The sequence below is a fragment of the Aulostomus chinensis genome, chromosome 1, assembly GCF_037954235.1.
Source record: "Aulostomus chinensis isolate RoL2024-O1b breed Wild chromosome 1, RoL_Achi_v1.0, whole genome shotgun sequence".
In the NCBI taxonomy this organism is placed as follows: Eukaryota; Metazoa; Chordata; class Actinopteri; order Syngnathiformes; family Aulostomidae; genus Aulostomus; species Aulostomus chinensis.
The window spans coordinates 12884039-12955563 of NC_141320.1; the positions used below are offsets into that span (position 1 = coordinate 12884039).

General features: G+C 44.6%; 16 non-coding genes across 16 annotated transcripts; 13 read left to right on the top strand and 3 right to left on the bottom strand.

The window, feature by feature from the left end:
• The first annotated feature begins 24597 nt into the window (after positions 1-24597).
• On the top strand, positions 24598-24788 carry LOC147270398 (U2 spliceosomal RNA). Its single transcript, XR_015117244.1, has one exon. It is a non-coding gene; the product is annotated as a U2 spliceosomal RNA (small nuclear RNA).
• Positions 24789-25329: 541 nt separating this feature from the next.
• On the top strand, positions 25330-25493 carry LOC147270399 (U1 spliceosomal RNA). Its single transcript, XR_015116801.1, has one exon. It is a non-coding gene; the product is annotated as a U1 spliceosomal RNA (small nuclear RNA).
• A 586-nt stretch (positions 25494-26079) lies between these two features.
• LOC147270400 (U2 spliceosomal RNA) lies at positions 26080-26270 on the top strand. Its single transcript, XR_015116393.1, has one exon. It is a non-coding gene; the product is annotated as a U2 spliceosomal RNA (small nuclear RNA).
• A 542-nt stretch (positions 26271-26812) lies between these two features.
• On the top strand, positions 26813-26976 carry LOC147270401 (U1 spliceosomal RNA). Its single transcript, XR_015116808.1, has one exon. It is a non-coding gene; the product is annotated as a U1 spliceosomal RNA (small nuclear RNA).
• Positions 26977-27562: 586 nt separating this feature from the next.
• LOC147270402 (U2 spliceosomal RNA) lies at positions 27563-27753 on the top strand. The gene has a single exon (XR_015117276.1). It is a non-coding gene; the product is annotated as a U2 spliceosomal RNA (small nuclear RNA).
• A 542-nt stretch (positions 27754-28295) lies between these two features.
• Positions 28296-28459, top strand: LOC147270403 (U1 spliceosomal RNA). The gene has a single exon (XR_015116810.1). It is a non-coding gene; the product is annotated as a U1 spliceosomal RNA (small nuclear RNA).
• A 586-nt stretch (positions 28460-29045) lies between these two features.
• Positions 29046-29236, top strand: LOC147270404 (U2 spliceosomal RNA). Its single transcript, XR_015116461.1, has one exon. It is a non-coding gene; the product is annotated as a U2 spliceosomal RNA (small nuclear RNA).
• Positions 29237-29778: 542 nt separating this feature from the next.
• LOC147270405 (U1 spliceosomal RNA) lies at positions 29779-29942 on the top strand. The gene has a single exon (XR_015116929.1). It is a non-coding gene; the product is annotated as a U1 spliceosomal RNA (small nuclear RNA).
• Positions 29943-30528: 586 nt separating this feature from the next.
• LOC147270406 (U2 spliceosomal RNA) lies at positions 30529-30719 on the top strand. Its single transcript, XR_015116421.1, has one exon. It is a non-coding gene; the product is annotated as a U2 spliceosomal RNA (small nuclear RNA).
• A 542-nt stretch (positions 30720-31261) lies between these two features.
• LOC147270407 (U1 spliceosomal RNA) lies at positions 31262-31425 on the top strand. The gene has a single exon (XR_015117109.1). It is a non-coding gene; the product is annotated as a U1 spliceosomal RNA (small nuclear RNA).
• A 586-nt stretch (positions 31426-32011) lies between these two features.
• Positions 32012-32202, top strand: LOC147270408 (U2 spliceosomal RNA). Its single transcript, XR_015117297.1, has one exon. It is a non-coding gene; the product is annotated as a U2 spliceosomal RNA (small nuclear RNA).
• A 542-nt stretch (positions 32203-32744) lies between these two features.
• On the top strand, positions 32745-32908 carry LOC147270409 (U1 spliceosomal RNA). The gene has a single exon (XR_015116875.1). It is a non-coding gene; the product is annotated as a U1 spliceosomal RNA (small nuclear RNA).
• Positions 32909-39318: 6410 nt separating this feature from the next.
• Positions 39319-39391, bottom strand: trnak-cuu (transfer RNA lysine (anticodon CUU)). Its single transcript has one exon. It is a non-coding gene; the product is annotated as a tRNA-Lys (tRNA).
• Positions 39392-56015: 16624 nt separating this feature from the next.
• trnal-uag (transfer RNA leucine (anticodon UAG)) lies at positions 56016-56097 on the top strand. The gene has a single exon. It is a non-coding gene; the product is annotated as a tRNA-Leu (tRNA).
• A 2470-nt stretch (positions 56098-58567) lies between these two features.
• On the bottom strand, positions 58568-58640 carry trnak-uuu (transfer RNA lysine (anticodon UUU)). The gene has a single exon. It is a non-coding gene; the product is annotated as a tRNA-Lys (tRNA).
• A 12010-nt stretch (positions 58641-70650) lies between these two features.
• Positions 70651-70722, bottom strand: trnaa-ugc (transfer RNA alanine (anticodon UGC)). Its single transcript has one exon. It is a non-coding gene; the product is annotated as a tRNA-Ala (tRNA).
• Positions 70723-71525: the final 803 nt, after the last annotated feature.

The window sequence follows — 71525 nt, forward strand, 5'->3', positions numbered from 1 at the left end:
GAGCTGCTGCATGTCTCAGTGTGTGTGTGGGGGGGGGGGGCTGTGTGTGACTGGTCGGCTGCCAAGGATTATTGATGAGATCAATCATGATCAGCTCAGAGATCACGGCACAGAAGAAGGAGACTTTTTGATTTTTGGGGGTTCAGTTTCTAAGTCAGACACATCATCACAATTTGAAGTTTTCCTCCAGTAAAAAACAAAACCAAACAAAAACATGATTTGACTTTTGATGTCTCCATTTTTTGAAAATTGTGAGTCCAACAAGCAGGAGGCCGTTTGAGCTTGGAAACTGTGAAGCATCACCAGTAACTGCTGGTTAATTTACAGTTGTTTCCTCCAAAAAGTTTAAAATGAACTCAATGCTGAATCCCTCGTCGTCATCACTGAGCTGCAGAACTGGTCCATGCAGGAGGCTGAGCAGGTCTTCCTCTCTGGTCCAGTGTCTCAGCACAGGTCAGAGTAGAGAATTAAAACATGAACACAAATCTTTATCAGCTATTTACTGACATCAGTGACTACCTTCAAGTAAGAGTGTTAGTGAATGGACCCTTTTTAAAGTTTATGTTATAATGTTTGAAAAATGATGCTCACAAAAACACAATAAAAGTGTTTGTGGTAAAACGATTCCAGTAGATTTTATTGCCATTTTAAGAGTTCAAGCGTATTTTGGTGACATTGTTTGATATCATGACTCTCAGTTACTTTAGCAGGACCATCGGGACATGAAATCTTCCTCATCATCCCATATCGACCCTCAACCCCTCACACAGAACCAGGAGCCCTCAACTGAAGGAACCTTTAAAACTGAGAAGTTGGACAGAAAGCAGTATTTTGGTGGAATGAACCTTTAAAACTATAAATTAGAAAGTATTTTGGTGGAATGAACCTTTAAAACTATAAATTAGAAAGTATTTTGGTGGAACAAACCTTTAAAGCTCTCTGGTGCTGCAGGATCTCCTCTTGAAAAGCCTCACACTTCAGAGTCGTTCCAGAATCTAGGAGCAGAAACCAAAGTCTCCTACGACGAGGATGGGATTGGAACCCATGCCTGCAGAGCTCAATGGATCAGCAGTCCATCACCTTAACCACTCGGCCACCTCGTCTCCTGACCACCATGATGTGCTGCTTTCTCTGAGCCTTTGAAACAGTGAACTCTTTGGAGCCCATTTGTCAGAAATGGACCCAGCAGGAGCCACTGAACACAACTCTGACATCATCAGGCTTCTTCCCAGCTTCTTCCATGCTAACTTCCTGTTGGACTATCAGGGTGTCTCATCCCTGACATGCTAACTTCCTGTTGGACGATAAGCGTGTCTCATCCCTGACATGCTAACTTCCTGTTGGACGATAAGCGTGTCTCATCCCTGACATGCTAACTTCCTGTTGGACGATAAGCGTGTCTCATCCCTGACATGCTAGCTTCCTGTTGGACGATAAGCGTGTCTCATCCCTGACATGCTAACTTCCTGTTGGACGATAAGCGTGTCTCATCCCTGACATGCTAACTTCCTGTTGGACTATAAAGCCTGATTTAAGCCTGATTTATGCTTCTGTGTCGAGTAGTATTCATACCTCCGCCGTAGCCTGAAACGCGCCTCCAAAAAATCCTGCTTACGCATCGCGTCGACGCGTGGTGACGTCAACGTCGAGGACTGTGATTGGTCCGCCCAAAACGTCATTTCCGGTTCAGTCGCAGCACAACACCGCCATTTTCAAAGTTTCTGTGGTGAAGGCTCCAAGAAAAAATGGACCAAGCTGAAGAAAGGATTATCGAGGAGGTGCTCAAGTACGACCACCTCTACAACGCCTCTTCGCGGCACTACAAAGACTGACAAATGGCCAACAATTGTTGTCTGTGACCGGAAGAAAACCGAGGAATCCGACAAGAGCCCCGTAAACAATACAAAGACAAAGCCACACCCCCTAGCGGCTTGGCGGTGTATTGCAGAGCAACGCGTTCCCTCGACGCAGAATAAACCAGGCCTTTCTATCTCACCTGTTTTACGCCCCCGTGCCAGATAAGGACCCCCATCGGGCTGTGCCACTCTGGAGGGAGCGCGTCTCACAGTCAGTCAGCGGAACCATGCGGATCCGGGCCGGAGCTGTGGGAAGGAGCGCCAATTGTATCGGGTTGTTGTTTTCTGGACTGCAGCAGAACAGGAGCAGCCGGGACTGGAATGTAGAAGTAGGTTATCTTGAAGTTGACTCAGTTATGTTGAACGATATTGTGGTTCAACACTTTAATGAGCTTTAAGGCAAACATATTTCATGAGGAAACAACGCCGGAATTGGACGGATTTCAGCGGCACACAACAACGTATCCGATACACCTCATTGGAAACCTGGTGGTCTAAGACTAAGAAACACCAGTGACCATGAAGAAAGGAACTTTTAGCTGAGTACTCATGTTCTTTTCTGCAGGTTGAATGTCTCATTTGTTGGACAGAAGCGTCTCATCTCAACAAAAGCACCTCTTCAGTGCTGAGGCATGATGGGGCCAGGCATGAGAATGAAGTCCCAGATCCACCAGGATGAACTCAGGTATACAGCCACTCTCCAACTGACTCACAGTTGCTTCATTGATCATTAATTCCTATTCATTTCTTCTCTCCTTCATCTTTAACCATCCAGCTTCCAGGAAGCAGATGCTGGATGAGGCTCTGCTGAATTTGATCCTGAAGGACTGCCAGCCCCTCAGCACTGTTGAGAGGGAAGGGTTCAGGGAACTGGTTCAGGTCCTTGAGCCTCATATGTTTGCCAACCAGGAAGGTTTGTGTGGAAATGATCTAAAGCAGTCGTTGATATCTCCAGTTTATTTCATCTTGAATTTCAATGTATTGATTTACTCTGGGTGTCATTTTCAGACCATCAAACAAACGGTGGCCAAAAAGTACCAGGAGGAACGGGAAGGAGTGAAAAAGGAAGTCCAGCTGCCATGTGGACATCTGTGGACATGGAGGCTCCCTTGGCTCTGACCTGTCACTGCATTCGTGAGAATGAATGTGTTGGGAGTGCAAGACTTTCCACAAAGTCACCCTGCTGACAGTTTGGCCCCAGTCCAAAGAGGCATGATGGAGGACTGGGCCATCACCAACAAAGTCAAGTGTCTTGTGAGCGACGCAGCACCAAACATGACAGCATCCACTAGACAGCTCCAAATTCACCACTCAGTCTGCACTGCACATCGTCTGAATCTAGGAGTCAGAAAATCCTGTGATCAGATCCCCACTTCCATCATCAGACACAAAGCCAGGAACACTGTCACATCCTTCAGATCAGCACTACAGCCAAGGAGAAGCTGGCTCAGGTGCAGCAACAGATGGGGGGGCCAACCCTGAAACTCATCAGTGAGGTGCCAACACGCTGGAACAGCACACACAGCTGTCAGGGCTGCATGATGAGAGGGAACCAGTGTGGGAACCTCTGGCCTCTCTCAGACAGATTTGACTCCACTGACAGCTGAGGAGTTCACCACCATAGGAGAAGCACTTCTAGTAAACAGAGGTCATTCTAGTAGCCTGGTCCCTCTGTGGTTGAGCTATAATTTTAGGAAATATGGTCATTATTCAATGGTGACATCTCTCTGCTGAATAATGTAGAACTGAACGGATCCACTGGACCTTCTTTTTACAAACAGCAGCATGCAGCAGCTGTCCTGAGTGGAAAACTGCACATTTCTGTTGGTGAGAGTTAATCAAGCGATGGACTTTGTCTCTCAACAGAAGCTGTGTGGAAAAACCCTGCAGCTACGAGCGCTTCAGATTCTGAGAGTGATTCTTACGCCATTGGCTGGTTTAACCTGGCGTCTGACCGTGGAGGTGGCCGAGAGGAGCGTGACATGGCTGCACAGGTAAATCAACTATAGCAGAGTTAGTCTTTGGCAGCAGGCCAGGCCGACAAATGCTAATGTCTCTGACTGACTGACTGATGAAGTTGGACCATTGGTCAGCCACAATGATGCATGACCACAAATAGTGGCCTGGGTCTTGATGAAGCTCACATGACTGTCAGCATCATTTGGAGGATAGTAGCAACTCTCACCACATCACTGTAGCATCATTTCTTAGGTTCATAGCAACTCTCATTACATCACTGTAGCATCAATTTCAGGTTTTTAGCAAGGATACTACATTACTGTCAGTATCCTTTTGAGGTTTTTAGCAACTCTCACTACATGACGGTCACCATCATTTTTTAGGTTTGGAGCAACTCTCACGACATCACTGTAGCATCATTTCTTAGGTTAGTAGCAACTCTCATTACATCACTGTAGCATCATTTTTAGGTTCGTAGCAACTCTCACCACATCAGTGTAGCATCATTTTGAGGATAGTAGAAACTCTCACGACATCACTGTCAGCATAATTTTAAGGTTAGTAGCAAGTCTCACTACATGACTGTCACCATCATTTTTAATTTAGTAGTAACTCTCACTACATTACTGTAGCATCATTTCTTAGGTTAGTAGCAACTCTCATTACATCAGTGGAGCCTCATTTTGAGGTTCGTAGAAACTCTCACGACATCACTGTAGCATCATTTTGAGATTAGTAGCAACTCTCACCATGTTACTTTAGCATCATTTTGAGGATAGTAGCAACTCTCACGACATTACTGGAGCCTCATTTTTAGGTTTTTAGCAACTATCACTACATCACTGTGGCATCATTTCTTAGGTTTGTCGCAACTCTCATTACATCACTGTAGCATCATTTTGAGGTTCAAAGAAACTCACGACATCACTGTCAGCATCATTTTAAGGTTAGCAGCAAGTCTCACTACATGACTGTCACCATCATTTTGAGGTTAGTAGCAACTCTCACCACATCACTGTAGCATCATTTCTTAGGTTAGTAGCAACTCTCATTACATCACTTTAGCATCATTTTGAGGTTTTTAGCAACTCTCACCCCATCACTGTGGCATCATTTCTTAGGTTAGTAGCAACTCTCATTACATCACTGTCAGCATCATTCTGAGGTTTTTAGCAACTCTCACCACATCACTGTGGCATCATTTTAAGGTTTTAAGCAACTCTTACTGCATCACTGGAGCATCATTTTGAGATTTGAAGCAACTCTCACCACATCACTGTAGCATCATTTCTTAGATTAGTAGCAACTCTCACTACATCACTGCAGCATCATTTTGAGGTTTTTAGCAACTCTTCCTACATCACTGTAGCATCATTTTGAGGATAGTAGCAAATCTCACTTCATGACTGTCAGCATCATTTTGAGGTTCGTAGCAACTCTTACTACATCACTGGAGCATCATTTTGAGATTTTTAGCAACTCTCACGACATCACTGTAGCATCATTTGGAGGATAGTAGCAACTCTCACTACATGACTGTCAGCATCATTTTTAAAGGTTTTAAGCAACTCTTACTGCATCACTGGAGCATCATTTTGAGGTTTTTAGTCAACCTAATACATTACTGTAGCATCATTTTGAGGATCGTAGCAACTCTCACTACATCACTGTAGCATCATTTTGAGGTTTTTAGCAACCTAATACATTACTGTAGCATCATTTTGAGGATCGTAGCAACTCTCACTACATCACTTTGGCATGATTTTGAAATTACTATCAACTCTCACCACATCACTGTAGCATCATTTTGAGGTTCTTAACAACTCTCACTACATTACTGTCAGCATCATTTTGAGGTTTTAAGCAACTCTCACTACATCACTTTAGCATCATTTCTTAGATGAGTAGCAACTCTCATTGTATCACTGTAGCATCATTTTGAGGTTTTTAGCAACTCTTACTGCATCACTGGAGCATCATTTTGAGGTCCGTAGCAACTCTCACTACATCACTGAAGCATCATTTGAGATTTTAAGCAACTCTCACTACATCACTGTCGCATCATTTTGAGATTTGAAGCAACTCTCACTACATCACTGTAGCATCATTTTGAGGGTCGTAGCAACTCTCACTACATTACTGACAGCATCATTTTGATTTTTTTTTTCAACTCTCACCACATCACTTTAGCATCATTTTGAGATTTTTAGCAACTCTTACCACATTACTGTCGCATCATTTGGAGGATAGTAGCAACTCTCACCACATCACTGGAGCATCATTTTGAGGTTCGTAGCAACTCTCACTATATCACTTTAGCATCATTTTGAGATTTTTAGCAACTCTCACCACATTACTGTCGCATCATTTTGAGATTTTAAGAAACTCTCACCACATCACTGTAGCATCATTTTGAGGTTTTAAGCAACTCTTACTGCATCACTGGAGTATCATTTTCAGGTCCGTAGCAACTCTCACTGCATCACTGTAGCATCATTTTGAGGTTTTAAGCAACTCTCACTTCATCACTTTCAGCATCATTTTGAGGATAGTAGCAACTCTCACGACATCACTGTAAGCATCATTTTTAGGTTAGTAGCAACTCTCACGACATCACTCTAGCATCATTTTGAGGTCGGTAACAACTCTCACCACATCACTGTAGCATCATTTCTTAGATACATAGCAACTTTCACAACATCACTTTCGCATCATTTTGAGATTAGTAGCAACTCTCACCACATCACTCTCGCATCATTTTGAGGTCGGTCACAACTCTCACCACATCACTGTCGCATCATTTCTTAGGTACATAGCAACTCTCACAACATCACTTTAGCATCATTTTGAGATTAGTAGCAACTATCACTACATCACAGTGGCATCATTTCTTAGGTTTGTAGCAACTCCCATTACATCACTGTAGCATCATTTTGAGGTTCGTAGAAACTCTCACGACATCACATTCAGCATCATTTTGAGATTAGTAGAAACTCTAACCATATTACTTTAGCATCATTTTGAGGATAGTAGCAACTCTCACGACATTACTGGAGCCTCATTTTTAGGTTTTTAGCAACTATCACTACATCACTGTGGCATCAATTCTTAGGTTTGTAGCAACTCTCATTACATCACTGAAGCATAATTTTGAGGTTCAAAGAAACTCTCACTACATGACTGTCAGCATCATTTTAAGGTTAGCAGCAACTCTCACTACATGACTGTCACCATCATTTTGAGGTTAGTAGCAACTCTCACCACATCACTGTAGCATCATTTCTTAGGTCAGTAGCAACTCTCATTACATCACTGTGGCATCATTTCTTAGGTTAGTAGCAACTCTCATTACATCACTGTCAGCATCATTTTGAGGTTTTTAGCAACTCTCACTACATGACTGTAGCATAATTTTTTAGGTTAATAGCAACTCTCACCACATCACTGTGGCATCATTTTAAGGTTTTAAGCAACTCTTACTGCATCACTGGAGCATCATTTTGAGATTTGAAGCAACTCTCACCACATCACTTTCGCATCATTTCTTTGATTAGTAGCAACTCTCACTACATCACTGCAGCATCATTTTGAGGTTTTTAGCAACTCTTCCTACATCACTGTAGCATCATTTTGAGGAAAGTAGCAAATCTCACTTCATGACTGTCAGCATCATTTTGAGGTTCGTAGCAACTCTTACTACATCACTGGAGCATCATTTTGAGATTTTTAGCAACTCTCACGACATCACTGTAGCATCATTTGGAGGATAGTAGCAACTCTCACTACATGACTGTCAGCATCATTTTTAAAGGTTTTAAGCAACTCTTACTGCATCACTGGAGCATCATTTTGAGGTTTTTAGTCAACCTAATACATTACTGTAGCATCATTTTGAGGATCGTAGCAACTGTCACTACATCACTGTAGCATCATTTTGAGGTTTTTAGCAACCTAATACATTACTGTAGCATCATTTTGAGGATCGTAGCAACTCTCACTACATCACTGTAGAATCATTTTGAGGTTCGTAGCAACTCTCACCACATTACTGTAGCATCATTTTGAGGTTCGTAGCAACTCTCACCACATCACTGTACCATCATTTCTTAGGTTAGTAGCAACTCTCACTATATCACTTTAGCATCATTTTGAGATTTTTAGCAACTCTCACCACATTACTGTCAGCATCAATTTGAGGTCTTTCGCAACTCTTACCACATCACTGTCGCATCATTTTGAGATTTTAAGAAACTCTCACCACATCACTGTAGCATCATTTTGAGGTTTTAAGCAACTCTTACTGCATCACTGGAGCATCATTTTCAGGTCCGTAGCAACTCTCACTACATCACTGGAGCATCATTTTGAGGTTTTAAGCAACTCTCACCACATTACTGTTGCATCATTTTGAGGTTCGTAGCAACTCTCACTACATGACTGTCACCATCATTTTGAGGTTTGTAGCAACTCTCACTTCATCACTTTCAGCATCATTTTGAGGATAGTAGCAACTCTCACGACATCACTGTAAGCATCATTTTTAGGTTAGTAGCAACTCTCACCACATCACTCTAGCATCATTTTGAGGTCGGTAACAACTCTCACCACATCACTGTAGCATCATTTCTTAGGTACATAGCAACTGTCACAACATCACTTTAGCATCATTTTGAGATTAGTAGCAACTATCACTACATCACAGTGGCATCATTTCTTAGGTTTTTAGCAACTCTCATTACATCACTGTAGCATCATTTTGAGGTTCGAAGAAACTCTCACGACATCACTGTCAGCATCATTTTAAGGTTAGCAGCAAGTCTCACTACATGACTGTCACCATCATTTTGAGGTTAGTAGCAACTCTCACCACATCACTGTAGCATCATTTCTTAGATTAGTAGCAACTCTCACTACATCACTGCAGCATCATTTTGAGGTTTTTAGCATCTCTTCCTACATCACTGTAGCATCATTTTGAGGATAGTAGCAAATCTCACTTCATGACTGTCAGCATCATTTTGAGGTTCGTAGCAACTCTTACTACATCACTGGAGCATCATTTTGAGTTTTTTGAAACTATTACCACATCCTTGTCACATCATTTTGAGATTTTTAGCAACTCTCACGACATCACTGTAGCATCATTTGGAGGATAGTAGCAACTCTCACTACATGACTGTCAGCATCATTTTTAAAGGTTTTAAGCAACTCTTACTGCATCACTGGAGCATCATTTTGAGGTTTTTAGTCAACCGAATACATTACTGTAGCATCATTTTGAGGATCGTAGCAACTCTCACTACATCACTGTAGCATCATTTTGAGGTTTTTAGCAACCTAATACATTACTGTAGCATCATTTTGAGGATCGTAGCAACTCTCACTACATCACTGTAGAATCATTTTGAGGTTCGTAGCAACTCTCACCACATTACTTTAGCATCATTTTGAGGTTCGTAGCAACTCTCACCACATCACTGTAGCATCATTTCTTAAGTAAGTAGCAACTCTCATTACATCACTTTGGCATGATTTTGAAATTACTATCAACTCTCACCACATCACTGTAGCATCATTTTGAGGTTCTTAACAACTCTCACTACATGACTGTCAGCATCATTTTGAGGTTTTAAGCAACTCTTACTGCATCACTGGAGCATCATTTTGAGGTCCGTAGCAACTCTCATTACATCACTGTAGCATCATTTGAGATTTTAAGCAACTCTCACTACATCACTGTAGCATCATTTGGAGGATAGTAGAAACTCTCACCACATCACTGGAGCATCATTTTGAGATATGAAGCAACTCTCACTACATCACTTTAGCATCATTTCTTCGATGAGTAGCAACTCTCACTGTATCACTGTAGCATCATTTTGAGGTTTTTAGCAACTCTCACTACATCACTGTAGCATCATTTTGAGGGTCGTAGCAACTCTCACTACATTACTGACAGCATCATTTAGATTTTTTTTTTCAACTTTCACCACATCACTTTAGCATCACTTTGAGATTTTTAGCAACTCTTTCCACATTACTGTCGCATCATTTTGAGGTTTGGAGCAACTCTCACTACATTACTGGTGCATCATTTTGAGGTTCGTGGCAACTCTCACTACATCACTGTAGCATCATTTTGAGGATTTTAGCAACTCTCACCACATCACTTTAGCATCATTTTGAGATTTTTAGCAACACTTACAACATTACTGTAGCATTATTGAGGTTCGTAGCAAGTCTCACTTCATTACTTACAGCATCATTTTGAGATTTTTAGCAACTCTCATCACATCACTTTAGCATCATTTTGAGGATAGTAGCAACTCTCACTACATGACTGTCAGCATCATTTTAAGGTTTTAAGGAACTCTTACTACATCACTGGAGCATCATTTTGACGTTCGTAGCAGCTCTCACTACATCACTGTAGCATCATTTTGAGGTTTTAGCAACCTAATACATTACTGTAGCATCATTTTGAGGATCGTAGCAACTCTCACTACATCACTGTTGCATCATTTGAGATTTTAAGCAACTCTCACTACATCACTGTAGCATCATTTGGAGGATAGTAGCAACTCTCACCACATCACTGGAGCATCATTTTGAGGTTCGTAGCAACTCTCACGATATCACTTTAGCATCATTTTGAGATTTTTAGCAACTCTCACCACATTACTGTCAGCATCATTTTGAGGTCTTTCGCAACTCTTACCACATCACTGTCGCATCATTTTGAGATTTTAAGAAACTCTCACCACATCACTGTAGCATCATTTTGAGGTTTTAAGCAACTCTTACTGCATCACTGGAGCATCATTTTCAGGTCCGTAGCAACTCTCACTACATCACTGTAGCATCATTTTGAGGTTTTAAGCAACTCTCACCACATTACTGTAGCATCATTTTGAGGTTCGTAGCAACTCTCACTACATGACTGTCCTCATCATTTTGAGGTTTGTAGCAACTCTCACTTCATCACTTTCAGCATCATTTTGAGGATAGTAGCAACTCTCACGACATCACTCTTGCATCATTTTGAGGTCGGTAACAACTCTCACCACATCACTGTAGCATCATTTCTTAGATACATAGCAACTTTCACAACATCACTTTCGCATCATTTTGAGATTAGTAGCAACTCTCACCACATCACTCTAGCATCATTTTGAGGTCGGTAACAATTCTCACCACATCACTGTAGCATCATTTCTTAGGTACATAGCAACTCTCACAACATCACTTTAGCATCATTTTGAGATTAGTTGCAACTATCACTACATCACAGTGGCATCATTTCTTAGGTTTGTAGCAACTCTCACCACATCACTGTAGCATCATTTTGAGGTTCGTAGAAACTCTCACGACATCACTTTCAGCATCATTTTGAGATTAGTAGCAACTCTCACCATATAACTTTAGCATCATTTTGAGGATAGTAGCAACTCTCACGACATTACTGGAGCCTCATTTTTAGGTTTTTAGCAACTATCACTACATCACTGTGGCATCATTTCTTAGGTTTGTCGCAACTCTCATTACATCACTGTAGCATCATTTTGAGGTTCAAAGAAACTCTCACGACATCACTGTCAGCATCATTTTAAGGTTAGCAGCAAGTCTCACTACATGACTGTCACCATCATTTTGAGGTTAGTAGCAACTCTCACCACATCACTGTAGCATCATTTCTTAGGTTAGTAGCAACTCTCATTACATCACTTTAGCATCATTTTGAGATTAGTAGCAACTCTCATTACATCACTGTGGCATCATTTCTTAGGTTAGTAGCAACTCTCATTACATCACTGTCAGCATCATTTTGAGGTTTTTAGCAACTCTCACTACATGACTGTAGCATCATTTTTTAGGTTAATAGCAACTCTCACCACATCACTGTGGCATCATTTTAAGGTTTTAAGCAACTCTTACTGCATCAGTGGAGCATCATTTTGAGATTTGAAGCAACTCTCACCACATCACTTTAGCATCATTTCTTAGATTAGTAGCAACTCTCACTACATCACTGCAGCATCATTTTGAGGTTTTTAGCAACTCTTCCTACATCACTGTAGCATCATTTTGAGGATAGTAGCAAATCTCTCTTCATGACTGTCAGCATCATTTTGAGGTTCGTAGCAACTCTTACTACATCACTGGAGCATCATTTTGAGTTTTTTTTAAAACTATTACCACATCACTGTCACATCATTTTGAGATTTTTAGCAACTCTCACGACATCACTGTAGCATCATTTGGAGGATAGTAGCAACTCTCACTACATGACTGTCAGCATCATTTTTAAAGGTTTTAAGCAACTCTTACTGCATCACTGGAGCATCATTTTGAGGTTTTTAGTCAACCTAATACATTACTGTAGCATCATTTTGAGGATCGTAGCAACTCTCACTACATCACTGTAGCATCATTTTGAGGTTTTTAGCAACCTAATACATTACTGTAGCATCATTTTGAGGATCGTAGCAACTCTCACTACATCACAGTAGAATCATTTTGAGGTTCGTAGCAACTCTCACCACATTACTGTAGCATCATTTTGAGGTTCGTAGCAACTCTCACCACATCACTGTAGCATCATTTCTTAGGTTAGTAGCAACTCTCACTACATCACTGTAGCATCATTTTGAGGTTTTTAGCAACCTAATACATTACTGTAGCATCATTTTGAGGATCGTAGCAACTCTCACTACATCACTGTAGAATCATTTTGAGGTTCGTAGCAACTCTCACCACATTACTGTAGCATCATTTTGAGGTTAGTCGCAACTCTCACCACATCACTGTAGCATCATTTCTTAGGTTAGTAGCAACTCTCACAAGATCACTTTAGCATCATTTTGAGATTTTTAGCAACTCTCACTTCATTACTGTCAACATCATTTTGAGGTCTTTCGCAACTCTTACCACATCACTGTCGCATCATTTTGAGATTTTAAGAAACTCTTACTGCATCACTGGAGCATCATTTTCAGGTCCGTAGCAACTCTCACTACATCACTGTAGCATCATTTTGAGGTTTTAAGCAACTCTCACCACATTACTGTAGCATCATTTTGAGTTTCGTAGCAACTCTCACTACATGACTGTCCTCATCATTTTGAGGTTTGTAGCAACTCTCACTTCATCACTTTCAGCATCATTTTGAGGATAGTAGCAACTCTCACGACATCACTGTAAGCATCATTTTTAGGTTAGTAGCAACTCTCACGACATCACTCTTGCATCATTTTGAGGTCGGTAACAACTCTCACCACATCACTGTAGCATCATTTCTTAGGTACATAGCAACTTTCACAACATCACTTTAGCATCATTTTGAGATTCGTAGCAACTCTCACCACATCACTCTAGCATCATTTTGAGGTCGGTAACAATTCTCACCACATCACTGTAGCATCATTTCTTAGGTACATAGCAACTCTCACAACATCACTTTAGCATCATTTTGAGATTAGTTGCAACTATCACTACATCACAGTGGCATCATTTCTTAGGTTTGTAGCAACTCTCACCACATCACTGTAGCATCATTTTGAGGTTCGTAGAAACTCTCACGACATCACTTTCAGCATCATTTTGAGATTAGTAGCAACTCTCACCATATAACTTTAGCATCATTTTGAGGATAGTAGCAACTCTCACGACATTACTGGAGCCTCATTTTTAGGTTTTTAGCAACTATCACTACATCACTGTGGCATCATTTTGAGGTTCGTAGAAACTCTCACGACATCACTTTCAGCATCATTTTGAGATTAGTAGCAACTCTCACCATATAACTTTAGCATCATTTTGAGGATAGTAGCAACTCTCACGACATTACTGGAGCCTCATTTTTAGGTTTTTAGCAACTATCACTACATCACTGTGGCATCATTTCTTAGGTTTGTCGCAACTCTCATTACATCACTGTAGCATCATTTTGAGGTTCAAAGAAACTCTCACGACATCACTGTCAGCATCATTTTAAGGTTAGCAGCAAGTCTCACTACATGACTGTCACCATCATTTTGAGGTTAGTAGCAACTCTCACCACATCACTGTAGCATCATTTCTTAGGTTAGTAGCAACTCTCATTACATCACTTTAGCATCATTTTGAGATTAGTAGCAACTCTCACCCCATCACTGTGGCATCATTTCTTAGGTTAGTAGCAACTCTCATTACATCACTGTCAGCATCATTTTGAGGTTTTTAGCAACTCTCACTACATGACTGTAGCATCATTTTTTAGGTTAATAGCAACTCTCACCACATCACTGTGGCATCATTTTAAGGTTTTAAGCAACTCTTACTGCATCAGTGGAGCATCATTTTGAGATTTGAAGCAACTCTCACCACATCACTTTAGCATCATTTCTTAGATTAGTAGCAACTCTCACTACATCACTGCAGCATCATTTTGAGGTTTTTAGCAACTCTTCCTACATCACTGTAGCATCATTTTGAGGATAGTAGCAAATCTCTCTTCATGACTGTCAGCATCATTTTGAGGTTCGTAGCAACTCTTACTACATCACTGGAGCATCATTTTGAGTTTTTTTTTAAACTATTACCACATCACTGTCACATCATTTTGAGATTTTTAGCAACTCTCACGACATCACTGTAGCATCATTTGGAGGATAGTAGCAACTCTCACTACATGACTGTCAGCATCATTTTTAAAGGTTTTAAGCAACTCTTACTGCATCACTGGAGCATCATTTTGAGGTTTTTAGTCAACCTAATACATTACTGTAGCATCATTTTGAGGATCGTAGCAACTCTCACTACATCACTGTAGCATCATTTTGAGGATTTAGCAACCTAATACATTACTGTAGCATCATTTTGAGGATCGTAGCAACTCTCACTACATCACAGTAGAATCATTTTGAGGTTCGTAGCAACTCTCACCACATTACTGTAGCATCATTTTGAGGTTCGTAGCAACTCTCACCACATCACTGTAGCATCATTTCTTAGGTTAGTAGCAACTGTCACAACATCACTTTAGCATCATTTTGAGATTAGTAGCAACCTAATACATTACTGTAGCATCATTTTGAGGATCGTAGCAACTCTCACTACATCACTGTAGAATCATTTTGAGGTTCGTAGCAACTCTCACCACATTACTGTAGCATCATTTTGAGGTTAGTAGCAACTCTCACCACATCACTGTAGCATCATTTCTTAGGTTAGTAGCAACTCTCACAAGATCACTTTAGCATCATTTTGAGATTTTTAGCAACTCTCACTTCATTACTGTCAACATCATTTTGAGATCTTTCGCAACTCTTACCACATCACTGTCGCATCATTTTGAGATTTTAAGAAACTCTTACTGCATCACTGGAGCATCATTTTCAGGTCCGTAGCAACTCTCACTACATCACTGTAGCATCATTTTGAGGTTTTAAGCAACTCTCACCACATTACTGTAGCATCATTTTGAGGTTCGTAGCAACTCTCACTACATGACTGTCACCATCATTTTGAGGTTTGTAGCAACTCTCACTTCATCACTTTCAGCATCATTTTGAGGATAGTAGCAACTCTCACGACATCACTGTAAGCATCATTTTTAGGTTAGTAGCAACTCTCACGACATCACTCTAGCATCATTTTGAGGTCGGTAACAACTCTCACCACATCACTGTAGCATCATTTCTTAGGTACATAGCAACTTTCACAACATCACTTTAGCATAATTTTGAGATTCGTAGCAACTCTCACCACATCACTCTAGCATCATTTTGAGGTCGGTAACAACTCTCACCACATCACTGTAGCATCATTTCTTAGGTACATAGCAACTGTCACAACATCACTTTAGCATCATTTTGAGATTAGTAGCAACTATCACTACATCACAGTGGCATCATTTCTTAGGTTTTTAGCAACTCTCATTACATCACTGTAGCATCATTTTGAGGTTCGAAGAAACTCTCACGACATCACTGTCAGCATCATTTTAAGGTTAGCAGCAAGTCTCACTACATGACTGTCACCATCATTTTGAGGTTAGTAGCAACTCTCACCACATCACTGTAGCATCATTTCTTAAGTAAGTAGCAACTCTCATTACATCACTTTGGCATGATTTTGAAATTACTATCAACTCTCACCACATCACTGTAGCATCATTTTGAGGTTCTTAACAACTCTCACTACATGACTGTCAGCATCATTTTGAGGTTTTAAGCAACTCTTACTGCATCACTGGAGCATCATTTTGAGGTCCGTAGCAACTCTCACTACATCACTGTAGCATCATTTGAGATTTTAAGCAACTCTCACTACATCACTGTAGCATCATTTGGAGGATAGAAGCAACTCTCACCACATCACTGGAGCATCATTTTGAGGTTCGTAGCAACTCTCACCACATTACTGTCAGCATCATTTTGAGGTGTTTAGCAACACTTACCACATCACTGTCGCATCATTTTGAGATTTTAAGCAACTCTCACAACATCACTGTAGCATCATTTGGAGGATAGTAGCAACTCTCACCATATCACTGTCGCATCATTTCAAGATTTTAAGAAACTCTCACCACATCACTGGAGCATCATTTTGAGATTTGAAGCAACTCTCACTACATCACTTTCGCATCATTTCTTCGATGAGTAGCAACTCTCACTGTATCACTGTAGCATCATTTTGAGGTTTTTAGCAACTGTCACTACATCACTGTAGCATCATTTTGAGGGTCGTAGCAACTCTCACTACATTACTGACAGCATCATTTTGATTTTTTTTTTCAACTCTCACCGCATCACTTTCGCATCATTTTGAGATTTTTAGCAACTCTTCCCACATTACTGTCGCATCATTTTTAGGTTCGGAGCAACTCTCACTACATTACTGGTGCATCATTTTGAGATTCGTGGCAACTCTCACTACATCACTTTAGCATCATTTTGAGATTTTTAGCAACACTTACAACATTACTGTAGCATTATTGAGGTTCGTAGCAATTCTCACTTCATTACTCACAGCATCATTTTGAGATTTTTAGCAACTCTTACCACATCACTGGAGCATCATTTTGACGTTCGTAGCAACTCTCACTACATCACTGTAGCATCATTTTGAGGTTTTAGCAACCTAATACATTACTGTAGCATCATTTTGAGGATCGTAGCAACTCTTACCACATCACTGTCGCATCATTTTGAGATTTTAAGAAACTCTCACCACATCACTGTAGAATCATTTTGAGGTTTTAAGCAACTCTTACTGCATCACTGGAGCATCATTTTCAGGTCCGTAGCAACTCTCACTACATCACTGTAGCATCATTTTGAGGGTTTAAGCAACTCTTACCACATTACTGTTGCATCATTTTGAGCTTCGTAGCAACTCTCACTACATTACTGTAGCATCATTTTGAGGTTCGTGGCAACTCTCACTACATCCTGTAGCATCATTTTGAGGATTTTAGCAACTCTCCCCCCATCACTTCAGCATCATTTTTAGATTTTTAGTCACTCCTACTACATTACTGCAGCATCATTTTGAGGTTCGTAGCAACTCTCACTACATCACTGGAGCATCATTTTGAGGTTCTTAGCAACTCTCACTACATTACTGACAGCATCATTTGAGGTTTTGAGCAACTCTCATCACATCACTTTCGCATCATTATGAGATTTTTAGCAATTCTCACCACATCACTGTAGCATCATTTTGAGGATAGTAGCAAATCTCACTTCATGACTGTCAGCATCATTTTGAGGTTCGTAGCAACTCTGACTACATCACTGGAGCATCATTTTGAGTTTTTTGAAACTATTACCACATCACTGTCACATCATTTTGAGATTTTAAGCAACTCTCACTACATCATTGTAGCATCATTTGAAGGATAGTAGCAACTCTCACCACATCACTGTCGCATCATTTTGAGATTTTAAGCAACTCTCACTACATGACTGTCAGCATCATTTTAAGGTTTTAAGCAACTCTTACTGCATCACTTTAGCATCATTTTGAGATTAGTAGCAACTCTCACCCCATCGCTGTGGCATCATTTCTTAGGTTAGTAGCAACTCTCACCACATCACTGTGGCATCATTTTAAGGTTTTAAGCAACTCTTACTGCATCACTGGAGCATCACTTTGAGGTTTTTAGTCAACCTAATACATTACTGTAGCATCATTTTGATGATCGTAGCAACTCTCACTCCATCACTGTAGCATCATTTTGAGGTTTTTAGCAACCTAATACATTACTGTAGCATCATTTTGAGGATCGTAGCAACTCTCACTACATCACTGTAGAATCATTTTGAGGTTCGTAGCAACTCTCACCACATTACTGTAGCATCATTTTGAGGTTCGTAGCAACTCTCACCACATCACTGTAGCATCATTTCTTAAGTAAGTAGCAACTCTCTTTACATCACTTTGGCATGATTTTGAAATTACTATCAACTCTCACCACATCACTGTAGCATCATTTTGATGTCATAAGCAACTCTTACTACATCACTGTAGCATCATTTTGAGGTTATTAGCAACTCTCATTACATCACTTTAGCATCATTTTGACATTAGTTGCAACTCTTACTACAACACTGTAGCATCATTTCTTAGGTTCGTAGCATCTCCCATTACATCACTTGATTATCATTTCTGATGTGAGAAGAAACTCTCACTACATCACTGTAGCTTTATTTTCAGTTAAGAAGAAACTCTCACTACATCACTGTAGCTTTATTTTCAGTTAAGAAGAAACTCTCACTACATTGCTGTAAGCATCAATTTGAGGATAGTGCCAACTCTTACTTCATCACTGCATCATTTTGAGGTTCGTAGCAACTCTCACTCCATGACTTTAGCATCAATTTTTAGGTTTTAAGCAACTCTCACTACATTACTGTCAGCATCATTTTGAGCATCCTAGTAACTCTCACTACATCACTGTCGCATCATTTCTTAGGTTCGGAGCAACTCTCATTACATCACTTTAGCATCATTTTTAAATTAGTAGCAACTGTCATTACATCACTTGAGCATCATTTTGAGGTTCGTAGAACTCTCACCACATCAGTGTAACATCATTTTGAGGTTAGTAGCAACTCTCACTACATCACTGAAGAATCATTTTGAGAATAGTTGAAACTCTCACTACATCACTGTAGCCTTATTTTGAGTTTAGCAGAAACTCTCACTACATTACTGTCAGCATCATTTTGAGGTTTTTAGCAACTCTCACCACATCACTGGAGCATCATTTCTTAGGGTAGTAGCAACTCTTACTACATCACTGAAGCATCATTTTGAGGATAGTAGTAACTCTTACTACACCACTGTCGAATCATTTAAAGGTTCGTAGCAATTCTCACTACATTACTGTCAGCATCATTTTGAGGTTCGTAGAACTCTCACCACATCACTGTAGCATCCTTTCTTAGGTTAGTAGCAAGTCTCATTACATCACTTCAGCATCATTTTGAGGTTCGTAGCAACTCTCATGACATCACTATCAGCATCATTTTGAGGTTAGTCGCAACTCTCACTACATTATTGTGGCATCATTTTGAGGTTTTTCGCAACTCTCACTCCATCACTGTAGCATCATTTGTTTGGTTAGTGGCAATTCTTATTACATCACTGTAGCATCATTTGAGCATCGTAGCAACTCTCACGACATTACTGTTGCATCATCTTGCGGTTTTTAGCAACTCTCACCACATCACTGCAGCATCATTTCTTAGGTTTTTAGCAACTCTCACTACATCACTGTAGCATCATTTTTAGGTGAGTTGCAACTCTCAATACATTACTGTAATCATCATTTTGAGGTTTTTAGCAACTCTCACCACATCACTGGAGCATCATTTCTTAGGTTAGTAGCAACTCTCATTACATCACTGTCAGCATCATTTTGAGATTAGTAGCAACTCTCACTACATCACTGTAGCATCATTTTGAGGATTTTTGAAACTCCCACTTCATGAGTGTCAGCATCATTTGGGATTAGTAGCAACTCTCACTACATCACTGTAGCATCAGTTTGAGGTTTTTAGCAACTGTCACAACATGACTGATAGCATCATTTTGAGATTTTTAGCAACTCTCACTACATCACTATCAGCATCATTTTGAGGTTGGTAGCAACTCTCACTACATCACTGTAGCATTATTTTGAGTTAACAGAAACTCACACTACATTACTGTCAGTATCATTTTTAGGTTTTTGGAAACTCTCACTAAATGACTTTAGCATCATTTTGAGGTTCGTAGCAGCTCTCATGACATCACTTTGGCATCATTTTGAGGTTTGTAGCAACTCTCACTACATTACTGTAGCTTTATTTTGAGTTAAGCAGAAACTGTCACTACACTACTGTCAGTATCATTTTTAGGGTTTTAGCAACTCTCACTACATCACTGTAGCATTATTTTGAGATAAGTAGCAACTCTCACTACATCACTGAAGCATCATTTTGAGATTTTTAGCAACTCTCACCACATCACTGTAGCATCATTCATAGATTTTAAGCAACTCTCACTACATAACTGTAGCATCATTTTGAGGATAGTAGCAACTCCCACTACATCACTGTAGCATCATTTGGAGGATAGTAGCAACTCTCACTACATCACTGTAGCATCATTTGGAGGATAGTAGCAACTCTCACTAAATGACTGTCAGCATCATTTTAAGGTTTCAAGCAACTCTTACTGCATCACTGGAGCATGATTTTGAGGTTAGTAGCAACTCTCACTACATCACTGTAGCATCATTTTGAGGTTTTTAGCAACTCTCACTACATTACTGTAGCATCATTTTGAGGTTTTTCGCAACTCTCACCACATCACTGTAGCATCATTTTGAGGTTCGTAGCAACTCTCACTACATTACTGTTAGCATCATTTTGAGGTTCGTAGCAACTCTCACTACATTACTGTAGCATCATTTTGAGGTTTTTCGCAACTCTCACCACATCACTGTAGCATCATTTTGAGGTTCGTAGCAACTCTCACTACATTACTGACAGCATCATTTTGAGGTTTTTAGCAATTCTCACTACATTACTGTAGCATCATTTTGAGGTTTTAAGCAACTCTCACTACATTACTGTAGCATCATTTTGAGGTTTTTAGCAACTCTCACCACATCACTGAAGAATCATTTTGAGATTTTTAGCAACTCTTACTACATCACTGTAGCATCATTTTGAGGAAAGTAGCAACTCTCACTTCATGACTGTCAGCATCATTTTAAGGTTTGAAGCAACTCTCACTACATCACTGGAGCATCATTTTGAGGTTTTTAGCAACTCTCACAACATCACTGAAGCATCATTTTGAGATTTTTAGCAACTCTTACGACATCACTGTAGCATCATTTTGAGCTTCGTAGCAACTCTCACTACATCACTGTAGCATCATTTTGAGGTTTTAAGCAACTCTCACTAAATCACTGTAGCATCATTTCTTAGGTTTGAAGCAATTCTTTTTACATCACTGGAGCATCATTTCTTAGATTAGTTGCAACTCTCACTACATTACTGGAGCATCATATTGAGGTTCGTAGTGTCACGTCCCCATGGTCACGGGCATGGGGGCGTTGCATTATTTTTGACTTCCTTCCCTTCTCAGGTTCGAGCTTCATGGGGCGGAGCTGCTGACTAATTGGGAGCACCTGGGCCCGGCGTCTCCCAGCTATAAAGCAGGCGATCAACCTGGCCGGTTGTCTCTCGCTCACTCCTCCTGGCCCACGTCGGAGCGATGGTTGTGTTTCTTGAGTTATGTCTTGTTTAGTTCTCTGCATCCATCACACCGCACACATACACCCCCTGTACACTCATGCACACACTCGCACTCACCACTGACACTACTGATAACCACACTCCACTGTACGTTATGGTTTGCCTTGTGTTGATTTTGCGTTACTAATAATAAATTATTAGTTGTGTTTCACGTTTAGTCTGCGTCTCCCTCCTTCGATGTCACGATTTCTGAGCCGGGTCGTGACAGAAGCAACTCTCACCACATCACTGTCGCATTATTTTGAGATTTTAAGCAACTCTCAGTACATCACTGGAGCATCATTTTGAGGTTCATCGAAACTCTCACTACATCACTGTAGCGTCATTTGGAGGATAGTAGAAACTCTCACTACATGACTGTCAGCATCATTTTAAGGTTTTAAGCAACTCTCAGTACATCACTGGAGCATCATTTTGAGGTTCATCGAAACTCTCACTACATCACTGTCACCATCATTTTGAGGATCGTAGCAACTCTCACCACATCACTTTTGCATCATTTATTAGGTTAGAAGCAACTCTCATGACATCACTTTCGCATCTTTTTGAAATTAGTAGATACACTCATTACATCACTGTCAGCATCATTTTGAGTTCATTATTGTCATTGAGGTTATTCGAATCTTTCACTGCATTACTGTTAGCATTATTTTGATTTCATTAGCAATTCTTACGACATCTCTGTCGCATTATTTTGAGGTTATTAGCAACTCTTCCTACATCCCTGTAGCATTGTTTTTTAAGGTCGTTAGCAACTCTTCCTCCATCACTGTAGCATTTTTTGAGGTTATTCGCAAATCTTACGACATCACTCTCAGCATCATTTTGAGATCATTAGTAACTTTAATTACATCACTGTAGCATCGTTTTGAGGTTCGTAGCAAATATTACTACAAGACTGTCAGCATCACTTTGAGGTTATTCGAAACTTTCACTACATTACTGTCAGCATCACTTTGAGTTTGTTAGCAATCCTTAGAACATCACGGTAGCATCATTTTGAGGTTCGTAGCAACTATTACTACAATAATGTCAGTATTATTTTGAGTTTATTAGCAATTCTTACAACATCACTTTCGCATTATTTTGAGTTTTTTAGCAACTCTTACTAGATTACCGTCAGCATCATTTTGAGTTCATTTGCAATTCTTCTGACATCACTGTCGCATCATTTTGAGTTCATTAGCAATTCTTACAACATCACTGTCGCATCATTTTGAGTTCATTAGCAATTCTTACGACATCACTGTCGCATCATTTTGAGGTTATTAGCAACTATTACTACATTACTGTCAGCATCACTGAGTTTATTAGCATCTATCACCACGTGACTGTTAGCATCGTTTTGAGTTCAATAGCAATTCTTACGACATCACTGTCATCATCATTTTTAGGTTACTCGCAGCTCTATCCACATGACTGTCAGCATCACTTTGAGGTTATTCGAAACTTTCACTACATTACTGTTAGTATCATTTTGAGTTTATTAGCAATTCTTACGACATCACAGTAGCATTATTTTGAGTTTCGTAGCAACTCTTACTACATGACTGTCAGCATCACTTTGAGGTTATTCGAAACACTGACTACATTGCTGTAAGCATCACTGAGTTGATAAGCAACTATCACTACATTACAGTTAGCATCATTTTAAGTTCATTAGCAATTCTTCCGACATCACTTTCAGCATCATTTTGAGGTTATTACCAATTCTTCTGACATCACTGTCGCATTATTTTGAGGTTGTTAGCAACTCTTACTACATTACTGTTGCATTATTTTAAGCAACTCTTTCTAACTGACTGTCAGCATCACTTTGAGGTTGTTCGAAACACTGACTACATTACTTTAAGCATCACTGAGTTAATTAGCAACTATCACTACATTACTGTTAACATCATTTTGAGTTCATTAGCAATTCTTCCGACATCACTGTCGCAATATTTTGAGGTTCGTAGCAACTTTTACTACATTACTGTCAGCATCACTTTTAGGTTATTCAAAACTTTCACTCCATTACTGTTAGCATCATTTTGAGTTCATTAGCAATTCTTACTACATCACTGTCGCATCATTTTGAGATCATTAGCAATTCTTCCGACATCACTATCGCATTATTTTGAGGTTCGTAGCAACTCTTTCTACTTTACTGTTGCATTATTTTGACGTTATTAGCAGCTCTCACTACATTACTGTCAGAATCATTTTGAGGTTATTAGCAGCTCTCACTAGATTACTGTCAGCATCATTTTGAGTTCATTAGCAATTCTTACTACATTACTGTTGCATTATTTTGAGGTTAGTAGCAACTCTTACTACATGACTGTCAGCATCACTTTGAGGTTGTTTGAAACACTTACTACATTACTGTAAGCATCACTGAGTTTATTAGCAACTATCACTACATTACTGTTAGCATCATTTTGAGTTTATTAGCAATTCTTACGACATCACTGTATTATCAATTTGAGGTTAGTTTCAACTTTTCCAAAATTACCGTCAGCATCATTTTGAGTTCATTAGCAATTCTTCCGACATCACTGTCGCATTATTTTGAGATTATTAGCAATTCTTCCGACATCATTGTCGCATTATTTTGAAGTTCATAGAAACTCTTACTACATGACTGTCAGCATTACTTTGAGGTTATTCGAAACTTTCACAACATTACTTTTAGCATCATTTTGAGTTCATTAGCAATTCTAATGCGGCTCGAGGCCACGCTGGTTCACCGAGCGACAAGGTGAGCCTTGAAAACAGCATCGGCCGAGCTTCCCGGGCTTTGGATACCCTGGTGAATTCCCCAAATGTGGGAGTCTCAACTGCATAATTTCTGACAGTGGGGGACTGCGTCCGCGCTCTCCCCTGTGATCGTGTGAAAAAAGGAAAGAAAGAAAGAAAGGCCGACCACGGCGGCAACAACGGTGACCGCCTGTCTTGGCTGTACCGGGGGTGCTGGCTCTCACGTCGGGTGGCTGACAGGCATCGCTTCTCGGCCTTTTGGCTAAGATCAAGTGTAGTATCTGTTCTTATCAGTTTAATATCTGGTACGTTCCCTATCCGGGAACCGTATATTAAATTGCTTTTTGGAACAGGGAGATGGAACGGGAGCTTGCTCCGTCCTTTCCACGCATCAACCTGGTATTGCAGTGTTTCCAGGAGTGGTGCAATGCCCCGCATTTCTCGTCGGAAATAAAACAAGCCTCCGCCAGGCACTCGCTCACCTCTCCACCCAAAGCCGGACCAGGGTTCTCCTCCTGCACTGCAGCTTTTCCTCAGCCTGCGGCCGCAATGGCCTTCCAGGATCAGTGCGGGCCCCTCCCCTTTTGTCAGGAGCAAATCCCGTGCTCTTCAGGCCAACTCTCCAGTGCTGCACATGAGGCCGGGGCTGGATTTCCGCCCGCGCTGCCGCTGGGCGTCAAGTTGTGGCTCCGTTTGCACTCCAGATAAGGATGGAGGTCCGCTGACGGCACTGCTCTCGGAGCCTTTCCCAAAAGGCTTTGGAATGCACTCTGAAAGACCTGAACCTTCAATGTGCCTGAGCTTCCCGGGCTTGGGATATCCGACATCCGGCATCGTTGTGAGAAACAAAGGGGGCTGCGCACGCGGCAGATTGGCACAAGGTAGGAAAGATCAGGCGCTGTGTCGGCCTCCCTGCCTGTCAGTCAGAAGGCTGTGTCCCTGGAGCTCATGTCTGTTCCTTAGCTCAGCGAGTCATACTTACCTGGCAGGGGAGATACCATGATCAGCAAGGTGGTTCTCCCCGGGTGAGGCTCAGCCATTGCACTGGGGCTGTGCTGACCCTGGTGAATTCCCCAAATGTGGGAATCTCAACTGCATAGTTTCTGACAGTGGGGGACTGCGTCCGCGCTCTCCCCTGTGATCGTGTGAAAAAAGGAAAGAAAGAAAGAAAGGCTGACCACGGCGGCAACAACAACAACGGTGACCGCCTGTCCCGGCCAGTTGGCGGTCTCCTCTTGTGCTGGCCAGCCTGAGGAGACCGCGGAGGACGTAGCCTCGATGAGCTCCCAGTATCTCTCACACCTTCCAGCCCTAAATGAAGAGGGCAGGGTTTCTGCCACATTTAGTTGAGGGTCATGGTATCTGACAAGCCCTGAGCTCAGGACAATACATCCACGGCTCGTCTTCGCAGTAAGTGGAATGATACAAGAGAATTCATGCGTGGGAGGAGATCAACTTGGAAAACCCCTACTCCAGGATGAGTCGCTGGCTTGTGGCTTTGAACACCGCTTTGTTTTACTTTGAGTCGCCCCACTAGCATAGCAGGGTGAAGGCACCGATTGCCTTTGCTTTGGATAGCAGTGGGGACAACCAGTATGCCAGATGTAGTGTTTATGGCACTGCATTTTGTGTCGCCACCCAAACTGTTGCAGTTCCTGCCCACAGCCGCGGCCGGGATTGGCTGTACCGGGGGTGCTGGCTCTCACGTCGGGTGGCTGACAGGCATCGCTTCTCGGCCTTTTGGCTAAGATCAAGTGTAGTATCTGTTCTTATCAGTTTAATATCTGGTACGGTCCCTATACGGGAACCGTATATTAAATTGCTTTTTGGAACAGGGAGATGGAACGGGAGCTTGCTCCGTCCTTTCCACGCATCAACCTGGTATTGCAGTGTTTCCAGGAGTGGTGCAATGCCCCGCATTTCTCGTCGGAAATAAAACAAGCCTCCGCCAGTCACTCGCTCACCTGCTCCACCCAAAGCTGGACCAGGGTTCTCCTCCTGCACTGCAGCTTTTCCTCAGCCTGCGGCCGCAATGGCCTTCCAGGAACAGTGCGGGCCCCTCCCCTTTTGTCAGGAGCAAATCCCGTGCTCTTCAGGCCAACTCTCCAGTGCTGCACATGAGGCCGGGGCTGGATTTCCGCCCGCGCTGCCGCTGGGCGTCAAGTTGTGGCTCCGTTTGCACTCCAGATAAGGATGGAGGTCCGCTGACGGCACTGCTCTCGGAGCCTTTCCCAAAAGGCTTTGGAATGCACTCTGAAAGACCTGAACCTTCAATGTGCCTGAGCTTCCCGGGCTTGGGATATCCGACATCCGGCATCGTTGTGAGAAACAAAGGGGGCTGCGCACGCGGCAGATTGGCACAAGGTAGGAAAGATCAGGCGCTGTGTCGGCCTCCCTGCCTGTCAGTCAGAAGGCTGTGTCCCTGGAGGTCATGTCTGTTCCTAAGCTCAGCGAGTCATACTTACCTGGCAGGGGAGATACCATGATCAGCAAGGTGGTTCTCCCCGGGTGAGGCTCAGCCATTGCACTGGGGCTGTGCTGACCCTGGTGAATTCCCCAAATGTGGGAATCTCAACTGCATAGTTTCTGACAGTGGGGGACTGCGTCCGCGCTCTCCCCTGTGATCGTGTGAAAAAAGGAAAGAAAGAAAGAAAGGCTGACCACGGCGGCAACAACAACAACGGTGACCGCCTGTCCCGGCCAGTTGGCGGTCTCCTCTTGTGCTGGCCAGCCTGAGGAGACCGCGGAGGACGTAGCCTCGATGAGCTCCCAGTATCTCTCACACCTTCCAGCCCTAAATGAAGAGGGCAGGGTTTCTGCCACATTTAGTTGAGGGTCATGGTATCTGACAAGCCCTGAGCTCAGGACAATACATCCACGGCTCGTCTTCGCAGTAAGTGGAATGATACAAGAGAATTCATGCGTGGGAGGAGATCAACTTGGAAAACCCCTACTCCAGGATGAGTCGCTGGCTTGTGGCTTTGAACACCGCTTTGTTTTACTTTGAGTCGCCCCACTAGCATAGCAGGGTGAAGGCACCGATTGCCTTTGCTTTGGATAGCAGTGGGGACAACCAGTGTGCCAGATGTAGTGTTTATGGCACTGCATTTTGTGTCGCCACCCAAACTGTTGCAGTTCCTGCCCACAGCCGCGGCCGGGATTGGCTGTACCGGGGGTGCTGGCTCTCACGTCGGGTGGATGACAGGCATCGCTTCTCGGCCTTTTGGCTAAGATCAAGTGTAGTATCTGTTCTTATCAGTTTAATATCTGGTACGTTCCCTATACGGGAACCGTATATTAAATTGCTTTTTGGAACAGGGAGATGGAACGGGAGCTTGCTCCGTCCTTTCCACGCATCAACCTGGTATTGCAGTGTTTCCAGGAGTGGTGCAATGCCCCGCATTTCTCGTCGGAAATAAAACAAGCCTCCGCCAGTCACTCGCTCACCTGCTCCACCCAAAGCCGGACCAGGGTTCTCCTCCTGCACTGCAGCTTTTCCTCAGCCTGCGGCCGCAATGGCCTTCCAGGAACAGTGCGGGCCCCTCCCCTTTTGTCAGGAGCAAATCCCGTGCTCTTCAGGCCAACTCTCCAGTGCTGCACATGAGGCCGGGGCTGGATTTCCGCCCGCGCTGCCGCTGGGCGTCAAGTTGTGGCTCCGTTTGCACTCCAGATAAGGATGGAGGTCCGCTGACGGCACTGCTCTCGGAGCCTTTCCCAAAAGGCTTTGGAATGCACTCTGAAAGACCTGAACCTTCAATGTGCCTGAGCTTCCCGGGCTTGGGATATCCGACATCCGGCATCGTTGTGAGAAACAAAGGGGGCTGCGCACGCGGCAGATTGGCACAAGGTAGGAAAGATCAGGCGCTGTGTCGGCCTCCCTGCCTGTCAGTCAGAAGGCTGTGTCCCTGGAGGTCATGTCTGTTCCTAAGCTCAGCGAGTCATACTTACCTGGCAGGGGAGATACCATGATCAGCAAGGTGGTTCTCCCCAGGTGAGGCTCAGCCATTACACTGGGGCTGTGCTGACCCTGGTGAATTCCCCAAATGTGGGAATCTCAACTGCATAATTTCTGACAGTGGGGGACTGCGTCCGCGCTCTCCCCTGTGATCTTGTGAAAAAAGGAAAGAAAGAAAGAAAGGCCGACCACGGCGGCAACAACAACAACGGTGACCGCCTGTCCCGGCCAGTTGGCGGTCTCCTCTTGTGCTGGCCAGCCTGAGGAGACCGCGGAGGACGTAGCCTCGATGAGCTCCCAGTATCTCTCACACCTTCCAGCCCTAAATGAAGAGGGCAGGGTTTCTGCCACATTTAGTTGAGGGTCATGGTATCTGACAAGCCCTGGGCTCAGGACAATACATCCACGGCTCGTCTTCGCAGTAAGTGGAATGATACCAGAGAAATCATGCGTGGGAGGAGATCAACTTGGAAAACCCCGACTCCAGGATGAGTCGCTGGCTTGTGGCTTTGAACACCGCTTTGTTTTACTTTGAGTCGCCCCACTAGCATAGCAGGGTGAAGGCACCGATTGCCTTTGCTTTGGATAGCAGTGGGGACAACCAGTGTGCCAGATGTAGTGTTTATGGCACTGCATTTTGTGTCGCCACCCAAACTGTTGCAGTTCCTGCCCACAGCCGCGGCCGGGATTGGCTGTACCGGGGGTGCTGGCTCTCACGTCGGGTGGCTGACAGGCATCGCTTCACGGCCTTTTGGCTAAGATCAAGTGTAGTATCTGTTCTTATCAGTTTAATATCTGGTACGTTCCCTATCCGGGAACCGTATATTAAATTGCTTTTTGGAACAGAGAGATGGAACGGGAGCTTGCTCCGTCCTTTCCACGCATCAACCTGGTATTGCAGTGTTTCCAGGAGTGGTGCAATGCCCCGCATTTCTCGTCGGAAATAAAACAAGCCTCCGCCAGGCACTCGCTCACCTGCTCCACCCAAAGCCGGACCAGGGTTCTCCTCCTGCACTGCAGCTTTTCCTCAGCCTGCGGCCGCAATGGCCTTCCAGGAACAGTGCGGGCCCCTCCTCTTTTGTCAGGAGCAAATCCCGTGCTCTTCAGGCCAACTCTCGAGTGCTGCACATGAGGCAGGGGCTGGATTTCCGCCCGCGCTGCCGCTGGGCGTCAAGTTGTGGCTCCGTTTGCACTCCAGATAAGGATGGAGGTCCGCTGACGGCACTGCTCTCGGAGCCTTTCCCAAAAGGCTTTGGAATGCACTCTGAAAGACCTGAACCTTCAATGTGCCTGAGCTTCCCGGGCTTGGGATATCCGACATCCGGCATCGTTGTGAGAAACAAAGGGGGCTGCGCACGCGGCAGATTGGCACAAGGTAGGAAAGATCAGGCGCTGTGTCGGCCTCCCTGCCTGTCAGTCAGAAGGCTGTGTCCCTGGAGCTCATGTCTGTTCCTAAGCTCAGCGAGTCATACTTACCTGGCAGGGGAGATACCATGATCAGCAAGATGGTTCTCCCCAGGTGAGGCTCAGCCATTGCACTGGGGCTGTGCTGACCCTGGTGAATTCCCCAAATGTGGGAATCTCAACTGCATAATTTCTGACAGTGGGGGACTGCGTCCGCGCTCTCCCCTGTGATCGTGTGAAAAAAGGAAAGAAAGAAAGAAAGGCCGACCACGGCGGCAACAGCAACAAAGGTGACCGTCTCTCCCGGCCAGTTGGCGGTCTCCTCTTGTGCTGGCCAGCCTGAGGAGACCGCGGAGGACGTAGCCTCGATGAGCTCCCAGTATCTCTCACACCTTCCAGCCCTAAATGAAGAGGGCAGGGTTTCTGCCACATTTAGTTGAGGGTCATGGTATCTGACAAGCCCTGGGCTCAGGACAATACATCCACGGCTCGTCTTCGCAGTGAGTGGAATGATACCAGAGAATTCATGCGTGGGAGGAGATCAACTTGGAAAACCCCGACTCCAGGATGAGTCGCTGGCTTGTGGCTTTGAACACCGCTTTGTTTTACTTTGAGTCACCCCACTAGCATAGCAGGGTGAAGGCACCGATTGCCTTTGCTTTGGATAGCAGTGGGGACAACCAGTGTGCCAGATGTAGTGTTTATGGCACTGCATTTTGTGTCGCCACCCAAACTGTTGCAGTTCCTGCCCACAGCCGCGGCCGGGATTGGCTGTACCGGGGGTGCTGGCTCTCACGTCGGGTGGCTGACAGGCATCGCTTCTCGGCCTTTTGGCTAAGGTCAAGTGTAGTATCTGTTCTTATCAGTTTAATATCTGGTACGTTCCCTATCCGGGAACCGTATATTAAATTGCTTTTTGGAACAGGGAGATGGAACGGGAGCTTGCTCCGTCCTTTCCACGCATCAACCTGGTTTTGCAGTGTTTCCAGGAGTGGTGCAATGCCCCGCATTTCTCGTCGGAAATAAACCAAGCCTCCGCCAGGCACTCGCTCACCTGCTCCACCCAAAGCCGGACCAGGGTTCTCCTCCTGCACTGCAGCTTTTCCTCAGCCTGCGGCCGCAATGGCCTTCCAGGAACAGTGTGGGCCCCTCCCCTTTTGTCAGGAGCAAATCCCGTGCTCTTCAGGCCAACTCTCCAGTGCTGCACATGAGGCCGGGGCTGGATTTCCGCCCGCGCTGCCGCTGGGCGTCAAGTTGTGGCTCCGTTTGCACTCCAGATAAGGATGGAGGTCCGCTGACGGCACTGCTCTCGGAGCCTTTCCCAAAAGGCTTTGGAATGCACTCTGAAAGACCTGAACCTTCAATGTGCCTGAGCTTCCCGGGCTTGGGATATCCGACATCCGGCATCGTTGTGAGAAACAAAGGGGGCTGCGCACGCGGCAGATTGGCACAAGGTAGGAAAGATCAGGCGCTGTGTCGGCCTCCCTGCCTGTCAGTCAGAAGGCTGTGTCCCTGGAGCTCATGTCTGTTCCTAAGCTCAGCGAGTCATACTTACCTGGCAGGGGAGATACCATGATCAGCAAGGTGGTTCTCCCCAGGTGAAGCTCAGCCATTGCACTGGGGCTGTGCTGACCCTGGTGAATTCCCCAAATGTGGGAATCTCAACTGCATAATTTCTGACAGTGGGGGACTGCGTCCGCGCTCTCCCCTGTGATCTTGTGAAAAAAGGAAAGAAAGAAAGAAAGGCCGACCACGGCGGCAACAACAACAACGGTGACCGCCTGTCCCGGCCAGTTGGCGGTCTCCTCTTGTGCTGGCCAGCCTGAGGAGACCGCGGAGGACGTAGCCTCGATGAGCTCCCAGTATCTCTCACACCTTCCAGCCCTAAATGAAGAGGGCAGGGTTTCTGCCACATTTAGTTGAGGGTCATGGTATCTGACAAGCCCTGGGCTCAGGACAATACATCCACGGCTCGTCTTCGCAGTGAGTGGAATGATACCAGAGAATTCATGCGTGGGAGGAGATCAACTTGGAAAACCCCGACTCCAGGATGAGTCGCTGGCTTGTGGCTTTGAACACCGCTTTGTTTTACTTTGAGTCGCCCCACTAGCATAGCAGGGTGAAGGCACCGATTGCCTTTGCTTTGGATAGCAGTGGGGACAACCAGTGTGCCAGATGTAGTGTTTATGGCACTGCATTTTGTGTCGCCACCCAAAATGTTGCAGTTCCTGCCAGCAGCCGCGGCCGGGATTGGCTGTACCGGGGGTGCTGGCTCTCACGTCGGGTGGCTGACAGGCATCGCTTCTCGGCCTTTTGGCTAAGATCAAGTGTAGTATCTGTTCTTATCAGTTTAATATCTGGTACGTTCCCTATCCGGGAACCGTATATTAAATTGCTTTTTGGAACAGGGAGATGGAACGGGAGCTTGCTCCGTCCTTTCCACGCATCAACCTGGTTTTGCAGTGTTTCCAGGAGTGGTGCAATGCCCCGCATTTCTCGTCGGAAATAAAACAAGCCTCCGCCAGGCACTCGCTCACCTGCTCCACCCAAAGCCGGACCAGGGTTCTCCTCCTGCACTGCAGCTTTTCCTCAGCCTGCGGCCGCAATGGCCTTCCAGGAACAGTGCGGGCCCCTCCCCTTTTGTCAGGAGCAAATCCCGTGCTCTTCAGGCCAACTCTCCAGTGCTGCACATGAGGCCGGGGCTGGATTTCCGCCCGCGCTGCCGCTGGGCGTCAAGTTGTGGCTCCGTTTGCACTCCAGATAAGGATGGAGGTCCGCTGACGGCACTGCTCTCGGAGCCTTTCCCAAAAGGCTTTGGAATGCACTCTGAAAGACCTGAACCTTCAATGTGCCTGAGCTTCCCGGGCTTGGGATATCCGACATCCGGCATCGTTGTGAGAAACAAAGGGGGCTGCGCACGCGGCAGATTGGCACAAGGTAGGAAAGATCAGGCGCTGTGTCGGCCTCCCTGCCTGTCAGTCAGAAGGCTGTGTCACTGGAGGTCATGTCTGTTCCTAAGCTCAGCGAGTCATACTTACCTGGCAGGGGAGATACCATGATCAGCAAGGTGGTTCTCCCCGGGTGAGGCTCAGCCATTGCACTGGGGCTGTTCTGACCCTGGTGAATTCCCCAAATGTGGGAATCTCAACTGCATAATTTCTGACAGTGGGGGACTGCGTCCGCGCTCTCCCCTGTGATCGTGGGAAAAAAACGGAAGAAAGAAAGAAAGGCCGACTCAATGCTAGAAAGAACCTGAGTAGCTCAGACGGTAGAGCATCAGACTTTTAATGTGAGGGTCCAGGGTTCAAGTCCCTGTTCAGGTGCTGTGGAGGTTCCAGTGTTTGACAACATGGTACTGGATGAAGTTTAGTGTTGAACAAACTGTCATCATCAAAAGTAGAAGTGTTCTTGTCTTGCCACTGTGAGACTGTTGCTAGGAAAGTGACCACTAATAATTTCATGTGGCATGCAATTAACAAAAACTTACATTGATGGTCGAGGGGGGGGGGTGGAGCCTATCCCAGCATCTACAGGCCAGAGGCGGGGTTAACCCTGGACAGGTCACCAGTCCATCACAGGGTCAGCATACAGAGACAAACAACCATTCACACTCACATTCATACCTACGGTCAATTTAGAGTATCAATCAGCCTCGTCCCCAATTACATGTCTTTGGACAGTGGGAAGGAGCCGGAGTACCAGAGAGAACCCACGCATTCATGGGGAGAACATGCAGGCTCTACACAGAAAGATTCCCCACCCGAGCCTGGACTCAAACCCAGAACCTTCTTGCTGTGAGGCCACAGTGCTCACCACTGCACCATCATGCTGCCAAGCTCTCTTCTACTTTCCTCAATTGTGTTTCTTTCATGTCCTCCTGAGATCAAAGACAGAATTCTAGCTACTGTCAAAGCCCTGATGACATCATCAGGAATTCTGACTTTGATCTGGAGACTTTTGCTTTAATCTGAATTTGATCTGACGAATGTTTTAGTTTAGGTTGCATGACACCGACCACCTCATTTCTCCTGATGGACTGATGACCTGTCCAGGGTGAACCCTGCCTCTTGAACAATGTCACCTGGGATCGCCCCCCCCCCCACGACCCTTAAAGGATAGAACAGAAAGTGGATGGAGGGATGGACTCAACACTGAAATCAGCTGATCTGATCCACATTCTAATGTTTCCTGTCCCTCTTTAGGAGTCAGTGAGAATAGTAGTGTATATAATAATGTATATCCAACCTTGTAGTATCTTTCCAAAGCTTTTAGTATTTCTTCTTGTTTCTACTTGTAGTTTTAGTGTCTGGATCTTTTCTTTTGATGTCCTGCTGTCTGCTCTTTGCTTTTGGCAACCCAGTCTCATGTCAAAACGTAAAAAGGCTCCGTTTGTCCACAGGTCAAAACCTATCAGTTCTACGTTAAAGGCCAAAAAATTGTGAAATGTGTACGTTTTTTTCCCCTCTTCTTTTCTATTGGAGCGCTGGTAGGTCATGTGACTCTTTCATGCGGGCCTCTCAAAACAAAAACATGGCAGCCGCTCCTGTCATTGTCGGAGGAAAGTGCCTTCTTCCAAGATAGTTTTGATTTAATAAAGCATTCTGATGACATTTCTAGAGAGAAATATGCATTTTGTTTTCATAATCTTTGCTCAGTTCTTGTGTTTAATCTTTGGTTTGTTCGTTATTACGATGAATCTTTCACCTCTTGGAAGAGAGTCGTTACAGTGTCACATTTCTACTGTTGCTATGTTGGTTGCTAAGGACGCCATTATGGACGAGTGTCATTTCAAGATAGGTTTGATTTTTAAAAAGCATTTTAAGGACATTTCTGGCGAGAAATATAAATTTTATTTCCATAATATTCGCTGTTCAATAAAGAATAATATGAAATGGATTTTAGTGCCCCAGGAATTACAAACATCTGCTTCCGGGGAAGTTGGCCCCCGTTCTTCTGTGAGAAAATCCGGTAGTTGTCGCTCACTCCGAGGAAAAAAAACAAATATTTTTAATACTTCATCTTTTGATTAATAAGACAATCTACAAATTCATTTAATTTCTGGATGTTTATTCTACCTACAAAGTCCATTTGTAACCATTATAGATCGACCAATCAGCATTAAGAATATAAACAATGACTCAAACTAATGGCGGTCTGCTGACGTCACATCCGTCACAGAGGCTAACTCCTGCACTCAGAGGTGGCCTTTTAGTTCCATCACTTCACGCTATATTTACAGATTTATGATTGAGGGGAACAAACCACTCTGATGTCTGGGTTCATCAAGGATATCATTAAAGAAGTCCTAACTATCTGGCCAGTTAAATTGATCCTAACTGTTCTTCAGATGTTGTGCTGGTAATGTCATGTAGTTTCTTTTCAAATGTAACTTTGTCGTTATGATGTGTGTATTTTTACTGCTCCAACAAAGCTGTTCCTCTTCTCGGGAAATCAATCATTCAGGCAATCAATAACTGAGTGTCTCTGATGCTGTACTGTAGTATTGCAGTACAACAACACTCTGATCCTTCCTTTTCAAATGTTTTTATTGTGTTTCTCTCATCAGGTGTTCAAAATGATGACAATAAAAATCAATAATTGATATTCAGCTTTGTTTCAACAATAATAACTGATCAGAAATGAGGCCTGATGGCTGCAATAGCAGCTTTGTGCTGTTCAGTGACTCCTGCTATAAAAAGGAGTCAAGGCGGTCTTAAAGATGTGAAAATGTTCCAAAGATCCTTCTTCATGTTGGTCCTGAACAAGATTGGTGTCAGGCCTTTTTTCAAAGGAGCTCCAAAAGGCTCACTTAACCCTTTGAGGCCTGGCTGAGACACAAGGCCTGTTGACCTTTGACCCTGTTGCTATTTTGCTCCCATTGGCCTCTCCAGTGGATACAGACCTGAAACCCGAACTGTGAGGCCTCTCAAATGTATAGAATCATGATCTGTTTTTGGCAGCAGAAAGTCATTAAATACTGTCAACACAGATTCGTGGTGACGACTGAGTCCACAATGTCCTGTTACCTTTGTGGCCGTCTCGTCTGGCTTTGATCCCTCATGGAACCTCTGAGCTTCAGGGCTCCTCTGTCTCTACTGCTGCTGCAGGAGTCAGAGGGTCTCTCACCTGAACTTCAGATGCCAGACAAGAAGACACTTGGAGCTGACAGAAGTCATCGCTGTAGGTGGAGACATTCACAGGCTAACAAGGTGACCTCGTGGTAAGACAGGTTCTCTAATGGCACAGAACTTCAAACTGAGATCACAGCACAGTCGTTCTGAGGCGTCAGCAACTGGCATGAGCCATTCCAAAGATTTGCAGTGGGCCACACTGGAAATATGGCTTTAAACATGGAACAGCTCACACAGCGTACAGTTAGAAGTGTAAAAGTCAAAGTTGAGCTGATGCCAGGTGTTGCCACAGTGTCAGAAAAACACCTTGAGTCAGAACCACGTGGAAGGACCCCACTCAGGCCAGACCTGAAACGTACGAGTGTGTGAAGTTACCCTCCCCCGTTTGTGAGCCTTGATGAAATGAACCCACAATGACATGACTGGAAACGTGTGTGTGCGTGTGTGTGTGTGTGTGTAACCATGTTAAACTCTTTGAAATAAATGTTTCAACCTGCTATTATTTGGATGCTGTATGATTCCTGCAACCCCAGACTAACTCAGGTGTTCGTACTGCAACCTAAAGTATGGTGATGAGGAGAATGATGAACAATCCACAAGGTGATCAGAAAATAAGAAATGGATTCAGGAACAACAAACCCATCTCTGAACATGTGATTGAAACATGTGAGTGGGACTGTCAGAACCTGGCTTTACCTCAAAGTGTCTCATCCAGAGATCTGTGACAGGCGTCTGCTGTGGAGGGTCAATCTGTCCGTCCACATTCAGATCATCGATGCAGCGACTCTGCTAGGATCAAACTACTCAGGATGAAACAGACCAATGTTGACATCAAGTAGCAACTCAGCAGCTGATCAACAGAGTCCTCAGCACCAGTAGAGCCTGGTCTTGGTCCCTGGGGGGCTCCAACCACCAGCCTCTCTGTTCACAGCCGAGTGCCACAGAGACTCTGAGTCTCCTGCTGTTCATGAAGAGTTTTCAGGCTAAATTCAGTGTGTGAGGTCCACACTGCACATTTGAGGGACCATGAAGGACAGAGGAGAGTCTGACTGTCATGGTGAAAGCCTTCAGCACTAGAACTGAAACAGCCCCCACCATCTTAACCCCCCCAGACCAAACATCATCGTCCAGCCTCCAACCAGAGGTCCATCAGTTATCATGGAGCCACAGGTGGAGTCTGGATTCTTTTCTAGAATGAGACAGCAGTGACAGTCCTGCCAAGTGACATCACTGACATGAATGGATGACTTCAGTCACATGACTGGATGACTTCAGTCACGTGACTTCAGTGCATCCAATGACCAAGTGCACCACAGTCCTTGTTGCTGTCTGCTGTTGGGTCACAGCAAAGTAAGGAAACAGCCTGACGGTCCTCAGGAGGAAATTCAACAGCCTCCAAAGATGGAGGTGAATCTAGACCCTCTCATGTTGGCCATCCTTGATGAACTTGGGCGGTACTCTGGTGCAGGGATGAGGTCATGGAGCGTATCTGGGAGCAGTCCTGATATTAAATGGACTAAATGTGTCAACATCAAATAAAATTGGAAACCTATTTGAAGCCTTATTTTGTCTTTGATGGACATTTTTTCAATCTCTAATGACTGTTTTAACTGAACCTGCTGGATCCTGTGGTGCCTGATGAGGAGACAACTTGAGTACAAAGTTGGAGAGGAAGGTTTTTGGAGGGGAGATGATTTTATTTGCAGTGTTGTAAATCAAAATAACTCCAACGACATGATAGAATTTTCTCCAAATGTCCTGACTAAGATGGATTCCAAACCAAATCAGCTGTCACAAGGGAAAGTCTACATGTAAACACACACACACACACACACACACACACACACACACACACACACACACACACACACACACGTGTATCAACATGATGTTCCGAATGTTTCACTGTCTGTGGTTGTCCAGCTCTCCTTGCCTCTTCACTGTCATTGTCAGAACTCGGAGCAGTCTTCCTCTCCAGGTGATGTCTCTGAGTGATGATGATTGCTGTCTGTTCAACCAGCTTCATTTGTTGATATCTGAGAAGGACTGAAGACAGCAAAGTGTGCTGATTGGCCAACAACCCCTCACAGGTCGAAGGTCACTGCTCTGAGGCGGACCAGTTTACTGTAACAGTGGTGGCACCACCCACTGCTGGCGCTCTCTTCAGTGCTTCTTGTTTCTGCCCTTTGTGTGTGAGCTCCTAGAGCAGCTGGTCCGGCCCCCCCCCCTTTTCTTTTCTATTCCTCTGATTTATTTTTTGATTTTCTGTTTTTGTAATTCATCATCGATCTCGGCTCACGGTCGCTACACTCTTGACCTCCTGTGAGCCTTGAAGAGAGAGAAGCCACCTTTGTGTCGGAGAAGAGCAGCTTAGTCCAGGCAGCCAGCAGCCTGAGACCAGAGGGTAGCCAATCAACGCGCTTCCCTTCTTCATCGAGCGAATCTCAGCGGGAGCCACGGTCGACGAGGTGGAGGCTTTGGAGGCCGTCCTCCCACCAGTTCGTTGGAGAGGCGTGGTACATCGATGGGAGAATCCAGCTGAGAACGTCAGCCGGTTACGTTGGTTTTCACCGATTCAGGCCTGGACTCCTGTCTCGCTGCCAAACTCCGCCTGACTCCGTAGAGCTGGTCAGCCTCCACTCAGTCCTCTTCATTTGGTTGGAGGTCACTATCGTTCATCCTACACACCTTTCCACCTGCCTCTTTGCCGTCTACTTGAAGCTCAGATAAATCCAGGCTAATTCATACCTGCTACTCAATATGGGCCTTAATTACTCTGCTGGAATTATCACTCTGTCTTAAGGGTTTTCTTAATTGTATTAAATCCTCTTTAATTTCCAAGAAGTCTTCCAACTCATTCATTCATGCAAGCCACTGATCCACAAGACCTCATTGATGAGCTTCAACCTGAGACTGATTGTTTCTCGTTGGACGAGACACCCATTCAATGAGACTCATTGTCAGTCCATTGAAATCTACTGGTGTTCCTGGTGAGTTGATTTAACAACATGAGCTGACAGAATCTACGTTCAGGTAGGAACCACCACATCCAGGGGTCTGGACCTTAGAGCAGGAAGAGCCATCAAAGTAGCAGACTAAGCTAGCAGACATTAGCATTGAGAAGAAACTGATACCTGAGCCTACTTTTGGGTCTGGTCAGGTGATGACACAATAATATGACATCATTGTCAGACTGACGCCTGCTCAACACTGACCAAACACCACCCTATTGCATTGTGGGAAATTTCTGCTTGGCTCGCGTCCATCAAAACACAAAGAAATTTCTCCAGAATCAGGATTGACAGTGGATACAATTGAGTCCACACTGGTTTTTCATTCTGAGTCGGGTGCAGGTGTGGACCTTCAGACACAGCCTGTGTTTGTGTTGTTTATTCAGTGATTTTTCTTTCAATTCCAATCAAAGCCCCACAGCTGCAGAAAGTGAGAGAACAAGCAGGGATGTTCAAGATAAACGCCCAACGTGGGGCTTGAACCCACGACCCTGAGATTAAGAGTCTCATGCTCTACCGACTGAGCTAGTAAGGCTACATCTGAGCAGCTTCAATAGCCTGAAGTGTTCAGAGTGAGAGACGCTACAAGCGCTTCATCAGACTCACAGTCACATGAGCCATCACATGATTGATGAATGACCACAAACACCTTCATCTTTGACAAAGAAGTAAAATAAAAGGTGAACCACAGATGAGACACCAGTGGTAAAAACACTAAAGTGCTGTCAAGGAGAAACAGGATACGAGCAAACACACACACAAGTTACAGAGGGAGAACTCTCCCAGAGGGAACCACTCAAAGGAGAACCTAGAGATCATCAGGCTGGATGACCTCATCAACATGAGACAGGTGGATAGGAAACAAGCTCAGAGATGTCAGGAACATGAGATCCAAGTGGTGAGAGAGCTTCAACTGGTGAGGTTCCAGAACCAGGAGTGAGGTGGAGCCTGCATCACCTACTGGGAGCTTTTAGTCTAAGGTTCAACTTGGACTTGAAGGATTTCTGGACAGACAACGTGCAGGGAGGGAATTTGGAGATGAAGAACAAGTTCCTCTCAGCTTTAATGGAGTTTTCAGGAGTCAAACAGACCCTCCTCTGATTGGTTGCCTCTGATTGTGTTCTCATTGCACCACAGCCTCCAGGTTGAGGGTTCTGGTCCTAGTCAGACACATTGACTCTGATGCTGCTGAGCCTGAAGGCAGGATGAAGAAAGGAGTGTCTGAGAGAGCTTCACCAGACAAACTGTCCAGTTGAACAACAAACACTAGTCAGTAGGAATGTTGCTGCTGGGACCCTGATTCAAACCAGGGTTGCTGCAGCCACAACACAGAGGACTGACCACTAGAGGATCAGGGCCTCCTGGAGGCTGAGGTTGGAGCTGCTCTGTCTTTGTCTCACTGAGAGACAAAAGACAATTGGAGTCCACAAAGAAATCATTGAGAAATCAAGGAGAGATCAAAGAAAGAATTCTAAGATTAAAAACAGAACTCTGAGATCAAAGGTTGAAGTTCCCCAAGGTTCAGTTTTAGCTCAGACCCTCTTTAATATCTCTGTACTGCCACTTGTCGTCAGGAGACTCAGTATAAACCTCCACAGTCCTGCTGATGTCACTCAGCTGGACATCGCCGTGTCTCCTGGTGACTCAGGACCAGTTGATGTCCATTAGCCTGTCATGGAGGCAGAGAACAAAACTGAGGTCTTAATTAAAGCTGGAGGCAGTGTTGTTTGGGCCTGAGCCTCCTTCTGTCCACTGCAGCCCAGTAGCAGGAGTCGTCCTGAATCCAAGGATGTATTTTATGAGAGCGGTGGGACTTGTAGTTTAGGAGGTAGAAGCCTCAGTGTGACACCAAGTGAGAATCAGAGCTGAGCTTCTAAGAGCCCCTCCCCCGCTGCTCTCTGTCAGAGTGGAGAGGAGAGAGGATTTTTGGAGTTTGTTGTTTGAAAAAGGCTCATCAATCCCCAGATTGTGGTCAAAGTAGAATGTAAACATTTTAGTAGGCATTTTTGTCAGGAATGTAGTGAAGTTATTTGTGAAGTGGAGAGAGTTACAGTGTAGACGAGAGAAGCGTCAGTTTGAGGCTATGTGTGTCTGAGGAGACAGCCTCCCATTGGTTTACATTGTAGGGTGAAAAGTGGGTCCTGGACTTTGTCATGACTCAAACAATTTGTAGTTGGTTTCTGATGGTTTGGTTTGCTTGACCTTGCAAATCCATATTTTGGGTTCTGGCTTGTTCTGCTTTTCTTTTTGTGTTTGTATTAAAGTTCTGTTGCTGAAAAAATAAATCCAGGGTTTAGTGACTAAAAAAAGGTCCAGAGGCCCACAACTAAATATTCAAACCAATATTTCCATGGATAAGGAAGCCTAACAAGGTCACCAAGAGATGGAAACAACTTGGAGGATAGAAAATTGTTTTAGTTTATTTGACAGCTGATTGAAGACGTGGGTCAAAACTGACCGTTACCATAGAGATGGGAACAGAAAGCTGACACAAGAGGAAGGTTCCAGCTCTGAAAAAGGAGTTTGATCAAAATCTTGAACTGCCAGTAGAAATATCCTTTTGTATGTTGACCTTTGTTGACAGAAGTCACTTTAGCTTGGCAGTGAAAAGAATGGCTGCTAGCTTGACAAAGAACTGCACAAACCAGGTTCAAGCTGGACTTTGGACCCTGGTATCTGCAACAACTCCCATCAACTCCTAATCTAGCAGCTCTGCTGGGTCCAACTATTTTACAGAACATTTGACAGACCTGTGGAGCAGTGAGGACACACATGAGTTGATCACATGATCCACTGAAGCACCATTTTACCTACCACTGAGGTCACCAACATGAGCTGGAGTTGGGAATCTTGAACTGAACCTGGTATCACAGCGACCCCTACTGCTGCAAAATGGAACAGCAACACTGAACCAAGTACAGGATTGGAGGGAGACTGATGGTCTCTGTTTGGGTTTTAGAAGGACAAGGAGGGCGTGGCTTCAAGCTGGATTCTCAGAGACTATTTCCCCAACCTCTACATTGGCATCTACGCTGTCATCCAGTCATGTGACTGAAGTCATCCAGTCATGTCAGTGATGTCACTCTGCAGGACTGTAACTGCCATCACATTCTAGAAAAGAATCCAGACTCCACATTTCTGGGGCAGTTTTGGTCTTTAAACACTTGACAGTTCCAGGAGATTTAGTCTGGCTCAAGATCTTCAGATCAACCCAGGACAGAAGGCTATGATTCCATTGGATTGTGTAGTTGGAGCATTCAGAGATCTGGTGGATCTCAGTAGGAGCTGGATTTATCCACTGAATGATCCTGGTCAATGTGATCCTGCTCCTCCATCTCTCAGGCTGACAGAGCAGGAGGACCTGACTGAGAAGAAAGCTGCCCTTGAGCAGCTTCAGTCTCTGAGTGACAACACACAGACAGAAAACCAGAATTTGAGGGAACAAGTTTCTACTCTTGAACGTGAGAATAAAAGAGCAATCCAGGAGCTCCAGAACCTCACTGCTGTGGTGGCCAACCTCAAAACGGTCCAGGACAAGAACCAGACTCAGATAGAAGACCTGAACGCAACAGTCCACAGTCTTCAGTGTGAGGGGAGGAAGGTTGATGGAGAGAACAATGAGCTCAGAAAAGAGCTGACCCAGGTTCAGTCTCTGAGGGAGAGTGAACAGGTGGAGATGAAATGTCTTGAGGAAGACCTGACTGAGAAGAAAAGTGCACTTGATCAGCTTCAGTCTCTGTGTGACAAGAGATGGACAGAAAACCAGAATTTGTGGGGACAGGTTTCTAGTCTTGGACAAGAGAAGATTATTGCATATCAGCTGGTAGAGAACATGTCTGCCATGGTGGGCAACCTTGAATCTGTGAGGGAGGAGAACCAGGCTCAGATCAGAGACCTGAACACACAAGTCCACAATCTTCAGCTTGAGGTGAAGATGGTTTACAAGGAGAAGTGTGACCTCAAGTGTGAGCTCAACTCCATCCAGGCAGAGAAGAAGAAAATGAGAGAAGAACTCACTGAGAAGAAGACGACTCTTGAACAGCTGAGGTTCCAGAGTGGGGAGAGAGAGGCAGAAAATGGATGTTTGAGGAGACGAGTTTCTACTGCATCTCAGGAGACAGAGACCTTCACTGCAGAGTTGGCCCACCTCGAATCAAGGAAGGACCAGGACCCCACAAAGACTGGCAGTCTGAACGGTGAAGTTCAGAGTCTTCTATGTGCAGTGAGAACACAAAAGAAGAAAAGGAGCAGTGCTCAGTGGGAAATCCTGGGAAATCTTCATGATTTAAAAAGCTGTTTGAAAGAGGAAAATCATGACCTTCAAGTGTAGGTCCAGCAAACTTCTGAAGAGCAAGCAGACTCTCCCCTACGTCCAGCCAGAGAAGAGCAAACAGACTCTCCCCTACGTCCAGCCAGAGAAGAGCAAGCAGACTCTCCCCTACGTCCAGCCAGAGAAGAGCAAGCAGACTCTCCCCTACGTCCAGCCAGAGAAGAGCAAGCAGACTCTCCCCTACGTCCAGCCAGAGAAGAGCAAGCAGACTCTCCCCTACGTCCAGCCAGAGAAGAGCAAACAGACTCTCCCCTACGTCCAGCCAGAGAAGAGCAAGCAGACTCTCCCCTACGTCCAGCCAGAGGAGAGCAAACAGACTCTCCCCTACGTCCAGCCAGAGAAGAGCAAGCAGACTCTCCCCTACGTCCAGCCAGAGGAGAGCAAGCAGACTCTCCCCTACGTCCAGCCAGAGAAGAGCAAACAGACTCTCCCCTACGTCCAGCCAGAGAAGAGCAAACAGACTCTCCCCTACGTCCAGCCAGAGAAGAGCAAACAGACTCTCCCCTACGTCCAGCCAGAGAAGAGCAAACAGACTCTCCCCTACGTCCAGCCAGAGAAGAGCAAGCAGACGCTCTCATATGTTCTTCTGCAGAGGAGCTACGGGATTCTGCTGCATGTCCTGTGACTGAAGAGCAGAATGATGGGGGCACCCTGGAGACTGGACCTGCTCCGGGTCAAACCAGAGGTCTACTGAGCCATGTGACATCTGGTGTAGAAGATGCTCTGTTCATGTTCATAGTTTTTTCTTTGTGTGCTTTTCCTCAACTCTGTTTTCTTTGTTTGTTATATATGATGATACCTTGATCACCACAGCAGTTGATCCCAGCTTGATCAGCTGAGTGCTTTGCAGTCTAAAGCACTTTAGTGACACCTGTGGGGTCCCTTATCCTCACTGACCACAGGGATTCAGCCTCACTGAAGGAGAGGGAACCTTCCAGGTTGCAGCTCCTAGACTCTGGAACGCTCTCCCACTGGACATGAGGACGCTGTGGACACCTTTAGAAAGAAGCTAAAGACCCATTTGTTTATTAATATTGTTGTTCATGATGGAATCGTCCCTCTGTACCTGCCCACACATGTCAAGAGGTCAAATGATTCCCTGTTTAAAACAGCTCTTCATCACATGGATGTGCATCCCAACAGTCAGAGTTCACCGATGCTGCTATTCCCTCCAGTGTGAGGCACTAGGAGTGACTGATGAGGGTCAGGGGGGTCAGGCTAGTCCAGATAGTGGGTCTGTATGAGGTTATTAGGGAGGGATAAGGTAGTGGCAGAGTTCAGGCTGTAGTTGTGCTCCAACAGTTGAGACAGGGCAGGACAAAAAAATGACCTCCTGATGGCGTTAGGAGTGACTCTTACAAGAACCAATCAATAAAAGTGGGTGGTGACCTGCTCATGTCACGCTTGTGTTGATGATTACTGGGTCTCCTCCATGCTCATTTATCATGAATGAATCCCTCTGAGTAAAACACCTGATGACTCCTGAGTTGTTTCACAAAATGTGTGTGTGTGTGTGTGTGTGTGTGTGTGTGTGTGTGTGTGTGTGTGTGTGTGTGTGTGTGTGTGTGTGTGTGTGGGCAATATGTGTTATGGTTGTTATGGAGTTTATGGTTATTATCTCTGTTTCTTGTGTCTTTGTCTTTGTTGTCCTCCCATTCGTCCGTCCTGGATTTTTGACCTTGGTTGCAGGAAGCCTGTGACCTCAACTCCTTTTTCTGTGTTGCTGAACGTAGAGCCTTGCTTCATTGTGCTAGCTAAAGTGTGATCCTCCCTGCTAATTCCTTATTTCGTTGACTAATTACCCACCAAAAATTAATACCTAACTGCTTTATTTGGCTGAAGTTTAAAAGACCATCATTCTGGCAGCAACAATCTTTCTGCCTTGTAAACACGCTAAGCTAACGATGGCTTCTCCCTCTTGTTCTCCTCTCTCCTGCTCAGAGTGCCACATGTTTTGTTCCTCCTCTGCCTCCTGTAGTGATACTGATAAGTGTGTTAAATGTAGTTTTTTTTGTTGTGTTGGAGGTGAGGCTTAGCGAGGTTGAATTGGACCTGCAGCGGCTCTGCACCAAAAGCTGCGAGAGCTAGCCAACCCTCACTAGCTGGTGCAGACCAACTTAGCTTAGCTCCTAGCTTAGGCCCAACTAGCGCTTCCCCAGCAGCTCCCATGCATCTGGGAGAGCGCCAAGAAAAGTTGGGCCTAAGCTAGGATGTGCTTGCTCATGAAGAATTGTTGGGTGTAAATTCATTTAAGGAGTGTTCAACTGGACCTGTTCTACTTGTTAAGTGTAACTTTTGTTGTTATTTGGTGCTTTACAGGGTTATGACTTGATTTCATTGCAGCTTTGACCTGAGCAGGTGTTCATTCACATCTCAGTAACAGGGGACACTTTATCACACCAGTGGACAAACATCAGCATTCGTCACCCAGCAGCTCCTCTGATCAACAGAACAAGTTAAAGTATTCTGGAGAATGAGGGCATCGATCCCTCTACCTCTCACATGCTAAGCGAGCGCTCTACCATTTGAGCTAATTCCCCTGTTAAGGAGCACAGCAGATAATGCACCTTGACCTTCATGCATGGTTGAATGAGCGTCACCAGTTGAAGCTTCTCTGGTTGACCAATGTCATGGAGACCAAGGGTTCCATGACATGAATGATTAATTGAAGGTAGCATTTGTCTTGGTATGAACAGTTTATGTAAATTAGAGGCACACACACATGTTAATGGTCAGGTTTATTGAATCAGCAAACATGTGAAACATTTTCTATGCCATGTGTTCCAGGGAGGGACCTGGGAAGCACAGGGGGACCGGCCATCCTGCCTGTGGAAAATGAAGACCCCAGTGTCAGTCAGTGGTAATCTCTGTGCAAGGCCTGGTATTTTGTGTTGATCTAGTTTGTCTCATGTAAATGTGGCAGTTTCAGTCGTCACGTCAGTCCTCACCTCTTCCTGGTGGTTTCCTTAAAGGGGGTGGAGCCAAAAGGGGAGAGTGGCCCAAGGAAGCTCCTTAAGAGCTGTAGGTGCAAACCTTTGCTCCCAGATGGGGGAGGGGGTACAATCACAGGCGAGGTTCATTGAATGATGATGCATGTGGATGTATTATTGAGTTGGTGTAGTAGTCTGGAATCATGTATATATTTAGTCAGGTTATGTTGTTGAGATGGTGCTGGTTTGATGTAAATATTGATTGTAGAGCATGGTTGTGGTCTCACCTCCACTCTATGGGCCATCCATCGTCATCTTCCTCTTATTCCTTACTAGTAAGGGTCACGGGGGGGGGGGGCTGGAGCCTATCCCAGCATCTACGGGCGAGAGGCGGTGTTCACCCTGGACAGGTCGCCAGTCCATCGCAGGGCCAACATACAGAGACGAACAACCATTCACACTCACATCTACGGTCAATTTAGAGTATCAGTCAGCCTCGTCCCCTAATTGCATGTCTTTGGACAGTGGGAGGAAGCCGGAGTACCTGGAGAGAACCCACACAGGCCTGGGGAGAACATGCAAACTCCACACAGAAAGATCCCACGCCCGAGCCGGGACCTTCTTGCTGTGAGGGCACAGTGCTGACCACTGCACCACCGTGCAGCCCCGCCCTAGGGGCTGGTCTGTCTAATTTCCTGCAGCCAGGAGGGGATAAATGGCAGTCAGGGGTTTTTAATGTAAGTTGATGGTGTCTCATGCAACCTCTTTCAATACTCCAGTGGTGGTTTAAGTGAAGAAAAACATGGGTTAGTCAGTAGGACTCTGTGTGTGTATGTGTGTGTGTGTGTGTATGTGTGTGTGTGTGTGTGTGTGTGTGTGTGTGTGTGTGTTTCCATGCAGACTTTCCCTTGTGACAACCGATTTGATTTGGAAACCATCTCATCTAAATCTCCTCTCCAAAAACCCTCTTCTGCAACTTTGTACCCAAGTTGTCTCCTCACCAGGCACCACAGTATCCAGTAGGTTCAGTTAAAACAGTCATCAGTGATTAATGTTCATGTTCAATGATGAGGTTTTGATTTATTCTTCCAGAATCATCTGAACAAACCCTCCTCAACACAGTGAAGCCTTCATCTGACAGGAGGAGTTTCTTTTCCCAGTGATTCCACTGATAATGAAAAGCTTTGTTCATCAGACTGGTCTGATAGGATCAACTACTGGTTGCTCTGGAGTGGAAACAGCAACCTGTCAGGAAACATTAGTCAGATCAAAGCCAAGATTAAAGCAAGAGCCTCCAGATCAAAGTCAGAATTGATGATGATGTCATCAGGGGGCTTTGATAGTGTATTTATTTGTACCTAGAATTCTGTCTTTGATCTCAGGAGGACATGAAAGAAACCCAATTGAGGAAAGCAAAGGAGAACATTCAGCTTCACTGGAAACACTTGAACTGTTGAACAGTAGAATTTGTTTGAAACAGTTTACAACACTGAGTGACAGGATTGAAGAGGGGAGATTTGGGTATTTTCAGTTTAATTCTAACTTTAAACTGGGCATGAACATTTTTAGTCGTTCATATTCTAATATACAGACGAAGTCATGACATTCCCTTTTTTTTAACCTGTCCTGTTCAGGAAATGGAAATTTAGCTGCTATGTTGAATCAGAAAAACCTTTTGAAGTCTACTTTTGCTTCAGTCAGAAAGTGGACTGTTGTTTACTCTCACAATCATTGGTAATTGTGGAGGAAGACAAAATCCTTATGAACCTCTTTTTAACAGACACACATTTCTAAAGACACTGGATCATTTTATTTTTCTTCTTCTAGCAGAGGATGGTTTTGATCCATCGACCTCTGGGTTATGGGCCCAGCACGCTTCCTCTGCGCCACTCTGCTCTACCATTGACTGAACAGTCCTTGTTTTAGGAGAGCATTCTCTGTCTTTGTCTCTGCCCTGCTCTCCTGCTCTCTTTCCCCTCATTTAGTCCTTGACATGATCCATGCTCTACAGCTCTGCGGGTGGAATGAAGACCTGCGTCTGCTCTGCCCGTGCCGTCCTTCGTCTCAACCTAAATTGTTTGACCCACCTTTATAATGATCGGACTCGCTCCCGCTGAGCGCGCCAGACGCTGCAGACAACACAACCAAACTGGCCCTGATCAGGATTTGACAGGCCGAACTCGCGCCGAAATCTTTACAAAAAATCAATTTTTGTCACCCACGTGAAGATGGGTGGGAACATGCCCTAAAAACACCAAGAATAATATCCACCACCTTCTGAACGGGTCCTGGCCCGTCTCCTGCATCAGGGGCCGCCGCAGTCGTGCATCAGCTGTTCAACAGCTTTTCGCCGCAACACTCAATAAGACAAAGACATAGAAGCTCAAGCTGCTGTTGCGGAAGCCGTGATCGTATAGTGGTTAGTACTCTGTGTTGTGGCCGCAGCAACCCCGGTTTGAATCCGGGTCACGGCAGCATGAGATAAATTTCTTTGTGTGTAGTGATGGACACAAGCCAAGCAGAAATTTCCCACAATGCAATAAGGCAGTGTTTGGTCAGTGTTGAGCAGGCGTCAGTCTGACAATGATGTCATATTATTGTGTCATCACCTGACCAGACCCAAAAGGAGGCTCAGGTATCAGTTTCTTCTCAATGCTAACGTCTGCTAGCTTAGTCTGCTACTTTGATGGCTCTTCCTGCTCAAAGGTCCAGACCCCTGGATGTGGTGGTTCCTACCTGAACGTAGATTCTGTCAGCTCATGTTGTTAAATCAACTCACCAGGAACACCAGTAGATTTCAATGGACTGACAATGAGTCTCATTGAATGGTAAACATGTCAAATATGAAGTCATCACCTGAGGAGGTCTGCTGCTGGAATGAAGCTCCAGATATTCACAAGATATTCTAGATCTTAAGATAAAGCATTTTTATATTTGATTTATTGTTCATTAGCCTGCTTCACATTGTTTTATTTTCTGTGTTGTATATCAATAGAACTTTGATCCACAACCTCCACAAACACTCTTGTCCAACTTTTGTGCCCAAATTTTCTCCTCCTGAGGCACCAAATCAAGTCATGTCATTTTTATTTGTTAGAACCAAATCACAACAAAAGTTCTCTCATGACTCTTTACTAGTAGAGCAGGTCCAGCACCAAACTGCTTCAATGAATCTACACCCAACAATTCTCCACCAGCAGCACATCCTGCAACAGTGGTGATGAAAACCTTCCTTTTAACAGGCAGGAACGTCGAGCAGATCCAGGATCAGTGGGGACGGCCTTCTGCTTTGACCGGTTGTATTTAAAGCTCCATCAGATTGGAACAACCTTTCCTCCTCACTTGGGTCTCTCTCTTCCTTTCTCATCTTCAAATCATCAAGCATTTTCAAACATCTGCTCTTGTTTCTGATGCACCTCCCCTTATCTCTCCAGGATTCACTCTCTACTTGTTCTTGTTTGTTCTCTGTACTGTAAATATGTGGATATTTGTGTATGAATATGCATTGTGTACTTTAATGGTGCATGGAAGCAGTATTTATTTAGATGGGTGTTTAAATGTATGCGTATGTGAACACAGGCCCACTCTTATTCTGCAGTGGGATCTCTGATCATACTTTGTATAATACTGGATGGGGGGGGGGGGGCTTTGGGGAACATTGTTGGCCTGTACCTGGGTGTATGATGTGTGTGTCCTTGTGTTGAAAATAGAATCTACTTTTATTATTGTTGTATTGTTGGTCATTATTTGTCAGGACCCCCTCCAAAATGAGATGGTGCATCTCAAGGGGCTGCCCTTGAAATCAAGAATCAAGAATGAAGGTGTCTGCTGGTCTTGGTGGACCCTCTGCTTCTCCAGCTGAGTCAACAGATTCCTGAGTTGCTTGAGTCATTGTGTATCCTGGCTGCATTCAGCGCTTTCACCGCTGCAGCCTAGCTTGATTGCCAGTCAGGACAGGTGTTATTAAAAATGGAAGAGGGGACAGTTTTGGCAGGACAAGTTGCTCCACATTCAGGAGATGGTGGGAAGTTTCAAAGCTGCCATAAATCTTGATGACAAACTCCTTCACTGTGTGGGAGGTTCAGAGTCCCTGGTTTGATTGCAGCTTTGACCTGAGCAGGTGTTCATCCACATCTCAGTAACAGGGGACACTTTATCACACCAGTGGACAAACATCAGCATTCATCACCCAGCAGCTCCTCTGATCAACAGAACAAGCTAAAGTATTCTGAGAAGGAGGGCATGGATCCCTCTACCTCTCACATGCTAAGCTAGCACGCTACCATTGGAGCTAAGTCCCTGCTAATGAGCAGCAGATGATGCAGGTTGACCTTCATGCATGGTTGAATGAGCATCACCACTTGAAGCTTCTCTGGTTCAACAAACCCTTGGGACCAAGACAGGAATTGGAACCTGTGCAGGTCCAGACCCATGTTTAAGTTGGTGGAGACAATTGTTTCAACCAGGGACTGAATGAAAAGACTTGCCCAGACTCCAGCTCACTCTTCTGAATTGACCCCTCATCTCTGTGTGGAGTAAACATCAGAGGTGGGGGGTGCAGGTTCTGCTTTGACCTCCTGACCTCCGGTAAAGCAGTGGAGATGTTGAGCTTGAAGGAGTTGACGGCCTCCTTCATCTTCTCATTGTTTTGCTAAACTCAGCATCATGAAATGTTGCTGAAATTCAACATGTCAGCTGAGGCCAGAGATTCCTGCCTTCCCTGAGTCCTTGAGTGTCGTCTCTGTTGTTTGAAAGCACAAAGCTGTTCCTGACGGTCCAGTGTGTCAGATTCTGGGCTCTCACAGCTGTAACTGGGGTTTGAGCTCCGTTAAGGGACTGGTTTTGTGGAGAGAACCAAGCAGAAGAATTGACAGTTTCAGCAGGAAAGGTGACCATTGCTCCACAACCTCAGTCCCAGGATTCATTCCTGCTTCACCCAGCATGGCCCTATGATCAACAGAAATGAACTGCCAGTGGAGGTCCTCAGTAATCCAGGTCATGGTTTCTCTAGATTGCTGTGTTGTAATCAGAACACTTGCAAATATCAGCCTCTTTCCTCCATGATCTCTCATTCTTTCTGTTCTCTCCATTTCTCCTCTTCATTTCTACTCCTTGCTGACTGTTGTTCCTCATTTGTGGCACAGAGTTCAGTCAGTGGACCAGACATTTTGCCACTGCACTGTCCATCATCAGGGCATTTCACATCCAGGACTGGCTCCCAGATCATCGCCATGACCTCATCCCCTGCACCAGTGGACAGTTCATCAAGGATGGCAAGCATGTGGGTCTCAATTCCCCTCCATCTTTGTAGGTTGGTTACATTTCCTCCTGGTCTTTAATCCATCTTTAGTTGACATTTTTCTGTTGAGCCCAGTTTGTTGACTGCCAGGCTGTCTTACTTTTCAATGGCACAGCAGCAGACAGCAAGAGGGTTGCTATGGTGCAGTTGGTAAAATCCCTATCAATGGTCTGCAGAAATATGCTGGGAGTTCTTTTTTATTACGAACCAGAATTCAAGGACTGACCAAGGAAACCACAGCACAGAATTTAGAGATCAAAGAAAGAAATCAAAGACAGAACCTGAAGATCAGGAAATGGCACAGATCAATGAGATCCATGGACTCATCAGTGAAGGTTTTCTTTCAGGACATTTTCTACCCAGAGTGATAAAAGCAGCTCCAGCACAGAGAGGAGAGACCTGCCACACCTCTCCAGAGACCTGGGACATGATGGCAGTGGTGGGATTTGAACCCACGCCTCCCAAGAGACTGGAGCCTTAATCCAGCACCTTAGACCACTCAGCCACACTACGTCACTGAGCAGGTCAGTGAGTTGGTCTGATAAAGGCATGTTGAACAGGAAGTAACATAATGATTTCAAACTTATTCTGAAGGGTGACCCCTTCCGTCCCGTGGTCACAGGAAGTGATGACAGCACCGCTTGAAGAAGCCAGGAAAGAAATGGTAAAAGGACTCAATTTAAACAGAGCCTTTCTACCTCAGCAGCCATGCTAGCAAACCCCCTTTTGTCTGGTTTGGACAGACAGACAGACAGACAGACTACTTTATTAATCCCTTTTGGACGTTCCGCGAGGGAAATTGCACTCTCCTCAACATACATTCACAGCACTGTTACCATAGATTAGACTAAAAATAGCAAAGAAGAAAAAACAAAGACTATATATATATATATATATATATATATATATATATATATATATATATATATATATATATATATATATATATATATGCATATATACATGTGCGGGTGCCTGTGTGTACCTGGATGGTTATGTATATGTGCATCGTGACAGGAATAATCATCATATTAATTGTTCTTAATTGTTATTATAACAATAATAATGATGATGATATAATATAATAATGATGATGATATAATATAAAACATATAATAGTTATAATAAAATAATAATAGCAGTAGTAACAAGAATTATATAATAATAATAATAAAAAATAATAAATGCTCATGATAATTATTATGAGCAAACAGACATTATGAACAAACATTACAAACATTGTTCATTACAAACATTATGCTCATAAATAATAAATGCTCATAATAAAAATAATAAAATGATGATGATAATGATAATAATAATAATAATAATAATAATAATAATAATAATAATAGCAGTAGTAACAATAATTATATATAATAATAATAATAATAATAATAATAATAATAATAATAATAATAATAATAATAATAATAATAATAATGTACAGTCTCTTATATTGCACGAGTGTCCGGTTGCTATTGGGTTAAGCTAATGGTGCTCAGCCCTCTCCAACAGTCCTTCTGTTGGCCCTCCCCCCCTCCAGTGAGGAGTTTAACAGTTTAATGGCTCGGGGGATGAAGGAGGTCTTCAGTCTGGTTGTTGTTTAGTGACTGTGGATGAACACACAGGAGAAGTTGAACATGAATCTGTGTTCCTGTTCACTTGAATACATGCAGGAGCAGCAGGTGGAAATACTACTGTTTATTTTTGTTCTGATTTCAGAACTGTTGACACAACGGTGTCAGATTAAAGCATCTCCACCTTCCAGATGCTGGTCTCCTTCTGGGGTCCTGACTGACCTCCATCTTGTGTTCTGGATCCACCTGAACCCAGCAGCTCCAGATCCCTTCACTCCTTACAGGGATAGAAAATGGCTGCTGGATGGAAGTCCCCCAACTGTGGCTGTTCTGAAACTCTTCTCCTCAGTCACTCCTGAGTTGACACTGAGATGGAAACTCTGAGTATCAGGTTCAGAACAGCTGATCTGAGTTGGTCCAATCAACTGTGAGTGTGTTCACCTTGAGTGTCACACGTGCACAACCACCACAAAATGCCATCATCAATGGAGCCCTGATACCACGAGTCACCATGACAACCAAGAACAAAATAACAAGTTACTTTGAAACAAGACCTTCATATATTTATGATGACATCACCAATATGAGCCTTTTCTCTTTTCCAGGCTGTTTTACTTTTCAATGGCACAGCAGCAGACAGCAAGAGGGTTGCTATGGTGCAGCTGGTAAAATCCCTATCTATGGTCTGCAGAAATATGCTGGGAGTTCTTTTTTATTATGAACCAGAATTCAAAGACTGACCAAGGACACCAAAGCACAGAATTTAGACATCAAAGAAAGAAATCAAAGACAGAACCTGAAGATCAGGAAATGGCACAGATCAATGAGATCCATGGACTCATCAGTGAAGGTTTTCTTTGGTTCACGGTCACTTGTTGTCGTACTGGTGTGATGATGTCAGACCCTTCACATTCAGTTCAAACAGACTCCAAAGTGTAGCTGTGATGCAGAGGGCAGCAGCCTTGTGCTTGGTTCCGTCATGGTTCTCTGCATTGTTAGCAAACTCACCAAAGACCTCCCTGAAAGCAGGATCATTTTCCCAGAGTGCTTTTTTAACCAAGTACCAATTTGTCCCTCTTTAAAAAACAACAAACAAAGATGAGGTCAGACTGAGATGGACGAGATGATATGGATGTGATTTATGGCTTTCAAACACCAAATATTCAATTTTTCTTCAGGGCTTTTGAGAGGTTCTGGGTAATGAATGAAAATTTAAGTTGGGCAAAAACGACATGCGGGGTCACTGTGTGTGTTTACACGTGTGTGTATTTCTTGTTTTATGGTGTTGGAGACCATTTCCATCATCAACACTGATCAGGAGTCCTCGTCCTCATGGGGACCAAAGACCGGCCCTGATGCAGCGCAATGCAGTTTGTGAGTTCTTTCAGAGTGAAGGTCTGGATTGAGTTTAGTTTGAAATAAAGATTAAGATTCAGTTGGTTAAGATTAAGATTAAGATTAAGGTTAGGCTGCACATAGAATGAACTTGATCCAATGTTCTCATAAGAATAGCTGGGCACACCTGAGTGTGTTTAAATGCAGACTTCCTCTTGTGACAACTGATGTCATTGGAAACCATCTTGAGGATATTTGGAGAAAGTTCAATCTTTTAGCTGCAGTTACAGCGACTTACAACACTGCAACAACAACAAAAAACACCCCTCCACAAACACTCTTGTCCAACATTTGTGCCCAAATTTTCTCCTCATGAGGCACCAAATCAGGTCAAGTCAGTTTTATTTGTTTAGAACCAAATCACTACAAAAACAGCCATTAAGTTGATCTGGTTGGCACTGGTATTTGTTCTTGCTGCAGCTCAGGAGTGATTCAGGAGAAGAGTTTCAGAACAGCCAAAGTTGGGGACTAGAATTCTAAAATGTCCCTCCCAAAACAACCTTGGGAGGTAAAAGCTCCAATCCTAGCCACTCAGATGCAGCAGCAGAAGAAGCTGTCATCTACCCTGACAGTCAGAGCATCAAGTCAAGAAAACATCACCATCTTGTAGTTCCAAACCTCCACCTGTCAGATTCAGCTACTTCTTATTGTGGGACTTTAAACTTGAACACAATGGAATTTGGACAAGGAGTTTTCCTTCCAGTCCAAACATCATCGTCCAGCCTCCAACCAGAGGTCCATCAGTTATCATGGAGCCACAGGTGGAGTCTGGATTCTTTTGTAGAATGAGACGGCAATGAGAGTCCTGCCAAGTGACATCACTGACATGACAGGATGACTTCAGTCATGTGACTGGATGACTTCAGTCATGTGACTGGATGACTTCAGTCACGTGACTGGATGACAGTGTAGATGCCAATGTAGAGGTTGGGGAAATAGTCTCTGAGAATCCAGCTTGAAGCCATGCCCTCCTTGTTCTTCAAAAACCCAAACAGAGACCATCAGTCTCCCTCCAATCCTGTACTTGGTTCAATGTTGCTGTTCCATTTGGCAGCAGCAGGTGTCGCTATGATACCAGGTTCAGTTCAAGAGTCCCAACTCCAGCTCATGTTGGTGACCTCAGTGGCAGGTAAAATGGCGCTTCAGTGGATCATGTGATCAACTCATGTGTGTCCTCACTGCTCCACAGGTCTGTCAAATGTTCTGTAAAATAGTTGGACCCAGCAGAGCTGCTAGATTAGGAGTTGATGGAGTCGTTGCAGATACCAGTGTCCAGTTCCATCCTCACTACCCCTGGTGACCATGTCAAAGTGTCCTTGAGTAAGATACTGAACCCCTAAATACTTCTGATGAGTAGGTTGGCTCCTTGCATTGCAGCCTTCAGCATCAGTGTATGAGTGTGTGTGAATGAGAGGACATTGTTCAGCTCCTTGAGTGCTGCTGAGGTAGAAAGGCTCTGTACAAATAGAGTCCTTTTACCATTTCTTTCCTGCTTCTAGCGGTGCTGTTGTCACTTCCTGTGACCGTGGAGGGAAGGAGTCCCCCTTCAGAATAAGTTTTATATCATGATGTTACTTCCTCTTCAACACTCCTTTAGCAGACCAACTCAGAGAACAGCTCAGTGAGGTAGTGTGGCCGAGTGGTCTAAGGCGCTGGATTTAGGCTCCAGTCTCTGAGGAGGTGTGGGTTCAAATCCCACCACTGCCATCATGTCCCAGGTCACTGGAGAGGTGTGACAGGTCTCTAACTGCCTCTCCTCTCTCTTCCACTGGTATCTTCAAACCTGTGACTGAAAGAAGAACCCTCTTCTGAGTCAACAGACCTGAGCATCGCTGCTCTGACTACCAGGTTACCTCCTGGTTATCAGAGTGAAGTCATGGTGAGGTAGTCAGTTGTTCATTTTGTTTTATGAAAGAGGCCTCATTGTGAATTAAATAATCCTATTTCTTTACTTGACGTTTCACGCTGTTTCGATTGAAAAAGACCAGTTCCTGGAGAAGATCTTCCAGGGGTCCAGGTTAAAGCGGTGCCCCAGCTGGCACCAGGCGCTGACCCAGGTCCTGCATGGGAGATACTGTCAGTTCTGTTCTGCCCTGCTCACAACCACAGGCTGGTGTTGAGGCCTGCAGCAACCAGGGCCCCAGTCACCAAGAGTATAAAGGCTGGTCATTGTGGCAGTGGGAGGAGTCAAAATGAAGACAGACCAATGTGAGCAGGACGTTACTGGAGAAGTCATCCATCCACTTTCTATTCTTATCCTTTAAGGGTCACGGGGGGGGGGGGGGGGGCGATCCCAGGTGACATTGTTCAAGAGGCAGGGTTCACCCTGGACAGGTCACCAGTCCATCAGGAGAAATGAGGTGGTCGGTATCATGCAACCTAAACTAAAACATTAGCCGGATCAAATTCAGATTAAAGCAAGAGTCTCCAGATCAAAGTCAGAATTCCTGATGATGTCATCAGGGCTTTGACAGTAGCTAGAATTCTGTCTTTGATCTCAGGAGGACATGAAAGAAACCCAATTGAGGAAAGTAGAGTAGAACATTCAGCTTCATTAGAAACACTTGAACTGTTGAACAGTAGAATTTGTTTGAAACAGTTTACAACACTTAGTGACAGGATTGAAGAGGGAAGAGTTTTCTACTTTAAATTAATTCTAACTTCAAAGTCAAGTCAAGTCAATTTTATTTATTTTGTGCCAAATCCCAACAGAAGTTATCTCATGACACTTTACAAGTTTATCTAATGAGACAGGTACCCTGGAAGGTATCACCTTGGCCCCCAGCACCACCCTAAGGAACCTAGGAGTTCTCTTTGATCAGGATCTGTCCTTTCATGCCCACATTCAGCAAATTTCTAGGACTGCTTTCTTTCATTTGTGAAACATTGCTGAGATCAGACACATCCTGTCTCAAAAAGATGCAGAAGAACTAGTCCATGCCTTTGTCACTTCCAGGCTGGATTACTGCAATTCCCTCCTATCAGGCTGCACCAGGAGGTCCCTAAAGACTCTCCAGCTGGTCCAGAACACTGCTGCCTGACTAGAACTAGTAGAAGAGACCATGTCTCTCCTGTACTGGCCTCTCTGCATGGCTCCCTGTCAAATTTAGAAGAGAATTCAAAATTCTCCTTCTACCATCAAAGTCCTTAACAGTCAGGCTCCTTCATACCTGACAGAGCTCCTAGTCCCCTATTATCCAGCTAGAACCCTTCACTCCCAGGATGCGGGGTTACTGGTGGTTCCTAGAGTTCTAACAGTAGACTGGGAGCCAGAGCCTTCAGCTATCAGGCTCCCCTCCTGTGGAACCGTCTCACAGTTTCAGTCCAGGATGCAGACACCCTCTTGACCTATAAGAGCAGACGAAAGACCTTCCTTTTTGATCAGGCTTACAGTTGGGCTGCTTAGGCTGGCCCTTAGATATGCTGCTATCGGCTTAGGCTGCTGGGGGATCTCCCATGGTGCACTGGGCTTCTCTCTCCTCCTCTCTGTCCTCCTATATGTGTCATACATAAATCATACTCATATGTATTACTAACTCGTCTCCTTCTCCAGAGCCTTCAGGCTCCCCTCATCCCAGATGTGGGTGCTGCTGGAGGAGGCTGCAGACCTGAAGAGGCTCAAGCTGCCACCCGTAGCTCCACCTGCTCACCGTCTGTCCATCAGTCTCTTCACTTCTCTCTCTCTTTATCTCTGTCCCTCTCTTTCCTTCTGCATATCTGTCTTCCTCCATTATCTGTCTTTGTCTCTGCCCCGCTCTCCTGCTCTCTTTCCCTCCAACTGGTCAAAGCAGAAGGCCGTCCCCACTGATCCTGGATCTGCTCTATGTTCCTGTCTGTTAAAAGGAAGGTTTTTGTCGCCGCTGTTGCAGGATGTGCTGCTGATGGAGAATTGTTGGGTGGAGGTTCATTGAAGGAGTTTGGTTCTAGACCTGCTCTACTAGTAAAGAGTCATGAGAGAACTTTTGTTGTGATTTGGTGCAATACAAATAAAACTGACTTGACCAGTGTTATTTGTGGTCTTTTGTTAATTGCATGCCACATGAAATTATTAGTGGTCACTTTTCTAGCGACTGTCTCACAGTGGCAAGACAAGAACACTTCTACTTTTAATGTTGACAGTTTGTTCAACACTAAACTTCATCCAGTACCATGTTGTCAAACACTGGAACCTCCACAGCACCTGAACAGGGACTTGAACCCTGGACCCTCAGATTAAAAGTCTGATGCTCTACCGTCTGAGCTACTCAGGTTCTTTCTACAGCATTGAGACAGGAAAAGAAACACCTGTGAAGGTCAAACTGATGCTTTCTTGACTTGTTCAGTCCTCCATGTTAAAGTCCACCATGCTTTTGATTGGCTCTGATTCTCTGTGGCAAAATCCAACAAGAGGCTCCAAAAATGTCCTGAATGTCACAAGAATGCACAGGACAAGATGTTAGTTTCCTTCATGTCTGCAGTTCCTCCACTGGAAAGTAAAGTCAATGCTGCTCCTCTGCTGAAACCTGGGATCGGACCAGGGACCTTTAGATCTTCAGTCTAAGGCTCTCCCAACTGAGCTGGTTCAGTTCTGAGTGAGGGCCCTGCTTCTGTCATTTATAATCTCTTCCACTCTCACTGGACCTGAGAGAGGATTGGAGCTTCTGAAGTCCTGACACAAATCAAACCAGGGACTTTGAACTACACAGTGAAGGAGTTGGTCATCAAGGTCGATGGCAGCTTATTAAGTTCTATCTTTGATCAAATATAAGAAATGTAAATGAATTCAACATTGATTGCATTTCTCTCCTTTCTTTGGTGCCCTCAGACTTTCTGAGAACTGTAGGAGGAACTGCTCTCTGTTCATTCTGCTCAATGGAGGAAGGAACGGAGCTCTAAGTTTTCCAGTTCCTACATCAGTGAATGGACTTTCTGTGCTGCAAGGAACCAAAGCTACTAAGGAGGATTACAGAGTTTGTCCTTGCTGGAGTCAGTGACTTAATAGAGTCTAACAAAGGGTTGAACCTGAATGAGACAGTCACCCTTCAACATGGGGCCATAGCAGAGTGAACCAAGAACACTACAATGGGGGTGAGAGTGGAGCCATGATGGATTCACAGTTCATCACCTCCACCATCATGTGGACCACCTGATCACCTCTCCCTCAACCTCTAAATAAATCATTCCCTGACCGGGAATCAAACCCGGGCCGCGGTGGTGAGAGCGCCGAATCCTAGCCACTAGACCATCAGGGACCACACTGAGCTCTCCAACAAAAGAGACTATACACAATGACTCAAGAACACAGGACTCTGTTGTCTCAGCTTGAGATGCAGAGGGTCCACCAAGACCACCACACACCTCAGCCCCCTAAAGACAGTCCACCCCCAGGATCAGCTTCTATCACTCAGTGGTCCAGAACCATCATGAAGCCTGATATTGAATGTGAGCAAAGCTCTTGGAACAGGCCTGCTGCCACCACAACTAAGATCCTGCAGGTCACTAGAAACTCCAGTGTCCAGCTGACAGTGGACGTTCCTCTGATCTGTGGTGGTGCTGAGTTTAGCAAACATCTCCAACAAGAAGATGAAGGAGGCCATCAACTCCTCCAAGCTCAACATCTATACTGGCTTTACTGGGAGATCAGGAGGTCAAAGCAGATCTTCCCCCTCCACCTCAGATGGTTTCTACTCACAGAGATGAGGGACCAGTTCAAACCAGCTACCTGGAGCTCCCTTAAGCCATTGTCCCCCTCAGCTAACATCTGGATCTGGACCTGCACCGGTGCTGACTTGTGTCTTGAGTCCCCAGAGTTTGTTGAACCAGAGAAGCTTCAACTGGTGGCGGTCGTACAACCAAGCGTGAAGGTGAGCCTGCATTGTCTGATCTGGAGCTAACAGGAATTAGCAAGTTAGCAACTGTTCTAGAGTTGCTGCTGAGTTGAATTTGAATTTATTTGTTAAAATGTTCCAGTTTCTATGAGGTCAGGGAAGACTGGTGTGGATCCAAAGGTCCCTGGTTGGATTCCCACCTCTCACAGAGGACCTGATGCTTCACGTGAGCTGTGGGATTAGTCTTTACTGCTGAGACAGAAAGAATCCTCCCACATTGGCTTCTTTTAACTGTCAACATTGGTTTGGCTCATTGGAACATTTTTAAACCCTCGTTGCTCAGATTTTCCATTAATTTGATCATGACTTTTGACAAATGTTCTGTTTATTGATTAAATAATCACTTCAGTTATGAATTTAGTGAGTCAACCAGATTTGGTCCATGACAAAAGTTAGTCTGGTTATTATTCAGTTTCCTTCCAGTTGGAACACACACACACACTTGCACACACACACACACACACACACACACACACACACACACACACACACACACACACACACAAACACACACACACACACACACACACATTCACACATTTTGTGAACCAACTCAGGAGTCATCAGGTGTTTTACTCAGAGGGATTCATTCATGATAAATGAGCATGGAGGAGACCCAGTAATCATCAACACAAGCGTCACATGAGCAGGTCACCACCCACTTTTATTGATTGGTTCTTGTAAGAATCACTCCTAACGCCATCAGGATGTCATTTTTTGTCCTGCCCTGTCTCAACTGTTGGAGCACAACTACAGCCTGAACTCTGCCACTACCTTATCCCTCCCTAACAACCTCATACAGACCCACTATCTGGACTAGCCTGACCCCCCTGACCCTCATCAGTCACTCGTAGCGCCTCCCACTGGAAGGAATAGGAGCATCTGTGAGCTCTGACTGTTGGGATGGACATCCATGTGATGAAGAGCTGTTTTAAACAGGGAATCAGTTGACCTCTTGACCTGTGTGGGCAGGTACAGAGGGACGATTCCATCATGAACAATAATATTACTAAACAAATGGGTCTTTAGCTTCTTTCTGAAGGCGTCCTCAGCGTCCTCATGTCCAGTGGGAGAGCGTTCCAGAGTCTAGGAGCTGCAACCTGGAAGGTTCACTCTCCTTCACTGAGGCTGAATCCCTGTGGTCAGTGAGGATAAGGGACCCCACAGGTATCACTAAAGTGCTTTAGACTGCAAAGCACTCAGCTAATCAAGCTGGGATCAACTGCTGTGGTGATCAAGGTATCATCATATATAACAAACAAAGAAAACAAAGTTGAGGAAAAGCACACACAGAAGAAACTATGAACATAAACAGAGCATCTTCTACACCAGATGTCTCACGGCTCAGTAGACCTCTGGTTTGACCCGTAGCAGGTCCAGTCTCCAGGGTGCCCCCATCATTCTGCTTTTCAGTTGCAGGACATGCAGCAGAATCCCATCGCTCCTCTGCAGAAGAACATATGAGAGCGTCTGCTTGCTCTTCTCTGGCTGGACGTAGGGGAGAGTCTGTTTGCTCTTCTCTGGCTGCATGTAGGGGAGAGTCTGTTTGCTCTTCTCTGGCTGGACGTAGGGGAGAGTCTGTTTGCTCTTCTCTGGCTGGACATAGGGGAGAGTCTGTTTGCTCTTCTCTGGCTGGACGTAGGGGAGAGTCAGCTTGTTCTTCTCTGGCTGGACGTAGGGGAGAGTCTGCTTGCTCTTCTCTGGCTGGACGTAGGGGAGAGTCTGTTTGCTCTTCTCTGGCTGGACATCGGGGAGAGTCTGCTTGCTCTTCTCTGGCTGGACGTCGGGGAGAGTCTGCTTGCTCTTCTCTGGCTGGACGTAGGGGAGAGTCTGCTTGCTCTTCAGAAGTTTGCTGGACCTTCACTTGAAGGTCATGATTTTCCTCTTTCAAACAGCTTTTTAAATCATGAAGATTTCCCAGGATTTCCCACTGAGCACTGTTCCTTTTCTTCTTTTTTGTTCTCACTGCACATAGAAGACTCTGAACTACACCGTTCAGACTCTCACTCTTTGTGGGGTCCTGGTCCTTCCTTGATTCGAGGTGGGCCAACTCTGCAGTGAAGGTCTCTGTCTCCTGAGATGCAGTAGAAACTCGTCTCCTCAAACATCCATTTTCTGCCTCTCTCTCCTCACTCTGGGACCTCAGCTGTTCAAGAGTCGTCTTCTTCTCAGTGAGTTCTTCTCTCCTTTTGTTCTTCTCTGCCTGGATGGAGTTGAGCTCACACTTGAGGTCACACTTCTCCTTGTAAACCATCTTCACCTCAAGCTGAAGATTGTGGACTTGTGTGTTCAGGTCTCTGATCTGAGTCTGGTTCTCCTCCCTCACAGATTCAAGGTTGCCCACCATGGCAGACATGTTCTCTACCAGCTGATATGCAATAATCTTCTCTTGTCCAAGACTAGAAACCTGTCCCCACAAATTCTGGTTTTCTGTCCATCTCTTGTCACACAGAGACTGAAGCTGATCAAGTGCACTTTTCTTCTCAGTCAGGTCTTCCTCAAGACATTTCATCTCCACCTGTTCTCTCTCCCTCAGAGACTGAACCTGGGTCAGCTCTTTTCTGAGCTCATTGTTCTCTCCATCAACCTTCCTCCCCTCACACTGAAGACTGTGGACTGTTGCGTTCAGATCTTTTATCTGAGTCTGGTTCTTGTCCTGGTCCGTTTTGAGGTTGGCCACCACAGCAGTGAGGTTCTGGAGCTCCTGGATTGCTCTTTTATTCTCACGTTCAAGAGTAGAAACTTGTTCCCTCAAGTTCTGGTTTTCTGTCTGTGTGTTGTCACACAGAGACTGAAGCTGCTCAAGGGCAGCTTTCTTCTCAGTCAGGTCTTCCTGCTCTGTCAGCCTTAGAGATGAAGGAGCAGGATCACATTGACCAGGATCATTCAGTGGATAAATACAGCTCCTACTGAGATCCACCAGATCTCTGAATGCTCCAACTACACAATCCAATGGAGTCATAGCCTTCTGTCCTGGGTTGATCTGAAGATCTTGAGCCAGACTAAATCTCCTGGAACTGTCAAGTGTTTAAAGACCAAAACTGCCCCATAAATGTGGAGTCTGGATTCTTTTCTAGAATGTGACGGCAATGACAGTCCTGCAGAGTGACATCACTGACATGACTGGATGACTTCAGTCACATGACTGGATGACAGTGTAGATTCCAATGTAGAGGTTGGGGAAATAGTCTCTGAGAATCCAACTTGAAGCCACGCCCTCCTTGTTCTTCTAAAACCCAAACAGAGACCATCAGTCTCCCTCCAATCCTGTACTTGGTTCAGTGTTGCTGTTCCATTTTGCAGCAGTAGGGGTCGCTGTGATACCAGGTTCAGTTCAAGATTCCCAACTCCAGCTCATGTTGGTGACCTCAGTGGTAGGTAAAATGGCGCTTCAGTGGATCATGTGATCAACTCATGTGTGTCCTCACTGCTCCACAGGTCTGTCAAATGTTCTGTAAAATAGTTGGACCCAGCAGAGCTACTAGATTAGGAGTTGATGGAGTCGTTGCAGATACCAGGGTCCAAAGTCCAGCTTGAACCTGGTTTGTGCAGTTCTTTGTCAAGCTAGCAGCCATTCTTTTCACTGCCAAGCTAAAGTGACTTCTGTCAACAAAGGTCAACATACAAAAGGATATTTCTGCTGTCAGTTCAAGATTTTGATCAAACTCCTTTTTCAGAGCTGGAACCTTCCTCTTGTGTCAGCTTTCTGTTCCCATCTCTATGGTAACGGTCAGTTTTGACCCACGTCTTCAATCAGCTGTCAAATAAACTAAAACAGTTTTCTATCCTCCAAGTTGTTTCCATCTCTTGGTGACCTTGTTAGGCTTCCTTATCCATGGAAATATTGATTGATTGTGTGTGTTTAGATGCATGTGTGACACTTCTGTGTGTTCTCTGCAGAGATGTTTCCTGCAGTTGAAGCACAATCCATTTGTCCTGCTGTCCTGACTGCTTGGGCAGTCCTGACACCTCTTTCTTCTGGAACCAGATCCTGAGTGGGGTTGTGGCTGTGGCTGTTCTGGTTGGTGTTGAGGCAGGGCTGCTGAGGAGGACGCTGTTGCACTCTTGGTGGATGTGGGTCCACAACACAAATGCATTCTATGCAGACACATCAAGGATGGTCTTTGTTTGTTGTGTTGTTGTGCAGGTCGATGGGAGAACGAGGCTGATGAGAGTCCCTGAAGCTCCCATGACTGGGAGAGGAGCTGCTGGCAGTGTTGCTGACAGTGCACTTCTGACTTCAGGTTTGGCTCTGTATGTTGCTTTATCATCTTATTTTGATAACTGGTCCAGACAGACCCTCACTATTTGATCATTCAGTGAACAACATTTGTTGGTTTGATTTGGTTTAACTAGAGGTTCTTGACAAAGTCAGAAAGACTTGATGCAGTCAACAAATTGATGTGCTTCTTTGCTGCATTTAAAACCTCCAACAGGTCACACAGGAGGAAGGTTAAATCATGTGACCATCATCATAACAGCTGTTGACCTTGTTTAACTAGTTGATGGTGCTAAATATCACCAGCTTGCTAACGTTAACTAGCTAATGTTGCTAGCCAGCTAATATTATTTTCTAACTTCAGGCCTAAATTTGGGATTGACTGTTAAAATTGTTCACCTCACCTTTGTAACACCAGGTTTTGTCTTGATGATGTCATTGTAACTGCCTTTCTGATTCTAAAATATAAATGCATCCAAGAATAAAAAGTCAAACTGCCCCTCCATGGAAACATCATATTTAATATACTGCAATATTCTTTTCCAGTGTACTACACTATATTTTTGTTTTATCAGAGAGACTTTAATGTCTGTCTTTGATCTCTAAACTCTGACTCTGATGTCATTGGTGGTGACTGAATTCTACCCCCTGACAGACTGGGAAGGCTCATATTGGTGATGTCATCATAAATATATGAAGGTCTTGTTTCAGTGAATTGAAGTGAAATAACTTGTTATTTTGTTTGTTGTTGTCATGGTGATTCGTGGTATCAGGGCTCCATTGATGATGTCATTTTGTCATGGTTGTACACATGTGACACTCAAGGTGAACATACTCACAACTGATTGAGTATCAGGTTCAGAACAGCTGATCTGACTTGGTCCAGAGTTTCCATCTCAGTGTCAACTCAGGAGTGACTGAGGAGAAGAGTTTCAGAACAGCCACAGTTGGGGGACTTCCATCCAGCAGCCATTTTCTATCCCTGTAAGGGAGTGAAGGGATCTGGAGCTGCTGGGTTCAGGTGGATCCAGAACACAAGATGGAGGTCAGTCAGGACCCCAGAAGGAGACCAGCATCTGGAAGGTGGAGATGCTTTAATCTGACACCGTTGTGTCAACAGTTCTGAAATCAGAACAAAAATAAACAGTAGTATTTCCACCTGCTGCTCCTGCATGTATTCAAGTGAACAGGAACACAGATTCATGCTCAACTTCTCCTGTGTGTTCATCCACAGTCACCAAACAACAACCAGACTGAAGAACTCCTTCATCCCCCGAGCCATTAAACTGTTAAACTCCTCACTGGAGGGGGGGAGGGCCAACAGAAGGACTGTAGGAGAGGGCTGAGCACCATTAGCTTAACCCAATAACAACCGGACACTCGTGTAATATAAGAGACTGTACATTATTATTATTATTATTATTATTATTATTATTATTATTATTTTTATTATTATTATAACTATTATATTTTATTATATTATATCATCATCACCATTATTATATGATATCATCATCATTATTAGTGTTATTATTATTATTATTGTTATAATAACAATTAAGAACAATTAATATTATGATTATTCCTGTCACTATGCATATATACATAACCATCCAGGTACACACAGGCACAGGCACGTGTATATATGCATATATATATATATATATATATATATATATATATATATATATATATATATATATATATAGTCTTTGTTTTCTCTTCTTTGCTATTTTTAGTCTAATCTATTGTAACAGTGCTGTGAATGTATGTTGAGGAGAGTGGAATTTCCCTCGCGGAACGTCCAAAAGGGATTAATAAAGTAGTCTGTCTGTCTGTTTGTCTGTCTGTCTGTCTGTCCAAACCAGACAAAAGGGGGTTTGCTAGCATGGCTGCTGAGGTAGAAAGGCTCTGTTTAAATTGAGTCCTTTTTCCATTTCTTTCCTGGCTTCTTCTAGCGGCGCTGTCGTCACTTCCTGTGACCGTGGAGGGAAGGGGTCACCCTTCAGAATAAGTTTGAAATCATTGTTACTTCCTCTTCAACATGCCTTTAGCAGACCAACTCACGAAACAGCTCAGTAAGGTAGTGTGGCTGAGTGGTCTAAGGTGCTGGATTAAGGCTCCAGTCTCTGAGGAGGTGTAGGTTCAAATCCCACCACTGCCATCATGTCCCAGGTCTCTGGAGAGGTGTGGCAGGTCTCTCCTCTCTGTGCTGGAGGTGTTGGCTGTTTTTGTCACTCAACAATGTGCAGTAACGCTGAGCTGCCTTCAAGCCAACAACATGGGCACAGTGTACCCAGAGCCACAGGCTCCTCCCAGTATATGCAGCACTGCCAGTGACCTCTGCTCCAGTGTAACGGTGACGCTCCAAACTGAAGCTGATCCAGGACCAGCTCAGGAGGAGCCATGGAGCAGACAGGCTCTCTGATTTAATGCTGCTGTCTGTTGAGAGGAACATCCCAGTTGACTCCAACAAGGCTGCTGATGTCTTCAGACCCAGGACCAGAAGAAGAACCCTCCTCTGAGTCCACAGACCTGAGCACCGCTGCTCTGACTACCAGGTTACCTCCTGGTTATCAGGGTGAAGTCATGGTGAGGTGGTCAGTTGTTCCTTGGGTTTTATTACAGAGGCCTGGGAGTTAAACACTGAAGTAAATCATTTTAATTCTTTACATGAAGTTTCCTGCTGTTTAGCTGGAAATGTTTGACAACTTCCTCCATGCTGGTGCCCCATCACACACAACAGGTGCACTTGTCCTCTTTTCACCTCTGACCCTCAAACATTCAATAATGTCCACAACTTTGGCACCAGGAAGACAGCAGGTGATGGCACCTGGGAGTTCAACAGACCTGATGATTGAACCACCAATCACAAGGATTTCAGCCTCCATTGTAAACAGAGAGTTTAGATGAGAGAGAACCTGCTGTCAGCCTCACCAGTCAGGACAGTGGCAGAGGCACCAGAGTTGAATGAAGCAGGACCACCTGGCAGGTCTCAGCTGGAGGTGATGACATCACTTGTCCTCTTTTCACCTCTGACCCACAAACATTCCACCAGTGAACGTCCAGAGACTGAAGCATCAACAGTTCAGCAACAATGAATTCTTCAAATCACCTCTGAAATAAGAGATGAATCTTTACCTGCTGAGGCTTCAGAGCCAAATTGTGAACCTTCAACACTCACATTCCTGTTCTTGTCTCAATCCTGCTCTCCTAAATCAAGACCTGTTCAATAGATGGTCAAGCAGAGAGGAGCAGAGGAAGAGAGCTGGGCCAGAACCAGCGGTTGATGGATCAAAACCATCCTCTGCTAAAAGAAAGGAGCCAAATAAACCTGGTTGTTTTGAAATGTGGATCTGTTAAAAAGAGGTGGAAATCAGAATTCAAACCAACTGCTGAGTTGTCCAACCAGCCGTCACATCACCTCCTGAGCTCTCAGCCTCCTCTTGACCAGGTTCTGGATGCTGATTCAGCAGGAGACAGGAAAGTAATCAATGTTGAAGGAATTTCAAAGCGTCCATCAACCTGCAGGACAAACTCCTTCACTGTGTGGGAGGTTCAGAGTCCCTGGTTTGATTGCAGCTTTGACCTGAGCAGGTGTTCGTCCTCATCTCAGTAACAGGGGACACTTTATCACAGCAGTGGACAAACATCAGCATTCATCACCCAGCAGCTCCTCTGATCAACAGAACAAGTTAAAGTATTCTGAGAAGGAGGGCATGGATCCCTCTACCTCTCACATGCTAAGCTAGCACTCTACCATTGGAGCTAAGTCCCTGCTAATGAGCAGCAGATGATGGAGGTTGACCTTCATGCAGGGTTGGATGACCTTCACCAGTTGGAGCTTCTCTGGTTGACCAACATGTGGAATCTCTGTCAATACTCCAGTGGTGTTTAAGTGATGAAAATATGGGTTAGTGACTGGGAGTGTGTGTGTGTGTGTGTGTGTGTGTGTGTGTGTGTGTGTGTGTGTGTGTGTGTGTGTGAGTGTGTGTGTGTGAGAGAGTGTCTGTGTGTGTGTTTGTTTGTGTGTTTATATGCAGATTTTTCCCTCGAACAATGGTTTTTATTTGAAGCAAGAAAGCAAGAGCCTCCAGATCAAAGACAGAATTGATGATGATGTCATCAGGGCTTTTATTGTTTATTTATTTGTACCTAGAATTCTGTCTTTGATCTCAGGAGGACATGAAAGAAACTCAACTTTGAAAAGTATATGAGAGCATTCAGCTTGGTTAGAAAACATTTTGACTGTTGAACAGTAGAGTTTGTTAGAAACAGTTTACAACACTTAGAATTAAATTGAAGATACAAAAACCTTCCACACTTAAATCCTGTCTCTAACTTCAAACTGGGGATGAACATTTTTATAATCAATCTGTCTCTATGTGTTGGCCCTGCCATGGACTGGTGACCTGTCCAGGATAAACCCCGCCCCTCACCTGAAGGCTGCTGGGATAGGCTCCACCCCCACTAACCATTGCAGATCATCAATAACCAAAGCTACTAAGGAGGATTACAGAGTTTGGGAGTCAGTGATTTAATAGAGTCTAACAAAGGGTTGAACCTGAATGAGACAGTCACCCTTCAGTCCTTTTCCCTGTTTGAGGACGTCACCATTGTGGATACGGTTCCCCCTATTCCTTAAGATAGCCAACTGAATCCTTCGCTCTTTAGAGCCTTTTAGGAATGCAACTGCTCCAGCCACATCTGGCCTATCTTTATGTTTAGACTCTCAATGACGAGCCATTTTATGGTCAGGTTTTGAACAAAATGCACGATAAAATGTTTTATTGTACAATCTGCTGCCATCGTGTTTTTTTTAAGCATAGGGATGGTATCTCAGGTCCCAGGTGATTTTATGCATTCAGTGTGCTTGGGTGCTGTAAGGACACTTCTGAACATTTGGCTTAGGGGGCCTCTCAAATTCCCTTTACCTGCCGGCCTTGTCAACCGGATGTCTGACTGTTTGACAGGTTTACGCAATCATACTCCTGTAGAATTTGCCAGGAAACCTGAACACTGAGGGAACTTGATAGGTGGAAAGCAACCGGATTTAGGATGTTTTACTGTACATTGGGCCTGTCATTCTACCTTCATACCTGGACGCAAACATCTACAAAAATGTCATGCTGCTGTTTTCTGGCATTGCCATTTTAGTCAGCCAACACTCTCTTCATTGCACTGGCAGTATTCTGAGACATTGCAGCAGATGTCTGAGACACTGGACCAGAGAGGAAGACCTGCTCAGCCTCCTGCATGGACCAGTTCTGCAGCTCAGTGATGATGACGAGGGATTCAGCATCGAGTTCATTTTAAACTTTTTGGAGGAAACACCTGTAAATTAACCAGCAGTTACTGGTGATGCTTCACAGTTTCCAAGCTCAAACGGCCTCCTGCTTGTTGGACTCACAATTTCCAAAAAATGCAGACATCAAAAGTCAAATCATGTTTTTGTTTGGTTTTGTGTTGTTTTGTTTTTTACTGGAGGAAAACTTCAAATTGTGATGATGTGTCTGACTTAGAAACTGAACCCCCAAAAATCAAAAAGTCTCCTTCTTCTGTGCCGTGATCTCAGAGCTGATCATGATTGATCTCATCAATAATCCTTGGCAGCCGACCAGTCACACACAGCCCCCCCCCCGAACACACACACTGAGACATGCAGCAGCTCACAGTAACTGCCTCAGTCACACAGCAGATAGACTCCTTTCTATAACAAGATAAGCAGTAGAAAATGGATGGAAGTGATGATGAACTGATGAACAGGTGATTTGTCCAAAAGTCAACATCAGATTCATTTCCAATCTGTGGAAGCAGTTTCATCTTGAGGTTCCAGGTAAGAACAGCCAGCTGTGGGCTGACACACATCTCTTCAGGAGCACTTCTATGCTCCAAACTTGCCAGGTTGAATTGTGTCTGTATTCTGAGGGCAGCAGGAGGACGGAGGAGTGAGGACACACACATTTGGAACTGAGAGCAGCTGTGTGTGGGATGTCCCCAGCAAAAATAAAACCAGCTCCTTCATGCTGACGATGAAGGCTCACAGTCACACTGACCCTGCTACAAATACTTTGATATGCAACAGACTGGTTTCTCTTCTGGTAGTTTGTTATCAACTGTTGTCACATTTAAGGATCAATTTAGCTGTTAAGATGAAGGCTCCAAAGGACCAGCTGGAGATGCCAGGGATTGAACCTGGGGCCTCATACATGCAAAGCATGCGCTCTACCACTGAGCTACATTCCCTCTGTCAAAGTCACTGTTTAACTGATGCAGGAACACAAACACAGACACAACATTTTTATTCTTCATTTTAGAGAAAAAAGGAAGTCAGCCTGTGATCTCAAAGGCTCTGTGATCTCAGGAGTTTCACTGTGATGTCAGCCCACACAACCTTAGACCACAGAGGCAAGTCAGGCTCCAGGAAGCTGAGGCTGCTCCGTTCTCAGTCCAGTCCAGAGTGAAGGTTTTCCTCTCAGAAGCTTTCCAATCCAGCCCAGATCCTCTCTGACTAGCAGGAGTCTTTGACCAGGAAATGAGAACTATATTGAACGTCTGCTCATCCTTAGAATGAAGTAAAAGTATTTGTGTTCCTAAAATAATCTCCAGATGCTAAGATCAATTATTAACATTGATTGACAGCTCTAAACTGACCCATCATCACAATACAGTTGCAAACTGAGGACTGGAATATTTAGAAATCCACAGTTGCTCATAACAACTGGTAGTACAAGTACACAGTAGAAACGACTGTAGGAAGTAGCAGTTGTGAGCCTTGAAGAAAATGCAGTAAAGACAGGAAGCCCCATCACATTGTCAGTGTTTCAGTGACTGGCATTGTGAAGAGACTGAGACAAAGTCAGTTATGAATGGAGGGCTGAGTTGGAGCAGAGGGGGGCAGGATCCTGGGGGTGGACTGTCTTTAGGGGGCTGAGGTGTCTGGTGGTCTTGGTGGACCCTCTGCATCTCAAGCTGAGACAACAGAGTCCTGTGTTCTTGAGTCATTGTCTATAGTGTCTGTTGTTGGAGAGCTCAGTGTGGTCCCTGAT